Source organism: Xenopus laevis, chromosome 5S, assembly GCF_017654675.1.
Source record: "Xenopus laevis strain J_2021 chromosome 5S, Xenopus_laevis_v10.1, whole genome shotgun sequence".
In the NCBI taxonomy this organism is placed as follows: Eukaryota; Metazoa; Chordata; class Amphibia; order Anura; family Pipidae; genus Xenopus; species Xenopus laevis.
Window position 1 is genome coordinate 86498224 of NC_054380.1, and position 60730 is coordinate 86558953.

At 40.0% G+C, this 60730-nt stretch overlaps 1 protein-coding gene across 7 annotated transcripts; it reads right to left on the bottom strand.

Moving 5' to 3' along the window:
• Positions 1-9026: 9026 nt before the first annotated feature.
• eif4g1.S (eukaryotic translation initiation factor 4 gamma, 1 S homeolog) lies at positions 9027-52697 on the bottom strand. Of its 7 annotated transcripts, none has more exons than XM_018264553.2 (33): positions 52556-52696; positions 41638-41695; positions 38254-38350; positions 37855-37941; positions 36704-36724; positions 36310-36477; positions 36087-36183; positions 35353-35459; positions 34498-34590; positions 33925-33997; positions 30133-31014; positions 29841-29935; positions 29524-29707; positions 28838-28971; positions 28396-28515; positions 27879-28052; positions 21490-21687; positions 20665-20811; positions 20290-20526; positions 20073-20177; positions 19629-19883; positions 19426-19525; positions 18815-18914; positions 14869-15116; positions 14253-14377; positions 14001-14173; positions 12626-12751; positions 12323-12404; positions 12127-12225; positions 11125-11259; positions 10941-11022; positions 10715-10855; positions 9027-10539 (listed from the first exon to the last, which is right to left on the bottom strand). In XM_018264553.2, exons 3-33 carry the CDS (start codon positions 38314-38316, stop codon positions 10361-10363), a joined length of 4830 nt encoding a protein of 1609 aa, XP_018120042.1. In that variant the 5' UTR covers positions 38317-38350; positions 41638-41695; positions 52556-52696; the 3' UTR covers positions 9027-10360.
• Between the last annotated feature and the right edge of the window lie 8033 nt (positions 52698-60730).

Sequence of the window (60730 nt, forward strand, 5' to 3'; positions counted from 1 at the left end):
CTTAAGCAATTCTCCTCCCGCCAGAATTAAAACACATTCTACAAGAGCAGTAGCTACTACATGGACTCAGAGAGCGGAAGCATCCTCAGAAACAAATTTGTAAAGCTGCAACGTGGACTTTGATGCATACGTTTTCCAAGCATTACATGCTGGATGTATATTCTTCAAGGGAAGCTGCTTTTGGTCAGAAAGTATTACAGGCGGACTGTGTTCCTTCCCCTTGATCTTTTCAAAATCTCTTGTGGTGCTGCCTGGGGACCTGAGGAAAGATTAGAATTTCTTACCTGTAAATTGTCTTTTCTTCAGGTCCCCTCAGGCAGCACCATTTATCCCTCCCCTTGAATAAATTTTGTGTAAAGCAGTCTGTTTGTCTCTTGTTCTTGTTAACTAAAGGTGGCCATACACGGGCAGATTAAAGCTGCCGATATCGGTCCTTTAGACCGATTCGGCAGCTTATCTGCCCATGTGTGGGGGCTCCCGAAAGGTCCAACCGATCGATATCAAGCCAAAAATCGGCCAGATATCGATCAGTCAAGTTTGATTTTTCGTATGATTCAGGACTGCATCGGCTAGTTGATGTGGTCCTGCGACACGTCGGAGCCCATTCGTAGTATCTTATTCTGATCGTTCGGCCCCAGGGCCGAACATTTGGATTCATCCGAATAAGATATTAGTGGGCATATCGGGTCAAGATCCGCTCGTTTGTCAACCTTGCCAAACGAGCGGATCTTATAGTGAATGGCCACCTTAACACAGGGGATAGCAGGAGGGGAGGGTGTTTTGTTCTTGTTCCCTGTCCTAGGAGGAGGGGCCATCTCTCTTGTGGTGCTGCCTGAGGGGACCTGAAGAAAAGCCAATTTACAGGTATGAAATTCTAATCTTTTCATACCTGTATGTTAACAAGAAACACAGTAATAAAACCTTTATCGTGTCGCCTATTAGTAGCATAGTTATTTATGCTCTCAAGTGAAGTAAACCTATGCGCAAGCCATACCTTTCAGTTGGTATTAATTGAAAGCTACCATTATTCAATTCCAAAGTGTGCTTTAGCCTTTTGCGGCTTTTCAAAGGTTAGGATCTGTCCCTTGTGGGTCACTCTTAGATTCCCTGGGTATTGAAATGAAAACCTTATCTTGTGCTCGAATCAGTATTTGCATACAGATGAGAACTCTCTTCTCCTCTGAGTTAGAAGGGGAGAAATCTTGGAAAAAAAAACAGGCCAGTTGACCAATAATTCCCTTTTTTTGTATGCTTGTAGCATTTGTTCCTTTTCAACATGATTAAGGAATTTAACAAGCACTGGTCTGGGTCTGTTGCCATTGTTTTGCCTCTCTGGGCCCACCCTATGTGCCCTTTTAATGTTGTAATCCATAGTTTTAAGATATGGTGTGTCTTATGCTCAGCCACTGTAGTATCGTCTGTTGTGATAAGAGTCTAGACTCTAAGTCCATTGAGTCCCAGGATTCTTCTGGTAGGGGCGAATCTGGTTTGGCTATCCTGTCTTTGGATTTGCCCATTTTTGTGCATACAGGGGTAGCGAGGTATTTTTCCATGTAGAGGATTGAACTTCCAAGGGAAATAAATGTGTTGCCCATGTGGTTTTTCATGCAGGAGGGAAAAACAGTTATTAGGAGAACTATGTACGCTTTGGTATTGGAGTATTTGTACCCGGCTGTGGTAACACAATGGCAAACAGTTACATTGTTACATTTGATACAAACAGTAGAAATAAAAAAAAAAAGGGGGGATGGGGTTAGTTGTTATGTGTGAGCACTGGTGCCTAAGTACCAAGGCTTAGTTTGGCTTATCCTGGGTTAATACAAGTGGTACCACCCTTTGATGTGAAGGGAAGGATTTAGTAAAGGGATTGTCACGATTTTTATGTTTTTTTTCTAAATTACACTGCAAATAATTCACTCTACCATATAAAATTTAATTCCTGAACCAGCAAGTGTATTTCAGGTCATTTTGCCTGGTCATGTGCTTTCAGAAAGAGCCAGCACTTGGATGGAAGTGCTTTCTGGCAGGCTGTTGTTTCTCCTACTCAATGTAACTGAGTGTGTCTCAGTGGGACCTGGATTTTACTGATAAATTCGCCAGACATTAATTTGCGGCTAATTTCAGCGTTTCCCTACAAGCAAATTAAGAAACTGCAGCGACAATAAGATGGAAAAAAATCGACTGCGTCAAAAAAAAGTTGTTGCGCATCAAACCAGCTGTGCACATAATTGACCTGCATCAAAAATATTTGGACGCTCGAATGCATTTGGACCAGTCGCGTCGAAAATGGACGGACGTCAAAATAATTTTGACTTTAATGCGTTTCGACAATTTTTTGCCATTTCGCGAATTTTGAAACAGCACAGATTCGCTTACTACTATCACTACTATTGAGTGCTGTTTTAGATCTACCAGGCAGCTATTATCTTGTACACTCTTCAAATATGAATTACTGTATCCCTCAAAAAACCAAAGTTTATCGAGGGGGAGATAACAGAAAGTTTTATATAGTGTAGTATTTATAAATTGAAATTCAGATCTCACCCTTAGTAATTATTTATAACTTTAAAACAACAGTGCATTTGTTCACCACTTTTTTTTTTCTTCACCACTTTTTACTTTCTCCGTGAGAAGTTATTTAACAAAACAATCTGTGATTGAATACAATACACTTAAAACAGTAAAATCATAAAATCCCCACTAATCACATTAGCTCTATGATCATAAGGTGCTGTGTGCAGTGATTCCCACAGTGTGAGCTGCATAACTAGGGAGGTGATGGAATAGCAACCGACCTCTAGAATCCTAGTGCCGCGTTCACATTTTGTTGCTGGGGGTTAGTGTGTGGCATCAATTAGCCTTTTTGTTGCAGTATCAATGAAGTTTGTGGTTGCAACAATCAGGTGGCCCAGATGTTGCTCTTATATGAGGGTATGTGCCAGTTTTGCGGGTCCCAAGGTGTCTGCTGCATCAGCTTTAGTCTATGTCTGCTGGCATGCAGTAAAAGGGCTGTGGTGCTACGTAGTCCTGAGATGCAGAAGGTTATTAGTCTATGGGAAGTGCTCAAGATTACAGTTTGAAAATAGCACCCATGTAATAGGAGCTTGTGACTGTATAGTATGTGAAATTAGTTATTAGACTGTCTGTAGCCAAGTCACTCACGTGTGAGGATGTTTCATCTGCAGGGTTGGGATGGGTGCATTGTCAATGAGTAGTGAACATCCTCGTGTCCTTTGCATATCTGGCCTTATGCCACAATAATGCGGGTTGTGTAGTACCTTCTGGGGTCCCCCCGACTCAGCTCATTGATTGCGGTTTGTGGCAAATGCCCACGGATAAGCACTCCTCTGTGACCTGAGGAACAGAGCCGCTTGATGTGCACCCACTCCCCATCGCTACCTCTTGACTCATGGCCGATTTCCAATGTTTGGTGAGCTCAGGTGATGGGATGCAGACGACAGTCCCCTGAGCCTGGGCGTCTCAACCACAAGCCAGAGTCAGGATAAAATGTTATCAGGCAGGATCTGTGCGTCAAACCTCTCTAACCGTTCTGTCTGTCAGGGGTCTGTAGGTCCAAGCACAGGTATTATGACTTGTCTGAGCAGACAGGAATAAGGTTTGGTGGTTGGTAGTTACCACCAGCGTTTGGGGCCTGTTCACATAAACCTTGTGTGCGGGACTCCGGGATGTAAGTTGTGGAGGGAGCCATTACCCTCTTACCTACATTTCTATCCCCAGCAAGGTTAGCTGCGTCCCCTCTTGTTGTATCGGCACTAGTAATTAGTTTGTCTGCCGTTATAATTCAGGGTTTTAGGGGAGAGTGTGGGGAGTTCAGTATAATGATGTCCCTTGAGAAAGAATGCCCACCAGAAGTCCCCCCAAGTCTTCATTTTTAATATTTAGTTAGTTGCTTTTTCTTCTGCCACTTTACAGCTTTCAAATTGACAACTCTTGCTTTGTAGGGCTAGAATATTAAAGGTGATCACAAAAATGAAAATTTTATATAATCTTGGCATACGGAAATACAAAACTTTCTAAATACAATCAATATTCTGCATTGTTTCTGAAACAATCAAGTTTATCTTCACTATTCCTCTCTCAGCATATGTTTCTCTTCATTCTGTCTTCATGCAGCAGTTGGGTGTCGGATATTCATTGACAGAGCCAATATATCTTATAAGGGGCTCCTTTTGCCTAAAAGATGTATTAGTTACATTTTGTACTGGACTCAGTTGCGTGAGCTCTAATACATCTGCTAGGAAAGAAGCCCCCTTATAAGATCTATTGGATCTAACTGTCAATGAATATCTGACACCCAACTGCTGCATGAAGAGAAACAGATGCTGAGAGTGATAGTGAACATAAACTTGATTATTTTAGAAACGATGCAGAATATTTAATTGACTGTATTTATAAAGTTTGCTTCAGTATAATAAATCTTATATTAATTTTCACAATAGTTCCCCTTTAATATTTTATTTCTGCCGAGTCCCCTGCTATTCATTTCAGTCTCTCAATGAATCATAGTAAAAATTCAGTCTTCACTGGCTAACATTTGTACTAGAGCTAATTTCAGTAACTTGGTATTTTCGGAAAAAAAAGGCATCCATCCCTTTTTAGAAACAAATGTATTAACAGAATAGCCTTGGGGAGAGTGTTCAGCAAGTTCACAGTTCTTACTATAAAAAACCTTTTTAACCTCAAACTGGATGCCTTTGTGTTTGCTGGAAAGACCTACTGGTAAATAAAGCAGAGAGTTTATTGTATGGTCTGCTTGTATATTTACAGTTACCATATCTCCCCTTAAAGGGAGTCATGGGAAAAGGTTTTTTTGTTACAAAATGCTTTGGTTAATAGTGCTGCTAAAGCACAATCCTACATTGAAATGCATTTTTCAAAAGAGAAAAACTGTTTTTTTTATATTTATTTTTGAAATCTGACATTGGGCTAGATATCTTAGTTTCCCAAGTACCAAGTCATGTGAATTGTGCTGATAAACTTCATTCTTTACTTCTGCGCTACAAGTTGGAGATCAACCCCCCCGCAGCCCAGGAACAATGGGTAACCGCTCTCTGCTAAAAAAAATACTAACATACACAACCTAGAGGTAGACATAGGACTTTCGCCATTTTATTAAAGGGGCTGTTCACCTTCCAAACACTTTTTTCAATTCAGTTTTTACTGTAGATTGTTCCCCAGAAATAAAGACTTTTTTCAATTACTTTCCATAATTAATTTTTTACGTTTTTTCCAAAATCTAAGTTTAAAGTTGAATGTTCATGTCTCTATTGTTTGAGTCTGTCAGCTCAGTAATTCAGGTGCAGACTCTAAATTGTTACAATTTTGCAACATTGAGTTGATACATTTCTCAGCAGCATCTTTGGAGTATTAGCAACTTGTATCAGTTCTAACAGCTGCCTTTAATGAAACCCAGAGATTCTGCTCAGCAGGGACAAAGATAAGAAATGTATCAACTAAATGTATCAATTTAGAACAGTTTACAGAATCACCGACCCCCCTCCCAGAGCTGCTTTAGAAGGAGAGAAATGACACTTTACACTTCAATATTAGAAAAAACGGTCACACACATAAAAAAGAAAGTCATTGAAAAAGTCGTTATTTCTGGTGATCTACCTGAAACCAACTAGTTGTTGGAAGGTGAACAACCCCTTTAATAACCGGTTTGCTGGTATAAATTGGGCCCTAGCAACAGGATAGCAGCTGTAACTGCAAAGCCGCAAATTGTCAAACTAGAGATTTAATACTTTTTGGGCTAGTCTCGGTGCGTATTCCTTTTGTACCCAGTGTCCTTTAACTAGGGACACTTACAGCTCAACATGCTGGAGCGGCATGTAGACCCTTGGCCAGGCCCTGCCTGCTTCGTGTTAGGACATTTAACATGCTCAATGGTTATATAGCTAATCTTGGTTGAAAAAACCCCAAAGTCCATCAAGTTCAATAGCTACAAATGAAACCCAGTCCGCATACATACACACACTCCCACCAACCCCTCCACATACTCACAAACTTTATATACCAATATCTAATATCTATAATTAATATAGCCTCACTATAGCCTTGGATATTATGCTTGTCCAAGAAATCAACCAAGTCTTTCTTAAACCCATTAACAGAATCCGCTATCACAACATCACCCTGCAGTGCATTCCACATCACTGTAAAGAACCACCTGTTGCTTCAAATTAAAGAAACTTTCAACTAGTCTAGTGCTGTCCAACATGCGGCCCTCTGGCCCCCCCCTTCTGTGGGCAGCCTCAAAAAAGTCTGCCTGCTTACTTTGTGCAAACTTTAGTCAGTATAGAGATTAAATGACCTCTGCATTGTGTAATCCTCAAATTCAGAAGGTAAGCTCCTGCACTTTTCACAACTCATACCCAGACTGTACGTGACTACATTGTTCACACCCCAGACAGCACTGTGTCACTCTTCATTTTAGAGTCCATGTGCCATACTCTGCCTGCCCAATGCTCCGTGTGCCATACAGTGTCTGCCCTATGCTCCCTGTGTTTGCCATAGTCTGTTTGCCCTATGCTGCCTGTGTGATCCATACTCTGACTGCCCTAAGCTGCCTGTGTGTGCCGTACTCTGCCTGCCCAATGCTCCGTGTGCCATACAGTGTCTGCCCTATGCTCCGAGTGTGCCATACTCTGACTGCCCTATGCTCCGTGTGCCATACTCTGCCTGCCCTATGCTGCCTGTGTGTGCGCCATACTCTGTCTGAGGGATGTGAGCATTTAAAAATAAATGTTAGGGGGCCCCAAAGGTGTGCTGGGGGGGGTCATTTGCAGTGTTATCCACAGGGGGAGGAGGAGGTATATGGATTTGAGGTTATGTTTTAATGACATAAGGGTTTCAAATAAGAGTGATGAATGATATTCCTGTAGTGAGCACCAACCATTTGGCTTTTTGGTGCGCTACCACCATTACTGTGGAGTTGGTCTTAAAAGTTCTTGTGGTTACATAGGTGTGGTTTAAAACAAGAGTGGTCCATACTGGCTTACATTATTGGTCCTCCAACACGTAGGCCACATAAATAATTTTTTTCCATTTTAAGGAAAAAAATCTCTCCCACTATCAGTTCTACAATGCCCTATAATTGTAAAGAGTAATCCTGTCCCCTCGCAAGCATCTTTTTTCCCAAAGAGAACAAAACCAACCATGACAAGCTACATTCATATATTAATATACTAGCAACTAGATTAAAGAACTCCAAACGCCCAATGTAGCCCCCACTACAGTTGAATAAAACTGCTCAAATTGTACAGCTTACTTAAAGGACAAGGAAAGTCTAAAATATAATAAGGCTAGAAATTCTGTATTTTGTATACTAAACATAAACTTACTACAGCACAAGCCTAATCAAATGATTTATGCTTTCAAAGTTTGCCACAGGGGGTTGCCATCTTGTAACTTTGTTAAACATCTTTGCAAGAACAAGACTTTGCACATGCTCAGTGTGGTCTGTGCTGCTTAGGGATCGTCATAAATTATCACAACAGCACAAGTCAAATAATATCTGCCAGAAGCCGATACAGCAAGACTGATTAATAACCAGAATATACAGACTGCACTGGGCTCTGTGTTGTCATGTGATCTAATGTGGATTTTATAGTTTTTGCATTGTTTAATACAAACTTTCTCGTACTCTGAAGAACCAGTGACTGCAGCAAAATAATCCTCCGAATAGAATCCCAGTTTATATCTGTTTAAAGGGATACTGTCATGGGAAAAAAAATTTTTTTCAAAATGAATCAGTTAATAGTGCTGCTCCAGCAGAATTCTGCACTGAAATCCATTTCTCAAAAGAGCAAACAGGTTTTTTATATTCAATTTTGAAATCTGACATGGGGCTAGACATTTTGTCAATTTCCCAGCTGCCCCATGTCATGTGACTTGTGCTCTGATAAACTTCAATCACTCTTTACTGCTGTACTGCAAGTTAGAGTGATATCACCCCCTCCCTTCCCCCCCCCAGCAGCCAAATAAAAGAACAAGGGGAAGGTAACCAGATAACAGCTCCCTAACACAAGATAACAGCTGCCTGGTAGATCTAAGAACAACACTCAATAGTAAAAACCCATGTCTTACTGAGACACATTCAGTTACATTGAGAAGGAAAAACAGCAGCCTGCCAGAAAGCATTTCTCTCCTGAAGCGCAGGCACAAGTCACATGACATGGGGCAGCTGGGAAATTGACAAAATGTCTAGCCCCATGTCAGATTTCAAAATTGATTATAAAAAAATCTGTTTGCTGTTTTGAGAAATGGATTTCAGTGCAGAATTCTGCTGGAGCAGCACTATTAACTGATTCATTTTGAAAAAAATTTTTTTCCCCATGACAGTATCCCTTTAAATATGGATCCATGATCTTTGTCCCTGTAGCTGGCATTGGAAACATTAAAGCGGATGTAAAGGCAAAAATAAAATCCAATACAAATCTCTACACAGTCGCCAACTGCTCTACAGGGAAACAAAATAGTTTGGAGTTCTCAAAAGCTGGGAAGGCGGGGGGCTCCCCTGCTTTTCAAAAGTATGATTGTTTCCCTGCACAGCAGTTAGGGACCGTCTGACAATGCCTATCCACAGCAGTAAATGAAGGGAGAATTTCATGCATGCATATAGTCAGGTTTCTTGGTACACATTTTTTAATCAAAGTATATTGGAGATAAGATTTTTTTTTTCCATTAAATAAAGTAAAAGATTTTATTTTTTTGCCTTTACATGCCCATTAAAATCCTTTTGCATGGATTAAACATAACAGCAACATTTTCTTACTAACAACCCTGATGCAATATCATTAATTCCCCTGAAAAGAATAAACCCCATCAGCTCCCCTCGAGTAGGGCAACTGTAGCACTTAGCATCTTAATCCTGCCAATAAGCTTGTAAGAGTCTGCCATAAGTATATGCCATATGGGCACAAATCACGTTAGGCTCGACTGTGGACATGTTATATAATTAAAATACACTTTAAAAACAAAAACTTATACTCTTTCCCTGTTAGTTTAAAGTTTTTGAGAATGCATGTCCTGTTTATTTTTATTAGCCGGAGTATAACAAGGAGAAAAGATAGTAAAAACAGTGAACAGCGGCAGATTTGTATTTCTTCAACATGGCATAAAGAAAAAAAAATTGCAAAACTACTACTTTATTTCTGATGAACTGGCTGATCATCCCTTTGGCCTTTGGAATGCATATTATGGGACAGATGCAGTGCATGTACATGTAAAGCAAGGTGACACTGCAATTTTTTTTTTTTGCAACAGCAAAAATAAAGATAGCACAATTTATGTAATGTTCTCATTTATTTCCAGTTTCTGTGAAAAGAGTTTTTTGCAGCAAATCTGTAGTTCAGAATCATTAAATACTTAATAAAGAAAGCAAAATGTATTTACAAATTGAATTCAATCCTTTGTTTGTTTCATAATTACAAGAACCTCCATATGGGGAGGGGAAATAACCAAAAGGTTTTGCTTTCTCTATAAATACAGAATTTGCATGGGTTTAGGGGTGCATCTCCAACACATGGTGATCTTAACATAATAAAATTAAGTCCTTTTCATTCCCCCTGGAACAGGGGATATATATAAAACAAAACAAAAAAAATATCAGCAGTTGGTAGAGTACACACCAATGTGGATTGTTTTCGATCTGTTAGGAATTCATTAGATTACTAATTTGCATATAAAAAGCAAACAATGAATTTCAGCCACCTTCCTGAACTCCGTGTGGGCAGGAGATCAGAAACACAAGGTTCAAAAATGGCACCTGTTGCCATCTTTCAACCTAAAACAATTTGCAATAATTATATATATTTATATATAATATATATATATTTATATCTATATTTCAGGCATCAAGAACAGAAGGGAAGAACAGATGCACCATCCCACTGAAGCATGTGGTCTCCAATCTGCTCTTAAAAAAAAAAAAAATCACATCAGCAAGCGTAAGAGAAGTCTGCCTGTGCCCTGTTGTGTGACAACACAGAGGGAAGAAGGGCACAGCTTTCCATCCCTCTTTCAGCAGTCCCAAAATGTATCAAGTACTCATTTTATTAAAGTGAACCCCAAAGAAACTGCAAGAAACCTTTACAGTGTGCACAGCTGGCTCTGCCAAATCTCTGTACCAGGATTCCTACCAACTTTTGATTTTACTCCAGGCTCGGTCAACATTACAGCCAGATTCAATCTTTCCTCCAATGCAGGATCATGGGTAATTGTATTCTCTGAAGTCAGTCAGTTAGAGCTTGGGTGGTGTGATAACAGCAAGAGAAAAAAATGGAAGCCCAGAGGAAAACAGAAAAAGGATAACAGGCATGGCTTCTAGCCTACACTGTTAATTATCGGACTCATCCTCTGCTTCCCGAAGCCATGTAAAGAAGGCAGTGACAGATTTCAGAGCAACACCTTTTCCTTGCTGTTCAGCTGGGTCTTTACTGGACTCCCATTTGTAGAATGGTTCTTCTTTTATCACATCCTCATCATATAGAGCATCAAAAAACATTCGCAGGAGATCTGAGAGAAGAGACAGAAAGCTTGTTTATATGGAACTTTCACAATTTGAGAATGATCATTAAAACAATGATGTCAATTTGAATATACATTTTAACATGCACAGGCAAGAGGGTACAGGAAAGAGTGTGCAGCAATAGTAGAGGCTGGCTTATATCACACCAAGCTTACTACTTACTTGGGGGCTGGTCAAGCTTCACAACAAGTGCCTGTAGAGCATAGAGAGCCTGCAGTTCCTTGGCCTCGTCACTTAAATATTTTTGGAGAAGTTTGGCTCTAGCATGGATAATATTAACATCCACCCGACAAGGATTCTCAGCTGAAAAAGACCAGACAGCTTTATTAAAAAAAAAAAAATAATAATAATGGCTGGCTGTTTGCTTTAGCAGAGTGGTATTACTCACAAATAATAGCAGAGTGGCACACAGTACTCATCAGAGTTCGAACAAAGGTATTGGATGAGGTTTGCTGGTCATTGAAGTTTGCCTGAAAATAACAAAATCTATTAAAGCTAAAAGCTAAGATACTAACATCTAACAGGACACGACAAGCCAAATATGTAGTTCTGCAACACTCCTTCCTACATACTTCAATCCAGTCAAATATCTTCTGATCACTGCTGTTCTCGTTCAAAAGCTTTGTCAAAGTTGTATCAAGTTCAGCAGGGGAGAGGTCCTTTATACAGGGTGTTTCAGTCTCATTTCCTGTTGTGTACTCAAGTTCCTACAGGGGGAAAAAAAGCAGCAGTTTAGAACTTGGAGTACTTAGAACAGATAAATGCAAATACAGAACAAAAAGGCAGAGGTCTTAAAAAGATACTAGAATGCTTTTTATGGTTTTGTTTGTATTACTAGGTTACAGTGTGTGTGAAGTGCAAATAGTTCATCCAAACGTGTACATTTTTTAGATTTAATTAAGGGGCATGGGCAGCCATGTGAGTTCATCACACAGTCCTGTCCATGTAGAACCACAAGCACAGCTGCCACCCTAGATATTACATTTTTCTATAATGTCCTATATGACCTGGACCTTGGATGACAAACAAGAAGTGGAAATATCACATTCCCCAGTCAACAAAGCACCCAAAGTTAGGTTGGGGGCAAAGCATCCCCCTGCCATTGCCCTTAAAGTCACTGGGAAAATAAAATAGGGCAATTTTGCCCACTTGTCAAATTGCTAAAACACATGAGGATTGCTCCACAGTTATTACCCCAAAGCAGAGCAGTGGTAACAGCATAGAAACTTGGAGCTCCTGTCATGGAGAGCAGGTATATAGTTACCTGCCATTTGTTCCTTGCATTGGCTGAACAGACTTGCCTGTTACGGTTTGCTATGTTAGTTGAGTTGCAACTGCGGAATCACTTATTTTAATGAAACTAAAGGATTATGCTTAGCATAGCAAACTAGAAATATGTAATGATTAAACCCCCCCCCCCCCACAAAAAAAAGCTATTCCATGGAGATATGAGGCAGTGGTTAAAACAAAGCCTTAACTATTTGGTATATTTTGGTGCATTCAACAAACCAACCGGTATAAATGGAAATTTGCAAGAAAGTTCAAAAGAATATTTCAGGATACATATTTTATACCTTTTCAGTGATAAACTTATTAATATCCTGGTCCTTGGACAAGAATTCCTTCCAGCTTAACCCAGATTCTTTCCATAGGGCTCCAGCCTTCTTATGACTCTGATTTGAAGAAACATATGTGTTAATGAATCAGTGTTAACAAATATTTAGGTAACAAGTCAGTGAACAACAGTATACCAACCAGGAATATACTCACCATGCCTTTGCACAATAACCCAAGGATTTCTGCCAGAAGGATTCCAGCTTTGCCAATGACTACTAATGGTTTGGTCAGCTCTCTAAGAGTGGATGCACAAAAGTGTCAGATCAAGGAAGTGAAATTCTAATTTTCTTCTTTGTCCAAGGAAATAATGAAACTCCCTGAACCAGCTTTCTTGATTTCTAGTTATTAGTACTAAAGATTTCTCCATACAGACTTCTAATACCGTCTACTTCCTTTGTCCACAGATACTCCTCAAAGTCATTGCACAAAACATCAATTACTAGAGACTAATATTACCTGAACAGCTCCCCCATCAGAATTCCTCCCTCTAGAAGCACAGGGGTGATGATCTCCGCTAGATACAGCCAGATGTGGGGAATGTCTATTTCCATGTCTTCTGCTACTTCAAGAACCTCAAGGACCCTAAGAAAAAAAAGAATTGCAACAGAGAGATCAGAACAACCTCTGCAAGCTTTATTAAATCCCATATTTGCTAGCAACCCTGCTTTAATCTGCTGCAGCAACATTTTTTTATAATATAACACCAGACTCAAATTTATTTTTTCCCTCTCTCCATCACAAAAGAAACTGCCAGCAAAATCAAATGTATATGGCAGACAGTTAAGTCACAGATTGCCAAGACGCTATGCTGCTGGGTTCAATGCTATTGTACAGGGTTCATGTTAGTTCACACTCAGAGGTAATTAAGTCTTAAAAATTCAACTGCTATTAGAATTAGCTCACTGCAAGCAAAAAGGGACTAGTTCTATTTATACTCTGACTGCAACTACCATACTTCTTTCTACTACAAAACAAACCAAAGTCTCCAAAAAACAACACTGTCACCTCAAACATCACAAGCTAAATACAATAAACCAGAAAAGCTCCAAGGTATAAAGTCCACTGCCATGGAGCTTTCATACCAGAGCTAAAGCAAGTGTAGGTATGAGAAATTTAGGAAACCACATTCATATTACAGACAGACCCCTGTAGGCAGCAGAGTGCATAATGGATTTTACAGGGTGCCTAATTTTGTCTTCTGCAAAGCTTTAGTAATTTAGAGCATATTAAACATTGTATTCCCATGTGTTAATCAGCACCTCTTTTAATTAAAGTCAGTTTTAGATTCTTGTTGAGCTACACACGGGTATTTGAGAAATGGAGTGTGCCTGAGGTTTATTTAATACCAAATTAAAGAAATAAGAGAATGTTTTTGACAATCGCATTGGAGAAGTCTAATGACAATTCAATGTCTGTCACTGAGCATCCCCTGAACTGCATTGACTGCACGTTCCACAACATCTGATCTAGTGCCCTATTGATCGGACAAGTTAAATATTTGCATGTGCGCGCTAATAATTCAATAGAATTATAGAGTCTTTGTACATGGGTGCAAACTAGATATCTCAAGCACAATAAAATGTCAACCTTTGAAACCCACAGATCAAAACATATTTAATATAGAAACTGCTTCCTAAAACATGGTGTAATGGAAAAAAAAAATTACTTCTGATCTGATAAAAGGCCCCCAAGCATTTTGTGAAACTTTTCTAGTGGCGTGAATCTTGAGACCGCATGTACAAACCAAATACATTGGAATAATGAATGAATTATCTTACATCTTAGCTCTTCCTAGATACCAGTCTAGAGGAGAACCCGATTGAACACATACCCTTTGTAATATTGCTCCTTGGGCAGAGTTCCTGCCTTCACCAGTTGGTACAAAAGTAGCCCCATATGCTCCCGGGCAATAGTGCTTCTCTCTAGTGTTGACTCAATCCCATTCCGCACAAAGATAAATAGCAGTGTTTGACTATTGAGCTCCACTACACACTGGAGAGCTTCCTGCAGAACAAAGTGTTTGTTATAAAATGATGGGAACAATTTAGAATAGGAAAGGAATAAAAATAGACGGCTGTCTTACCTTCATATCATTAATGTGCAAATATTCCTCTATGATGGCTTTGGATTTCTTCTCTAGCTCATCCTCAGACATAGAGGGTTTTGATGAGGCAACTGTTGCTGTTGGTGCTGGAATCTCTCTCTTTGCTGCAAGATAATTATAAAATAATGAAAGGCAGCAGAATAAAATGTGGGCCAGTGACACAAATGCAGCCTCAATACCCGAAGTGAAATACTAAAAAGGGGAAGCTATGGTAATGTGCCTCTGATATAACTGTCAATGGCACACAAAGTGTTTCCTTTGCCAGCGTAGATACCCCAGTGGAGTAAATTCCAATCTGTTCCCATATGACCCCCTCGTATGGTCACAGCATCAGACTGTCAGCACACACACACGGGAGGGGTGAAAAATGCGGTTTAGTTAGGAAATTTTTAAATTAGGATGCTGTCATTTCCTGGGCCTGATTTCATGGTTATACTGCTGCTTTTTTTAACAGAATAGCAGTATCATGCCCTTAAAAGACTCCATGGGGTGATTTTCATCACTAAAGCAATGGTACAGTTAAACTGGAAGTCTAAAGAACAACAAATAAAGCAGCATCAGATGCAATAACAAATGAGTTCAAAAGTTCACTTACTACTTTCTTTGCTGCGATCCCTCTGCTCTGTCATACTTGCCACCTTCCTTACAGCCTCCTGTGGTATATGGGCCTCTCTTTCTCGGCTACGATCCTCCGTTTCTTTGCTATAGCTCCTCTTTGTGATGAGAGGGCGTGCTCGATCTGACCTGTCAGATCTGTCAAACAGTTCTCCCTTATCAAATCTTTCGCCTCTTTCAAATCTGTCTCCACGGTCTTTGTCAGAACGTTCCCGACTAGAGCTTCCCCTACGAAAAACAAGAATAGCTTACTATAGATGACTCGCAGTGCACTAAGCTGTGTAATTTATGATGTACACAAATTGTCAAAGCTATTCATAGAAGGGACAAAAAAAGTAAAGCCAGCAATTCACTTATCTTTGGTGGGAAAGCATTTACAGGAGAGGAGATTTATCACTGGTGATTAATCTCCTTGTGCGCCATCAGCCTTAAAGTGGCCATACACGGGCCGATAAAAGCTGCCGATAGACCGAGTTGGCAGCTTATTGGCCCGTGTATGGGGGCCCCTAAAAATCCCGTTGCATCTGTTGGTTGATATGGTCCCGCAATCCGACCGCCCATTCCCTAGGATCCGATTGTTGGGCCATAGGGCCCACGATCGGATCAGCCCGATATTGCCCACCTCAAGGTGGGCATATCGGAGAGAGATCCGCTCATTTAGCGACATTGCCAAACGAGCGGATCTCTCCGTGTATGGTCACCTTTACCCTGCTGGTCTCCAATATCCCCCAGAGAAAATAATCTTAAAGGGACAGTTTACTTTTCAACATTGGTTGAATAAATAGGGATTCTGCAAAGAAAAAAAAATGTAGCTGGGAGGAAGGGATTAATTTATTTATATACAGACAAGGACTGCCAATTTGTTTGACTTTGCTCTTTGGGATCAAGAAGTGGCTTCACATTTTTTTATTTTTGTAAAAGGATACGGTCATGATTTTTATGGTGCAGTTTTTATTTCTAAATTATACTGTTAACATTGCAAATAATTCACTCTACCAAATAAAATTTTATTCCTGAGCCAACAAGTTTATTTTCAAGTTGCACAATTGGTGTGTAGGCAGCCATCACAGGCCATTTTGCTGGTTATGTGCTTTCAGAAAGAGCCAGCACTTCAGGATGAAACGGTTTTCAGGCAAGCTATTGTTTCTCCTACTCATGGTAACGCAAAGAGTCATAGTGGGACTTGGATTTTTACTATCGAGTGCTATTTTCACATGTGCCAATGAGCTGTAATATTGTGTCAGGGAGCTGCTATCTGGTTACCTTCCCACTGTTCTATTGTTAGGCTGCTGTAGGGGAAAGGGAAGGTGTGAGATCACTCCAACTAACAGTACAGCAGTAAAGACTGGGGCACCTGGGAAACTGACAAAATATCTAGCCACATGTCTGATTTCAAAATTAAATATAAAAAATCTCTTGAAAAACAGATTTCAGTGCAGAACTCTGCTGGAGTAGCACTATTAACTGATGCATTTTGAAAAAAAACAAATGTTTCCCTTTACCCCCTAAATGCTGCCATTTAGTGTAGGAAACAAGAACCATACATATTTCATAATTAAAACTGGCAAAAAAGTATGCTCAACTCAAAGCCTATTCATTGATCCAATGTTGAAAAAACACTGGTTTGTACAATATACCAAAAGTGTGCTGTAATATTATAAGTGCATCCATGACACACAATATTAACCTAAGCTTCACAGGCCAAAACAGAAAGCAAAGCAGAGTGCAGGCCATTGTATTATAAAGAGCAAAAGAGTGCAGCTTACATCGGATAAGTGCAATTTGATCAAAAGGTGATCTATTAAACCAAAGATTACACAGCACTATGCAAGGTTTCTATGGCTTATATAAAGGGTCTGTAATGTATTGCATGTTATTTTAGTTAAGAGCAAAGAGCAGTGGCCCCAAAGCAGGTGCTTAAATTTTAATTCCTGGCTTGGATTTGGTTGCATAAAAACCAGGTTTACTGCCAAACAGAGCCTCCAGTAGACTACCAGTACACACAGAAGCTACCAAAAGGCAAATTACAGCCCATAGCTGGCAGCCCATCACTTTTGCATGCTTATTGTTGCTCTACAGGTTTTTTTAAATTTGAATGTGGCTTATGGTTACAACAAGGTTGGGGACCCCTGACATACAACAATGTGTCATATTAAATGTGGACACAATTTAATATTTTAAATTATTCTCTTATCAGTTCCCGTCAGGCACAAGCCCACAAAGCAGAGTAAACACCACAAGTAGAAGAGATATCTAGTAATGATTCAGATTCTACCAGCTTACAAACCATGCACCATTATACACTATTAATCACTACCAAATTTTTACATCTGCACTATAATACTGCTGTGTTCAAAATAATAGCAGTGTGAAAAGTGAATAAAGCTCAATCCTTATAATAACTTTTATTTTCATACATGCAAATGCATTGGGAACACTAAACATTTTATTTCAAATGTGTGTGTTATTCCTTTAAAGAAAGTGAAGAAAATGGAATTATAGACTATTTAAAAAAATAAAAAATGCAATGTCTGCATTCTTCTTTACAAACTCGAACATACGGAATAAACTGAAAAATGTTTCAAGGTTTTGCTTTCCTTGAATCACTGAATATTTATTTCGTTGTATAACCACGGTTTCTGAGAACTGATACACATCTGTGTTGCACGGAGTCAACTAACTTTTGGCACCTGTTATATTCCACGATTCTTCTGCATTTCCTGGTTTTGCCTCATTAACAGCATTTTTGATGTTGCCCCACAAGTTTTCTATTGGATTAAGTCAATCTTGTTGGTCTGGAACCAAGATTTTGATCGTTTACTGGTGTGTTTGGGGTCTTGTCTTGTTGTAACAACTATTTCAAGGGCATTTCCTATTCAACATAAGGCAACATGACCTCTCCTTTATTTTTATGTATTGAAACTGATCCATGATCCCTGGTATGTGATAAACAGGCCCAACACCATAGCATAAGAAACCTACTCATTTCATGATGCTTTTGTCACCATGCTTCACAGTCTTCACAGTGTACTGTGGCTTGAATTCAGTGTTTGGGGGTTGTCTGGGGCCACTAGACCCAAAAGGAAAAGCCTTGCTTTATCAGTCCACAAAATGTTGCACCATTTCTCTTAGGCCAGTCAACATGGTCTTTGGCAAATTGTAAGTTCTTCAGCAAGTCTTATTTTTTTCTTCCAACAATTGCACTTTGCAGGGGCTTCTAAATCTTGGCTTCACATAGGTGTCTTCTAATTATAACTACTCACAGGTAACTTAAGACCTTCTTTGATCTTCCTCAAGCCGATTAGCAGAGTCTTTGCCATTTTGGCTATTCTATTCATTCAAATTGTAGTTTTCCATTTTCTTCCGCCTCTCTCAGGTTTCAGTTGCCATTTCAAAGCATGTGAAATAATTTTAGCCGAGGAGCCTATCATTTTCTGCACTCCTTTATAGGTGTTCTTCTCCAATCAACTTTAATCGAAGTATGCTGTTCTTTTGAACAATGTCCGGAACGACCCATTTCACTCATATTTTCAGAGAGAAATGCATTCACAACATTTGCTGCCTTCCTTCCTTTAACAAGGGCCTTAATTGACATCTGTTTTTTTCACAGAATGAAGGACCTCACTAATTGAACTGCAACACTTCTATTTGGTACAAGCTGTTATTTTGAGCATGCCTCAATGAATGATTCAATTACACAGAATCAGCAGCTTGCATGTCATGACTGTTGGATCTGTGTTTTCTATCACTCTACAACACCAACTAGTAAATTATTTGCCATGAAGAAATATAATTTTTACCAAAATTAATGATTGATCAGGTTAGTAATGTCAGACTGCTATTCTTAACACAAAGTATATGCATATAAAAGATATATTTTTTAATATATTTAACTTTATCAAGAATACACTGCAGAAAGTCCTTACCGGTGCAAAGGTCTTCTAGCATCTTGACTTTCAGCTGCTGACTGTTGTAAGGCAGAAAACCGATTCAAGGTGCTCGTGGCTGGTCGACTAGATTCTGGAGCTGCATTTTAAGAAGACATGATTATTTGCTACTCATACTTCCATACCTAGGACTATGAAGGATAAAATGCCAATAATTATTAAAATTGTCCTAACGCGTTTCATATCACTAGATACGTAATCACTATGATTACGTATCCAGTGATACAAAGCGCGTTAGGACGATTGACTTAATACAATGGAATAAAGCTTCTCCTTTTACCTCACCGGCTGGCTGCAGGAGTACGTGCACTTTCTTTGATGTAATTATCGCCTCAAGCTATGGGTTCGGGGCACAGCACCCGGGCCAACGACCGGATTTGGTGAGTGAGCTTAGACTTTAAAGCACATTGTGTTCGTTTGAATTGAGTGTTTGAAGTGTCCGACCTGGGGTTTCTACACCCAGGTCACTTCTCCCCTTGGGTGAGCTATAGTTCAGCAAATGTATAGTTTTGTGCTTTAAATAATGTTTTCATCAAATTTTTAGAAGGACTAGAGCCAGCTTAATTGTCTTCCCCTTAAAATGCCAATACCTGTTTCTGCTGGTTTGGTTCCAGTTCCTCCACTACTTCCTTTACCCCAACTCAGACGTCCCCCTGGGGCAAGCAATTGATTTGAATCAATAGCACCAAGCTGTGAAATGAACAAAATGTTATAAATACTCAGTGACTCTACTCAGAGTCTTGGCAGTTATTTAACCTACGAAGCTATTGCACAACATTTCTAATGATCTCACCTTTGTTATTTTTGTGATCCTACTGGTGTCAATTGGACGGCTGCTCTTACTAATAGGCACGGTATTCCAGCCATCATCTGCAGGCTGGTTACCACGGCTTCCAGTAGGTCGTCCTTGGGGCTCTCGTCGCTTGTCTGGTTTGGACATTAATTGCTGCACCTTAACCTGCTCCCTCTGCTTTTCCATTTCTGCTTCTTTATGAATCTGATCTATGGTTTTAGGTCCCTGGTCTGCACGACGAGGCACCCAATTACACTGCAAGGCAGAACAAAAAGAAAAGGTGAATCAGCAATAAGTGGAGGGAATAGTGTTTAGCAGTGTGCCATCTAGGTATAGCAGCTTGGTTGAAATTAAGTAGTTATTTATTCATCCTATGTGACCGGGATATATGGAAACATATTGAGCTATAGTGAGATTTTTGCAAAAACAGAATGTGGGACTTACCAGCCGCAAATCAATTACATCCTGCAGCATGAATCTAATCCGTGAAGATGTCTTTCGCTCCTTAATAATTTTATCCATCTGGTTGAAGTACTGGTCCATACGTGGCTGCAAAGGAACAAGTTATAAAAAGAAAGAATGAGATGGTGTAGCAAAAAGGTGATACTGCAAATAATAGATAGACGAAACAATGGAATTAAAAGGGAAGTGTTATGCTGACCTTTGCTCTCTCAAAATCCAGGTCCTTGCCAATGGTGGAGAGCAATCGGCAAAGGCACTCCAAAGATTCCTCATCATGATTTTTTAAAAGCTTCACCACACAATCATGCATTATAGCTTCAGTCAGCATTTTTAACTTAAACAGTTCCCCAATAAACTTGATGTTCCCCAATGAACGACGTCTAGCACTGTCACGGGCTTCAGTCAGTTCCTCTGTCAAACGTGCTTTTTCCTCAGGCTGTAGACAAGTAAGGATTGATGTGAGAATAAAAAACAACATATGGTTACATATGGGAGCATCTACTCCAGATTAGTATAGCATGGGGGAAAAATCTTCATAACAAGGAAAATGCGAAGAAAAAAAAATTATATTTACCGAAGCAGCAGCTTCCAATTCTTTTTGTTTCTTCTCAAACACTTCATCATCATCCTTATCCTTCTCAAACTCTTTCTGGCACCGATTCAGTAACAACTTGCGGAAGTTGACTGTAACACCTGGCTTGTCAGTGGTTGAAACTTTAAGCTATATAACAAAAAGTGAATATGAGCGTAGATACAAGATTGCAGGCACATGCATAAAAAGTGTTTCCATAAAATACAATAAGTAATCAACCTGCTGGTGATAAAGCAAAGTAACAGACAGTACAGCAAAGCCCCTGTTCAGATTGATTTAGATTCACAGAGCTTACGCAGAACATACTTTTCGTTTCTGTTTTAATCATAATAATCAAATCTATGTTTTTTATTTCTATAGCTAAACAGGCCAAACAATGAAACCGAAGCTACATACTTGGTCATTAGATACCAGTGCAGAGAAAACCCTTCTACACAATGGACTTGTGTCCAGAAAACAGTCACAACAGAGGGTGAAGGGAGAGGAGTATATAACTTTGCAAGGACTAAAAAAACGTTGGGTAGCTTCATACTCCCTGATTAAAGATAACAAAAAGATTGATTTTTCAGAATTAAAATATACAAATTATGCTTAGCACAAGTCTTATTCATTGAGCTCATATTGAACAAGGGGATATACTGCTCATTTAAAGAAAGAGCATACAGGCAAATCATTTGATGGGTTTCTGCAACAAATGCCAAGTTTTCTGCTCAGATGTTGTAGTATGCTGTACCAGGTGACTGTGGCGCTTTCACTAAGGTACACATTAACCTATATGATCATGGCTTTCATTCCAGTAAGTCTTACCCCCATAAGGCATCGACACATGTTGGCATATGCTACAGAGAAACTGGGTTCTGAAATGGCTTTTTCAAATATTAGGTCAATGACACCCTTAAGACGATCTTCAGTATCAATGGCCAGGTCAGTGACTTGCTTCATCAGCTGCTGGAACATCTGGGGTGTCAGCTTATTCAAGATACTGCGCACCCTCCGAAATAATTCCTAAGAAACCAAAGAAATAAGAATTTAAGGTTAACAAGACAACGTCTAGGCAAAAATTTAATTCACAAATAACACTGATGTGAGAAGAACAGAAATTAAATAAGCACGGAACAGCAGTTTAATCACAAAATACTACTGTTTAATGAAGGGATGTCCAAAGTCTAGTCTGTGGGCCAATTGCGGCCCATTTTCAAATTTACAATGGACCGCAGCCTTGAACAAGGAATCGATCATTCATGGGCAGGCCTACTTGGGGAAAGGCCGCCTTGGCCCAGGCCTACCACATGCTCAGCTCTGACTGTTTAAAAACTGTGGCATTGGCACCCAACTAGCCAGTCCGACCCAGGATCCGGTACTTTTTTTGCTCCTGAAAATGGGAGTAAAGAGCAGTGCCCTCTATCTTCTTCCCATGGAGGCTGCGCGCAGTGACGTAATCGCACGTTAGCGTGTTGCGAGTGACGTTAGGATGTCACTGGATAACGGGATTTTTTGATACTCACCGTTAAATCCGTTTCTCTATAGTCGATAGGGGGGACACAGGGACTCTAGGGGTTAGGGCAATTAGAACTAATTTTTGAGAGGGCGTGTCCAGGACTCAGGTTTAACCCCACACTGCCATAATCCCTCAATTTGTACCAAAGAGACTGCTGAAGACAGGGATTATTAAAACATAAACTTTCAGAACTAGCAATTCAGGAGAACCTTTCCTATGGACCAACGTGGTCAATTTTCGCACAGGATCGGGAAGCCCTGTGTCCCCCTATCGACTATAGAGAAACGGATTTAAAGGTGAGTGTCAAAAAATCCCGTTTTCTCTGTGGTCTCAGGGGGACACGGACTCTAGGGGTGACTTAAAGCAGTCCCGTAACAGCAGGATGGGAGCGAATTAGATTTTTGACACGTTACTGCACCACGGAGTGCAGCACCTTGCGGCCAAAGGCAGCTTTAGCAGAAGAAAACTTGTCTAGGCTGTAGAATTGTTAAAGTATGCACAGAGGACCAGGTAGCTGCTCTGCAGATCTGATCCAAGGAGGCCGAGTGGCGCCATGCCCAGGATGATCCCATGGACCTTGTGGAGTGTGCCCGAACCTTCTCAGGTGGCGGCATTCCTTTGGATAGATAGGCCTGACGGATAGTCTCTCTGATCCATCTTGCAATGGAAGTCTTGGACGCTGCCATGCCTCTTCACGGCCCAGTGGGGACCACAAAGAGTTTGAAACCGTTGAAATGGTTTAGTACATTCTAAGTACCAGCGTAGCACCTGAACCACATCCAGCTTGTGTAATCGACCTTCTTTCTCGTTCTTGGGTTCTGGACAAAGGGATGGTACCACGATCTCCTGGTTAATGTGGAATGATTATACGACCTTAGGGAGAAAGGATGGCACCGTGTGTCGTACTGCCTTGTCCTTGTGGAAGACCAGAAGGGAGGGGTCACATGATAGGGCACTGATCTCCGATACTCTTCTGGCCGATGAGATCGCTACTCTGAATACCACCTTCCATGTAAGCCACTCCCCCCTTTGAGCCTCTGGGGGTAGTCTTGCAGGAGTCCAGTAGAGAGTCTAGGATGATATTAAGATCCCATGCAGGAACTGGAGTGCGAAAGGGTGGAACGATGCGTGCTGCTCCCCGTAGGAAGGTACGGATAGAGTTGTCCATACCCAGGCGAGATTGGAATAACACTGAAAGGGCTGAAACTTGTACTTTTCAAGGAACTCAATTTCAGTCCCAACTGAAGTCCTTTTTGAAGAAAGGGCAACACCCTTGGAATGTTGCATTCTAGGAACGATAGACCCACATCATTGCACCTGTTCCAATAGCTCTGCCAGACTCGGTGATAAATCACGTAAACTCACATCTTCCAGAGCTTAAGCATTGTGGTGATGACATCTTCGGCTATGCCTTGTCGTCTCCAAATGGCTGCTTCAACAACCATCCTGTCAAAGAAGAGAGTCCTGGGTTGTGGTGAACTATGGGACCCTGCTGCAGAAGATCGCTTCTGGGCGTGAGGTGAATTGGCTGTGCAATGGCCATTTTTTGAAGATCCGAGAACCAAGTCCTCCTGGGCCAATATGGGGCTATCACAATTACTGTGATCCGTGACTGTCTGATTTTCTTCAGTACCCGAGGTAGCATGGGAAATGGAGGGAAGACATATGCAAGGTTGAATTTCCACGTTTGGGCCATGGGCATCTACTCCCATTGCCATTGGATTCCGATAGCGAGCAAAGAAGTTGTTCACCTTGCGGTTGGTTCTGGATGCCATCAGATCGATTTGGGGTTGGACCCAGATTTCTAACAACTCCGCAAATGTTTCAGGGTGAAGTTCCCATTCTCCTGGGTCTAATTGATTCAGGTTTAGGAAATCCGCTTTTGTGTTGCATAATCCTGGTATGTGAATGGCAGATAATATCACTGAACTGAGCTCCGCCCATCTTAGGATCTGCTGTACTTCCGCTAGGGCTGCCCTGCTGCGGGTTCCTCCTTCTCTGTTTATGTACGCGACTGAGGTGGAGTTGTCGCTTTGTACTTGAACCGACATTGCTTGAAGATGGCAAGACCAACGAGTGAGTGCTAGTCTTACCGCCCGAAGCTCTAGTGTATTTTATTATACAATTTGGACTCCTCGAGGGACCATGGACCTTGTACTGATAGATTGTTCCACGTAGCTTCCCAACCCAGCAGACTTGCGTCTGTCGTTATTACAGTCCAGTCCGGCATTGCCCAGGATTGACCTGCGGCCAAGTTTGTTTGACTTTGCCACCAGATGAGTGATTCTCTTGTTGCGTGCAGGAGGGTGATCGTCTGAGAGAGAGACCCTCCCTTCCACCCTAACAGGATGTTGGATTGCAATGGTCGGAGATATATCTGTGCGAAGTGTACCGCCTCGATGGCCGACACCATGAGTCCCAGGACCCTCATTGCCAAGTGGACAGTGGGATGTCTGTTGGACAGTAGTAGACTGACCTGGTCTATTATTCTGGTCTGATTGTCCTGGGTGGCGATACCCATTGTGTTAGGGTGTTGAACTCGAGACCCAGGGACATCTGGTGGCTGGGTTGGAGACTGGATTTGGCCCAATTGATGAAGATCCCGTTTGCTCTTTTCTTCTGTCCTGGCCTTGATAAGAAGGTCGTCCAGGTAAGGCATCACCGAATACCTTGGATTCTTATCGTTGCTGCCGTCACTTTGATGAGTTTGGTGAAGACTCTGGGGGCTGAGGATGGACCGAACGGCAGTGCTACAAACTGCCAATGTCTGTTCTTGAAGGCAAACCTCAGGAAGCAATGGTGAGGCGGCCAGATTGGTAAGTGGAGATAAGCATCCTTGATGTCCAGGGACATCAGAAGTAGCCCTGGTTCCATCCCTCAAATCACTGATTGAAGAGTTTCCATCTTGAATCGCACTGACCGAACGTGTTTGTTGAGGAATTCGAGATCCAGCACTGGCCTGAATGACCCGTCCCTCTTTGGGACCAGGAACAGATTGGAGTAAAAGACGGTGAATGTCTCCGATGGAGGTACTGGCACGATCACTCCATTTTGTTCCATGTTGGCAATGCAATCGAAAAAGGCCTGGGCTTTTGTGTGATTGGCAGGTACTCTGGACATGATAAATTTTCTGGGAGGGTAAAAAGAAAAATCCAGATGATAACCTTCGGAGATGATTTCGCTGAGCCAGACGTCTGACGAATAATGGTTCCACACCTCCCGTAATCGTAGCAATCTGCCCCCTATTGGTTGCCGGGGGGGGGATGGCCCATCAGGCGGTGGCTGGTTTTTCGCCTTGTGACTTGTTGTGGAACTTGTTACTTTTCCACGATGGACGGCCCTTGTGGTTTGTCTGAACGGAATTGAGAGCATTGGGGGGGGTTGCTACATCTTGTGAACAGACCACCTTGGGGATGAAAAAAACTTTCCTCGTTTTCCTGAAACTGTGGATCTGCTTTTGTTTTGGGGAAGAAATGTGCTCTTTCCCCCTGTGGCTTGCGAAATTATCTTTTCCAGCTCCTCGCCAAACAGATGTTGCCCCTTGAAGGGTAGCGAAGTTAGGGATTTCTTTGAACTGAGGTCGGCTGTCCAGTTCTTTAGCCATAGGGTTCTGCGGGCTGCCACGAAAGAGCCGATGTGCGAACGGTTATTTGCGCGGTGTCTAGGGTGGCGTCATATAAGTATGCTGATGCCTCTGCGATGGATTTTATTGAAGGCATGAGATCCGCCCTGGGTACTCCATCCTGTACATCCCTGATGAGGGACTCAGACAATGCCTGTATGGCTCTGGCTACCCAGGCCAAGACTAATGCTGGGCGAAGGGTCGATCCAGCAGATGAGTACATTGCTCTGAAAAAATCTTCAAGCCGCCTGCCACTTGGGTCCTTGAAGGACAGGCAGGGCTGTGGATTTAGACAGTCTGGATACTGGTGCATCGGCAGTAGGAGGCATCAACCATCTTTAGAGAAGGGATAGGACTTTGAAAACTTTCGGGTGGCCTGAAATTTACGTTCAGGGGAGTTCCACTCTACCTGTATGATATGGAGTAATTGTTCATGTGAGGGAAACTTTTGTGTTGTCTCTTGAACAAGGTCGCAGAAGGCTGTTCCTCAGTTTTCATGATCTTTAGCACCTGTCACTCCCTCGATAATATTGTCGATGTCGTGTGGAACATCTCTGACCTTAGAGTCGTCCTCATCTGCTCCTTAGGAAAAATCGGATGTTAGAAGTTCAACATTCCGAGTGAGACTCCTCCCCTCCCACTGAAGAAGCATCGGAGGGGGTATGGCCGCCGGTGTCACCCTTAGGAATAGGTGGCCTTTTACATTTCCCGCTGGACCTTTGTCCCAACTTGGCTAGGGCTCGGCCTAAATTGTCTGAAATGGACGGTAGACTCTGTAGTGAGGCTAGTGACCGAGATAGTTGGACTGCCCACAGGGGGATCAGGTATGTCTGTAAAGGTGCCAGCTGCTCCGTCCTGAGCAATGTTGTCTTGAGGCGAGTCCCCTGAAGAAAGTGTCATGGGAGGGGTAGCCCCTGAGATGGGAGTGGGCCCCTTGGAACAAGACCTGCAAATAGGCTCTCCCTTGCCCCCTGGAATTTTAGATTGGCAAATTTTGCAAGAGTAATAAGTTACCTGCGTTGCTGCTACTCTGGGGAAAAGTCTCTGCCTTACCTTCTGCCATGCTTACTGCCCTGCTGCAGCGTCTTTGGAACCTGCTGAGTGATATGGCGTGGCCGGGATAAGGGACAGTATGTTATGTGTCCCTTCAGTGTCTGTGTATTAATCAGGAAAGAGACAGGTGCGATTCCCCTTAGCAGCGTGTCTGTGGGGTTGGTGTTCCACCCAGTGGCTGTGCTCCCTTCCCGTTCCAGAGTGTGCTGGGAATGGAGTGACTTATTACTCCTGTTTTTCGCGCCACAATGCCTTACTCAAAATGGCACCTGGAACGCATCGGGAGGATGCGTTCTAGCAGAGGCGCATGGCTCACTATGCCACGTAACGCAAGCTACCCACTCCTCAGGTGATGTCGGCATGCGGAACCCCCACCCCACTGTGCAGGAAGGAAGAACTGAAGGCTCGGTAATCTCTTAAATGCGCTTGGGGGATGGTCCGGTTTGTTAAGAGTGGAGGAAAACCCAGACAGGAATCTGGAGCACCCTGACCTCTGGGAGTACTAGATAGTTACTCACATTTTCCAGTGCACCGGTGGGAACCCTCTGCCTCCCCTATGAACAGGGGGCAGGAATTGTCCTCATGGTCATTATAGCCCCTCAGGCTAGGGGATGACCCCGGTGACTGTCCCACGTAGAGGGGTTCTGTTACCCTGAAGGGTGCAGGTAGCCCTGACCACCCCATTTTCTGTTAGATTGTCTTGTCTCATGGGGACAAGGATTTGTCCCTCGTCCTAGTAAGCAGGACACTTAAAAACGGAGGGATTATGGCAGTGTGGGGTTAAGTCGGAGTCCCGGACACGCCCCCTCACAAATTACTTCTAAGTGTCCTGCCTCCTAGAGGGTGGAGCTTAACCCTAGAGCCTGTGTCCTCGAGATGACAGAAAAGTCGCTAGTTCTCGCCGGAGGCTGCCACAGAGCCAAATTTGGCCCTCGTTGCAGAAAGTTTGTATGCCACTGGTTTCACGTCATTTGAAAACAATGCAATTGTTTCATATTCATAATCTTTCTAGCATCAACCCACCTGAGTCTTAATATTCTCTGGGTCCTCCTCCTCCCCAGATCTCTTGTTTAAAGGTTTCCATGCCTTCTCAGCTTTGTTTAGTTGTACATTCTCATTTAAAGATACTGCTTGAATGATTTTACGAGGCTCTTTTCGTGGACCCTGCTGTGACCTCCTTGGACCCATGCCAGCTGGCTATAAAACAAAAGAGACCAATAAAGTTAGTACATCTAAAGAATTTAAAAGATAAGGACCACATAAATTAGTTGCTGCAACAGAATACAGAACACATCACTAGTTACAAGTGGCAATGCATGTTCTACTAAATGCCTGTGTTACAGAAAGTGAAACTTAAAAATAACTTTTTAGTAGAGGACAGCCCTCACGAAGCTTCATTACAGCCTTTAATCTGCATGGCATCAATTTTATAGCAATGTTGCGAGCAGCTCCCCCACTCTGTCAACCTTACTAAATAGCCAACCAACTTAATAAATCCCAGGTAAAAAGTAACTGGGAGGTATGTGTGAAAAGTACATACCGGTCCGCGGTTACCCACAGAAGGTCGACCAAGGTTGGCAAATGAAGGTGTAAAATCTGGTCCACAGTTCATTCCTGTTAGACGTGTGGGATCCAAAGGCCGCAGTGGAGTTTTGTTTGCCTAACAATATCCAAAAACAGAAAAATAAATAATGTATTATAGAAGATGGGATGCACGAATCCAGGATTCGGTTCAGGATTCAGCCTTTTTCAGCAGGATTCGGAATCGGCCGAATGTAATCCTGATTTGCATATACAAATTAGGGGGCGGAAGTGAAATGTCTTAACTTTTTGTCCCAAAACAAGGAAGTAAAATATTTCCCCTTCCCACCACTAATTTGCATATGTAAATTAGGATTCTTTCGCCAAATCCAAATTAGTGGATTCAGTGCATCCCTATATAGAAGTTATCACAGGGGGATTGAAAAGGCATTACTACCCACCTTGTCCAGCACCACATCAGTAATCTGAGGAAGGCTTGCAGGTTTCTGCATACTAGCCACGATAAACTGGAACCCTAGCAGAAACTCACGATCATAGCTCTTCTTTTCCTCTGGGTTTAGGGGTTTCCATTGCTCTATAGAAAGCAGATACATGTTAAACATGGTTCCTAAGATATGTGGAGACTTCTAAAGTAAATCGCATAATTTGGTGCTTTTGTATTTGTCTTTACCCAACACAAAGAACTTTGGATCGTACATATTAAGCTGATCAGGACAAAAATTGCAAAAAACTCAATTTCATATTTAAGAGATCTCTCATTAACACAGGCTAAATAACTTGGGACCTAGTTATCTACCTTAACATATGTATACTGCAACATTAACTTTCAATTTCAATTACCCCATCTGGATTCCGTATATCTGTAACATTAAAGATTGCCACAGACAGATTAATAAAATAAGAAACAAAGTTTCATATATGCAGTACATGTATTAGAATGATATTAGTAGGCTTGAGCAAGTAAAAGTAGAGAAAGGTGGCTGGTGGCCACCTCTTCCAAAATTCAGAAAGTATCTTCAATTAAACGTATATAGGGCTAATGGATAGCCCACAATAAAAGCACAATATATGCTTCACCAATAATCCCAGTACTAAGAGGTGTGACTTATTTGCACTCGTTCCTTACCATCTTTGTATTTATATTTAACATCTCCTGGTTTGATATTCTCTGCATCCAGTTTATCTTCCTTCTCCTCCCAAGTTTCATCCTGTTCTTCAGGAGGAGCACAAGGGCTCTGATCTGGTTCAGGTGCACCACTTGTAGGCTTAGTGGAAGAATCAACATCACACTGGCTATCACCAGCACCAGCCTGTAAATATGAAATGTAAAATATGTTGCAGAAACACTAACCCATCAACTGCAATTCTAATCCAGTGGACCAGAATTAGTACACACATGTACAGTATATTCACAAAATGAACTGCACTATATGCAATTTTTACCTCTGCCTCTTTGAATGCATCAAGGAGATCTCCAACTGCCTCTTTCTTGTTCAAGTCCTTCATTTTTCTCTTTTTCTTGGGTGCAGCAACAGCGACTGGTAAACAAGACAATTTTAAAATATGTTCTTTTTGTGGTTAAAACACCATTTTTGCATACCCACCCTAATTGTCAGAGATATGGTAGCACAGCAAATAACCTTCAAACCATTTTGTATACAGGTGTATGTGCACTGTCAAACAGCAAGCCACAACACCTAATATCTACAATTACACATATTCCTCTAGCACCTACCCTGAGACGGACTCTCGGAGCTTTGCTTTACAACTTGGGTTGAAGCCACAACTTCTGTATCAGTGGGCAATGTTTTTTCTACTTCTTCCACAAGTGGGCTATCAGAGATGGTCACAGGCTGGTCCTCAGGTTCAGTTATTGGGCTAACATGAGCCTCAACCTGTGAATCGGGTGTATCATTTTCTTGTAGGCAAGGTGGTCCATCTCCATTTGTTAGAAGCAGCTCCTCAGGCTGAGCGATAGGGGATTCTAGGGAGGGCTCAGTCTGGCAAACAGACATTGGCTGCGGCTGTACAAGTAATACTGGTGTCTCCTCAGTCAGTCCATTAGCTTGTGGTTCTTCTATTGAAACTGTAGGCTCTATACTAATCTCCTCGTGTAGAGGCTCTGAAGTTGGAACCTCAGGTTCAAGTGGTTCAGGCTCAGAAATAGGTGGAGTAGGAAGAGCCTGACTACTTAACTTAAGTTCAACAGTTTCCGTAAGCAACACCTCTTGTTGCAAAGGAGATACTTGTGTATCAAGTTTACAAATCTGTTGAGGGTTAGAGACTTCTGCTAGTGGCTGGGATGGTGTCTCTGATTGCATAATGGGTGCCTCTGCAAAGTCAGTCTCCTGTGGGGATGCCTCCTCTACAGGCGTTGCATCCTCTATCATAGCAGCCACAGGCTGGAGATTGAGATCCACCTGAGGTGGAGAAGTATCAAGGGTTGCTTCTTCTGAACCTAGGGGTTCTATTATGTCTGAAGTCAACTCAGAGATAGTGTTATCTTTTGGAATATCACATACATTTGGTATGCTTGGCTCAGCTTCTGAATGAGGCAGAGGTGGGGAAGGACTCTCTGAAGCTTTTATCAGCACTTCGGTGGCCTTGGATCCATCATCTGAAAATGGCATATAAAATTATATATTATATTTAGTAATCATAATATTGACTAGAAGATACCCATATTAAAAAAGGAGCAATGATTAAGGCTGATATCACATCCCCTCCCACAGTGTTGCACCGCAATATTTGCAGGTTTAAAAGCTCATCTGCTCATAATTTCAGCTGTATCCCATTCAACTCAATTGAATGTGGCAGGAGGCTTCTGCTCTGGCTAACAAGAACTGAATTCTGCCCTACAAGGTTACTGTTTGGTGTGCCCAAAAAGAGAAATACATCATGGACACTGCCTCCTGCCTGTTGTAGCTGCTTTCTGCAGTTCACCTCTGCCACCAAGCGACAGACAAAGCAGAAGAGCTGCACCATCATTTCTCACCTGCTCTCTGTAGTTGCCCATCAAGAATCATGAGATATAAATAAACCAGACAATGATGGACAGAGGAGAGGGGTGGGGCACTAATGACTATTTCCACAGAGTAGGAGAAGGCACTTATCCTACTGTCCATAAAGTATTGTCTCCAGCAAAGACTTTCTAATAAATTGATGGTAAAGGATATTTTGAGTACCACTAGAAGGAGGTAGAGCAAACAACTCAATGGAAGTTTTAAAATATTTTGTGAAAGCTAAACAACTGAAGAATCATAAATCGTCCCAGTAGCAAGTGCACAAACAATTAAAAGTTTTACATACTAAGGCTACTTTGTCAGTCTGTGTGGTTATACGTTATACATTGTAATAAAGGCACTTGGGACCATGGACTTTCCAGATAACAGATCTTTCTGTAATTTGTATCTTCATACCTTAAGTCTACTAGAAAGTCAGGTAAACATTACATAAACACAATAGGCTGGTTCTGCTTCCAATAAGGATTACTTATATTTTAGTATGGATCAAGTACAAGGTACATTATTATTATTATTATTATTATTATTAGAGAGAAAAAGAAAAGAATTTCTAAAAAAATTTTGATTATTTGGATAAAATAGAGTCTATGGGTGACAGGCTTTCTGTAACTTTGAGCTTTTTGGTTAATTGCTTCTGGATAACAGATCCCATACCTTTATAGATATATATTAGGAGACCGGGTCCCCATACACTCTGCAGCATGGTTTTATGGGTTACAGTCTCTTTAATCTATATGGGTGAATAATACATTTGCAATACAATAATACATTTTATTGACATGATTACAATTGGATTATTCACTTGGGTTGAATCAAGTGGGGACTTTGTACTTTTCCCTTGTTTGGTTTATTCGATTGGGAAGTTCAATATTTAAAAAAATCACCTTGATATTGGCTTCATCACATCAGTGAATTTGCCAACCAGATGCATATTTATGATCTAGAGTGGTGCTTGAAAGTTTGTGAACCCTTTGGAATTTTCTAATTTTATATGAATTTGACCTAAATCATCTAATTTCAAACAAGTCCTAAAGTACATGAAGAAAACCTAATTAAACAAAAAATTATATTTGATCATGTATTTATTGAAAAAATAAATAAAAAGGATCCAATAACAGGGGTGCCCAAAAAGTAGATCGGGATCTACCAGTAGACCTTTAGCCTGGGATCAGTAGATCTCAAGCTAACAAACAGCCAACTAGATCACTCTCCTATATCATGCTTTTCATTTTCAAAAGATATTTATTACATTAAGGTTACATAAGAAATAGTTGTTAGTTAAATATACATTTTTCTTCAAATATCAATAATGAAGTAATATTTTCCATGAAAACAGAATGCTAATGGATGTGGATCATAATGGCACAACATCAATAAAAATAGCAAAGTATGGACACTCCTGCAATAACATATTTGTATGTGGCAAAAGCAAATCTTTAGTATAATATAATTTGAAGGTGAAATCAGAGGCTGGTGTTTTCAGTCAACAGAATGGCCGGTGTGAGAGTATTTTTATTTAAAGAACAGGGATGCAGTAAAGCCTGATCACACATACAACACATTTGTGGTATATCATGGCTCAAACAAAAGAGGGTTTGTGGTCGACCATCAAATATAAATTACAACTGTAAGGCATCTAATAGTCCCAGAGGTTACAAAATAACCCAGGGTAATTTCTAAGATGAAGGCCTGTTTCACATTGGTGAATGTTGATGCGCACAAGTCCACAACAGGAGAACACTGAACAGCAATGATGTGTATGTCAGGGTAGCAAAGAGAAAGCCACTGCTGTCCCGAACAAATATTCATATATAAAACAAGTTATGGCATTGTGCCACCGTAAAGGTTATTTTATCATATATGCAGTTGTGTGTTACCATGTTCAATTTTGAAATTGTAGCCTACATGTCCTGTATAAAACAGGACAAAACAAAAAACTTCGTAGCCTAGACATGACACAGCAACTGGGCCAAAACTCTTCTCCAAATCAACTGATCAGGGCATTTTGGGCTTATTTATCACCACTATGCTAATCTGTACCTGGGCAGTAGCACAAGTCAACAACATTCTGCTTAAAGAGATATTGGCACCAGAAATTAAACCTTTTTATCCCATCCATCATAACATTGTCTTTGTATGCAATATATGATTTTGCCATAAAAGTATTTTCAAATATAGGAAGTTGGAACAGACTGGAACATAGGCAGTGCTTTTGTCTGCAATCCCCCTTTATTGGTGCTAAATCACTATTTGTCAAATGCTTTTACATTTCCTATCTGGTGCCCAATGTTTGTGCAGCAGTACGCCACTAGCATTAGAAACTCTGCCAGGTTGAGATGGGACAGTAAGTTAGGCAAAAAATTTTTTAGGAACAATTACTTACATTAAAGTCATCAACATGCTTTATAGGTAATTTTTAATGTACAGTAATACTTTGAAAAGTCATTTTTTAGTGTCACTTTAAGGATCTTTAAACACAGACCCACAATAAAAAATGTAATTACCTGGGCGCACAACCACAGTTACATGATGAACACTTTCTCCATTAGCTTGTACTTCTGCACTTCCCACTGTTGACTGGAAGGTTAAAGGAGAAAAACTGGCTGAGAAAAAGTACTAATGCATATGGAGTCACTATTGAAGGGAGTATTAACAATGGAAGAAGCAGACAATACATGGAACGCACTGAACGTCCCCATTAATTCTTTTTGAAAATGTACATATAGATGTCCCATATAGAACTAATATTTTAGTGGACATCCTAAAACAATGTCAAAATTTAATGTTCTATCATTTCCACCCCCTAAATATAAAACCAGTGTCAAATAATGGCTCATTAGACTGATCAATAGGTTGTTGTGTTTTACCCATTGTTGCATAAGCTCCCTTATCAATGTTAAAAAAATCCAAGAAGGGAAAACTTTTTGGTCAGAAATTACTAACATACTAAAATATTGAACAGCTAAACCTGCAATATACAAGGGCTGTGCCGAACAAATTTTTGGCACAAAGCTGTTAAACATTCATGGCCCTAACACAAGATTCAATTTAATAATGGAATTTCTGAGAACAGTTACCTGTGGAGGAGTTGGAGTAGATGATGTCCTTCCTCCTGAAAGTATTTCGTCTGTGACATCTTTGCCTCCTTGGTTGGGATCTCTAATTCTTATCTGATAAGAATCAGATACACAATATAGTCCTTTAAAGGGGTTGTTTACCTTTCAAACACTTTCAGATCAGCTGTTTTCAGATTGCTCACCAGAAATAGACTTTTTTCAATTCCCATGTTTTTTTTCCGTTTTTTAAAGGGTTTTTTTCTTAAAGCATTTGTAACATTACACCAACCAAGACACTGGTTCTACAAAATGTGATTCATCATTGCGTCTAAGATACACCCAATAGGCATTTGTTGATCACTCAGTAAAGTCCTACTCAAGATGGTGTTCAATCACTTGCTATCAACAAACAGATCCGGTCTGCGATCTGACAGGATTTTTAGCCCTGCCGATCAACATCTGGCCGACATTCAGCCAGATATTAATCGAGGAAGCATGTAGGAGGGCTACCATACACAGGACAATAAGCTGCCAACTCGGTCTGTCGGCAGCTTTTATCGGCCTGTGTATGGCCACCTTTACTGTGTACAGCATACTAAGTACGTCTGTACAGCCTGTGGCCTGATGGATGGGACAAGCCAGTACATGGAAAATATTAAACCAGACACCAAGTTGAAAAGTTCTAGTAAGATCTAGTTATCAAATTATCTATCTTACAAGAAACAAACGGAGTAGTTTCAACTTCACTGTTCAGCATTTTGGAATAGTGAAAATATTGCTCTAGTTTTTAGTCAATTGTTAAAAGACAAATTTTCCAAAATGTAAATCTTTACAAAAACATGAAAGCATATACCACAAAAAAAACAGAGTACTTACTGTTTTGCGCTCCCGTTTAGGAGGAATCACCTGTGGCTGATTCATCATAACTTGGGCTCCAGGTACTCCAGGAGGGAACGTCTGCTGTGCAGGGTAATATGCTCCAGCTAAACGTTGAGAGAAATTTAGGATTGCAACACTGAATAAGACAATCTAAGCTTTAAACATGTAAGGGAGTGTAGAGAACCTTGGCCAAGACTACACCCTGTGCACTTTTTCAGTGTACTCATATCAATTTCACATGACCCAATACGCAGATAAGTAAAAATTCTAAGCCCCAGAACAATTCAACTGAAACCGTAAGTCAAATTTATGCCACTTAATGCAATAAGTGTAATAGCAGACAAACCCCCAAAGCACCGCTGATCCTTAAATAATCCAAAATTTGTCAAGCTCAAATTTGTGAGCCTTCAAACTCTCCGAAGACTTCATTCTACCTCCCAGAAATGCTGAACTAAATATAGTCAGGGCTGGGTCCTGATCATGTAAACACTTAAGGGGGGGTGCAGAACATAGCCCTACTGCAGAGCTATGGCACAGAGTTAGGAAACATAAAAACCACAACACTAGTTTCATAGAAATTGATGGGTGAAATTTCAGATTTTCCTTGGAAATCTATCCAGACAGGATTCAGACCGAAAGCACAAAAAAGCAGGATTCCAAAACAGAAAATTGGGAGATAAAACCAAATATCAGAATCCCTCTTTTTTCCAGCATTGCTGTAATCTACTCACCATATGTGCTGTATTCTGAAGGACTTGCACTGGGGAAGAAACCTGGAGCCCCAGTCTGTACAGGGTACTGGTTGGTGGGCACCACATAGGAGCGGCCCTATAAAGCAATTATATTTCTTATAACTAACATACACACACATATACATATATATATATAATAAAAGCTGCATAAACTGAAGTCTGGAAGGAAGATTTAATAGAAGAGGGGCTGGCAGGCTCTCACCTGTCCCTGAATGTAGTATCCCTGGGAAGGGTATGAAATCTGTGAAGGAATCATCATAACTTGGGAGCCTGGTTGATACACATGGGCTGGAGTAACTGCTCGAGCAGATGAACCACTCTGCACTCTGGTGGCACTAGTGGGAGGCTGTGTCCTACTTGGATAATAATGCTGGAGAAAAGGAAAAATGTTATCAAACGTGGCCTACAGAAAAATTAAGTCTTCAAATTTGCCCTGCACTGAAAAAGCACAAGGGCTAATGCAATAGTGCAGAGTGGTAACATAACTAACCACAAGGAGTGAAAAACTCCCTTAAAATACTAAGGTCTTAGGAATATATGGCCTTTCCACAATACAATAATGTTCAGGGTGATTAAGAGACACAGTGAAACATTACCTGGATTGATCTGAATCCTGCCTGTTAGAAGCAGCAGCAGCAGAAACAAGAAAAAGAAGCAAATAGGTAGGGAGAAAGAAAAGTGAAATACTTCCTTTAAAAGGTCATTGGTAAAAATGGGCATTGACAGACAGAGGCACAGAGAAAACTGGAGAAGCAGTGGTGGAGTTGGTTGGTAAATGTTGTAGGGGGCTGTTTTGTGTTTGGGATAAAAATCAGTTGGAGCTGAAAAAATGAAAATCATTGCACAAAAGTCAACAAAGTTGGGAAAGTTGGTTGGACGGACTGCTGTGGCTAAATTAAAGTGACTGGTGACAATAGCTGAAACTAGATAGGGTATCTAAGCAAACTGCTGAAGTCTGGCAAACTGAACAAATAAGTTTGAAGACTGTCAAGAGTTTGTATATGAGTGGCATTTCACTACTATGTAGTTTACCTTAAAGGGATACTGTCATGGGAAAACATGTTTTTTTCCAAAATGCATCAGTTAATAGTATTGATCCAGCAGAATTCTGCACTGAAATTAATTTCTCCAGAGAGCAGAGATTTTTTTTATATTTAATTATGAAATCGGACATGGGGCTAAATATATTGTCCGTTTCCCAGATGCCCCAGTCATGTGACTTGTGCCAGCACTTTAGGAAGGAACTACTTTTTGGCAGGCTGTTATTTCTCCTCAGTCTCAGTGGGACTTGGTCTTTACTATTGAGTGCTGTTCTTAGATCTACCAGGCAGCTGTTATCTTGTGTTATAGAGCTGCTATCTGGTTACCTCCCCATTGTTCTGTTAAGACTGCTGGGGGGGGGGGGTGATATAACTCCAACTTGCAGTACAGCAGTAAAGGATGACTGAAGTTTATCAGAGCACAAGTCACATGACTGGGGCAGCTGGGAAACGGACAAAATGTCTAGCCCCAAGTCAGATTTCAAAATTGAATATAACAATATACTAGACAATAGTCCAAACATCTATCAAACAGCAGTGTCGTGGAAACCAGTGAGAATAGCATAATGGCTTACAAACATACATCATGGTATACAAACATACATCATGGTATGACCCTAACTTTTGCACATTTAACAGCTGGAAAAGCAGGGTATTAGCTGGGGAGAGAACACAGGTTACAGGGCTAAGCATTTAAGGCCACTCACCTGTCGAGGCTGAGATTGTGTATTCATTTGTGGGGGCTGTGGGGGCCCAAACACAACAGGGGCCGTAGGAGCAGAAGGAAAGGATGTCTAAAAAGTTAGAAGAGAGTATTATGAGAACATTAACATTCTACCAAGAGCATATTAATGGCAGAACTCCCAATTTCCCAGACAGAAAAAAACATTTTAGACAAGACCGACAAACAAATCACACCCCCCCCCCCCCCACACACACACACACACACACAATACATTTACTATAGAGAATAACTGCAAATAATCGACCCATAGGCTATAGCTGAATCAATTACCACAAACGAAAAAGTTAAACAACTAATAATTCAAAATACACTGTTCAACATAAACGGACGTATTGCATCTATCGATATCAGGGTTGCTTACTTGTGAGAGTCCAGGGGAAGGGGCTGTAGGGGGTCCTCCTATTGTTTGTGTGGTTTTACTCATCTCATGCGCTGCTTCATAGGTTCCCCTGCAGTGTCTGTGAGAATTAAATACAACAGTCAGAAGAGGATGATCACCTTTGTCCGGGTTTTGAATAATGGCAGTTTCATACCATTATAAAAATGGCCAAAATGCAGCAAAAGTAGACCAAACCAGAGCGCTCCCATCAACATGCTTCACAGATGGGAGACTGTTCTTATGCTGGATTGCAGGATTTCTTTCTCCAAATGTTAACACTCATTTGAGCCACAAAGTTCTATTATTTCTTTATCTTTCCACAAAACATTATTTCTCCTGGTCTGGTTTGTCCACGTGATCTTCAGCAAACTGTAGACAGTCAGCAATATTTTGGGGGGGGGGGGGGAGCAGTGGCTTTCTCCTTGCAACCCTGACATACACATCATTGCTGTTCATTGTTCTGATGGTGGACTCCAACATTTTCCAGTAAGACAGGCCTTCAGTTGCTTGCAAGTTAGCCTGGGTTCCTTAGTAACCTCTGGGACTATTAGACGCCTTGCAGTTGGGAGTTATATTTGATGGTCGACCACTTCTGGGTAGGGTAACAACAGTCTTGAACTTTGTGCACAATCTGAGGAGTCCAAACTCTTTAGGGAGCTAGCACACTGGCAGATTCAGGGAAATTTAGTCGCCTGGCGACTAATCGCCTTTTCTACAGGGCGACAATCTGCCCGAACTGCCTACCCCCTGCCTTCCACCTACTATAATGAGAAATCGCCAATGCACATGCGGTGATTCGATTTCCGAAGTCGACCGAAGTTGCCTCACGCATTGGTGCTGGCGTTTTCTCATTATAGCAGGCGGAAAGCAGGGGAAAGGCAGTCCGGGGAGATTGTCGACCCACAGCAGAGGCGATTAGTCGCCAGAAGAGTAAATCTCCCAGTGCTAACTCTCTTAGAGAGCTGTGTAACCTTTTCCAGCTTTAGGGGCATCAACAATTCTCAGACACCTCATTTGTCATGATACACATCCACAAATGTGTTGTATCTGTGATCAGGCTTTGCTGTTCTTTAAATAAAACGGGGTCTCTCAGTAACACCTGATTAACACCAGTGTTAACAGTAACACCTCAAATTATAAGATAAGGCTAAGGATTGACTTTTGCTACACACGTTACCTGATCTTTTTTTTTTATAAATACATGAGCAAATATAATAATTTGTGTTTCATTTGTTTAACTAGGTTTTCTTCATCTACTTTTAGGACTTGTTCGAATATCAGATGTTTCCGAGGCAGTATATTCTACCTTCAACATTAGTGTAATGAATGGTGCTTATTGAGCATAGGACTGGCCAGATATGGGATGACTGACGTAGTTGGCCAGCTTAAATATATTGCAATATATGGACAAACAATCCCTGTTTTGTTTAAAGGGTAAGGTATTTTTCAGTAGCAGTATGCACAAAATGTCTCTGTTTTAAAGGAAAACTATACCCCCCAAACAATGTAGGTCTCTATTAAAAGATACTGAGTAAAACCCTGCTTCATGTAAATGAACCATTATCATAATAATATACTTTTTCAGTAGAATGTGCCATTGGGTAATCATAAATAGAAAATTGCCATTTTAAAAAATAAGGGCCGTCCCCTGAGATCGTACGATTCACTGTGCACACATACAAACCACATGTAAGGTCACATGAGCCAATTAACAGACAGAGGTCTGCCTTTTGCTTCCTCACTTCTTCCAGTTACAGATAGTGTTGTAGTATTTCTGGTCAGGTGATCTCTGAGGCAGCACAGATAGTCACGAAATGGTGGTTCAAGGCAAGAGATGTAAAAGGGCAATATTTATGTAAATATATATTCCAGTTTGGTAAGATTCTTTAATATGTCATTCTATTTGATATAAACTCTGTTGCTTAAGTATTCATTTTGGGGTTATAGCTTTCCTTTAAATATATTGTTAATGGGTTGAGTGCAGAGGACTCTTGCATTTGTCTATATGTATTTTGTGGTCACAGCCTCATTGCACCCCCGCCTAATGGTTTTAAAAATTAGTGGTGAGCACAACTTTCCCTTGTTTGTTATTGTTGCAGGTGGGATAATGAACATCAGCACTATGATTTTAGACATCCAACGGTTCATTTAGGCTTCTGTGCAGCTTATGTCTAGCGCACATAGGGCAGTGTCATCCACAGTATGCAGAGATGTGAACTCAGAGGACAATCACGGATAAATGCCTACATGCTACACATCACCATTTTGATCAGGGCAACTGAACAGCACAAATTAAAATTAGGGATTCAGCGAATCCTAATTAAAATAAAATTGCCCTGAGAGCAAGACTCCTTAAATTAATTGTTCAGTATAAATAAAAATAGGGCTGTGCAAAATAAAAAGTTTTCAAAATAGTTAGTCAAAAACGTAATGTATAAAGGCTGGAGTGACTGATGTGTAACATAATAGCCAGAACACTACTTCCTGCTTTGCAGCTCCCTTGGTTTCCATCTATTGGTTACCAGGCAGTAGTAAATCAGTGATTTGAAGGGGGGCCACATGGGTCATAACTGTTGCTTTTGAATCTGAGCTGCAAGGATCAATCAAGGATCAATTGCAAACTCACTGAACAGTTATGTATCATGTGGCCCCCTTAAAGTTGCTGACAAATTCAGACGGAGCAGAATCCAACTTCCTGCTTTGCAGCTCTCTATAATGTGAGAACATCCTTTCACTCCGGCCTTTATAGATTGCATTTTAGGCTAACTACGGTAGAAACTTTTTTTTTTAAATTTTGCACATATAATCTATTTACCCAGTTTTTATTTTTACACTGGACTGTTACTTTAACAGAGAGGGGATTCAATCTAATGTACCTCTAGTAAGCAAATCACTCATTTAGATAGATGTCACCCAATACAATTAGCTACTGGTAGGAATGAGCATGCCTTAGCAATGAATCCGAGAGGGGTCTGGGAACAGGCCAGCAGTTGAAACCTCCAGCAGAAAATACTACTGACATAGCAGAGGGCCGAAAGGGTTGATACTGAACAAACAATATCACTAGCCATCTTCCACTAAGACACCATTCCTCCAGAGGCAAATTAACAAGCTAATTGTTGCTAACTATGAACTACTGTGAAATTGCTAAATAATACACGTGTTACATATGTAATACAATTTTTAGTCAAATAATGACTGAAAACCTAAAATGTACTGTAATGTAAAATGCAGTACTCAGTCACTTAAGGTATAGATCAGGACATTAAATTACATAAATAACATATCCAATGTGCATGGTTTTGATAATACTATTATAACAAATGATATAGAATATAAATTTATAAAAGTTTAATGTAAACTTACTGTACAAATAGAATCCCCACTGTTCATTAGTGTATGAAACGGTTTCATAAATACAGGACTGTAAAGAAAAAGGAAAAGTTACTAGCTTGGTAAAACCTTAAAAATCTTTTTTTTTTTTTTTTTAACAAGTGCATATTAAGCAGAATAAGGGGGTAACATGAAAACGTATGTGTATTGCAGTACCAGGCCCATGAAAACACAGTGTGCAAATGCACAAGCCTTACAACACATACACACCTCAGCTTGATGTTTACATGGAGAACAGCAAAATCCATAAGAATATGAATGCACACTTACATTAGCAGCTAGCAAGGCCCATGTGTCCTTCCAATGTAGGGCTGGCAATACAGTATACTGGAGACTTTTCTGTCTACACATTTTCAATGAAACATGATCCAGAGAAACCCCCCTCCCCCAAACCAGCAGGACAGAGTCCTGCTCTAGATGCAGATAACATTAGGGAGGGTGTGGGGCTGGGCATTACATTGCATATGAAAGGGTTAGTAGAATATGCACAGATGGCTTAGACCTCCACCCCCCCCCCCCAATGCGACAATACTACTGCACAGGGAATCTCTCAGAACAAGGCAAATACACTGAAAGAAGTTTAAGCTCCGCCTACACATGTTTCCATGAACCCACTCTCTGCACTTCATTATTAGTTAGAAAAGCACGTTAGCTGTACAGAGCTGTGATGCAACGGAGTTGGAAAAACTGTTGTACATACACAATCAGGTTGTAAAGGTCCTGTAAAGAGCTTTTAAACTGCGCTAATGCACTCGCGGCGCTTCGATTTCGGAAGTTGCCCGAAGTTTCCTTGTGAGGCAACTTCAGAAATCGATGCGCAGCGAGTGCATTAGCGCAGGCGATTCTTCATTCAAGCAGAAGGAAGGAAGTTCGGGGACATTGCCGTCCCGCAGAAGAGGCGATTAGTCGGCAGGCGACTAAATCTCCCCGAATCTTCCCCAACCCTAAATGTAATTTTCAAAGCAGAGAAATTCATGTACTGCAGTACTTTGCTGTGGAGGAACTCACTGGGCCTTCTTGCAACCATAATAGGCACGCCTGTTGTGTTAAGTAACCTACCACATTAATATGGCTCAAATAGCTCAATGTTTCATGGACTCTACATATCCTTACCAGTTAGCTAAAGCATGGTGTAGTTTTGGCTTTACAATGGTTAAAGTCACAGGTGTCAATTAAAAATCATAAGCCCAAAAATAAAATTATGTCTAGTTTCAGCTCTGCAAAATATTTTGGCGCTCTAAAAATTACATGTAAATAATAGTGAAAGAAAATGCAATTAAAAGGGTTGTTCATTTTTAAATACATTTTCAGTATGATATAGAAAGTGATAGTCTAGACAATTTGCAATAAATTTGTAGCATTACAGAACATTTATTTTTAGTTGGGATTAGTGAACCCCCCTGCCCTTAAAAGCTGGAAAGATTTAGAATAAGAAGGCAAATAATTATAGGGGTTGTTCATCTGTAAACACTTTTTCCAGTTCAGTTGGTTTTAGTTCACCAGAAATGTTTTTTTATTTTTTTTATTGCTTTCTGTAACTGTTCTAAATTGATACATTTGACACATTTTTAACTTTGGCCCTGTTGAACAGAATCCCTGAGTTTCATTTAAGAATTGATACAATAGTTGATAACATAAATGTAGCAAATAGTAACAGTTCAGAATCTGTACCTGGATTACCGATTTGCCAGACAGAAACATCCGAGACATGAACATTAAACTTTAAACATCAATTGTGAAAGAAAGAAAAAAAAAATTGGTAAAAAATAAAACGTGGAAAGCAATTGAAAAAAGTATTTATTTCTGGTATACAACCTGAAAACAGCCCAGCTGAAAAATAGTTTGAAAGGGGAACAACTACTTTAAAAAACTATAAAAGATTAAACATGAAAACCAATTGAAAAGTTGCTTATATTTGGCAATTCTAAAACATACTAAAAGATACAGTAAAGGTAAACCACCCCTGTAAAGGAATTCAGTATAAAAATAAGAACTGGGTAAATAGAATGTGCAAAATAAAAAATGTTTTCAATATAGTTAGCCTGGAGTGACTGGATGTCCAACATAATAGCCACAGCACTACTTCCTGCTCTCTTAGTTTCCACTGATTCATTCCAGGCAGTAACCAATCAGTGACTTGAGGGGGGGGGCACATGGGTAATAATTGTTGCTTTTGAATATGAGCCAAATGCGGAGGATAAATTGCAACAGTTATAGTCACTGAATAACTCAAGAGTTTGAGAGCTGAAAAGCAGGAAGTAGTGTTCTGTTATACATCTAGTCACTTCAGCCTTTATACATTACATTTATGACTAACTAGATTAGAACCATTATTTTGTACAGCCTATTTACCCAGTTTTTATATTACACTTTTTCCAAATACAGAATAACATGGGAGAAACAGATACACTTTCAATAGTGGTTATCTTATTATCACTATATCATGTATATTCTCCAATATATTCTATAGCATTTATAGAGATCATTTCTTGGTAGTAAACGCCAATTATACAATTTTCATACCATTCACTGCCCCAGTGGGGTTTACAATCTAAGGTTCCTATCCCATTTGAGCACAGTAGGGCCAATTTATCAGTAGCCAATTAACCTGCCTTGTATGTGTTGGGAGTGTGGAAGGAAACCCATACAGACATGGCAAGAACATACAAACAGCTTGAAGATAGTGCCCTGGCTGGTAAAGAACTCAAGCTCCAAACACTGCAATACAGCAGAGCTACCCACTAAGCCACTTTGCTACATCATTCACAAAAAGCCCCTACAACAGCAGGACTTTTAATCTAAGATTCATATAACAAACACCATGGTATACTTTAGCAGGAAGCATTACCCCAACTGTTTTTGGTGTGTAGGAGGAACGCAGAGCACATGGCTGGAACTGAACTTAGGACCCAAGCTCTGGAAGGCATTAATGCTATCTACTGTGCTAGTTTAAATCCGTTAAACATTTTTAATGAATGTATAATAGAAACTTTTTTTTTTTTTTTAGTTTAATAGGATTTATCACAAAAATGTCTTGATTGAAATGTGTGCTAATAGGCAGTTTTACACGATTTTATAAAAACTGGTTATTGCAAGTAACAAAATAAAGCAAAGTTAAAAAAAATGTAGCCACTGCAGGCAGGAAAGGATTGCATCTACATGCCAATGTGGTCCTCATCACAACAGGATTTTCAGTCCTTTAAGATTTCTGTTGGGGGAACGCCCATACACAGGAAGATAATTTGCTGAAATCGTTCCGAAGAGGTCAAATCGGCAGTTTAAATCTCCTGGTGTACCACCAGTTTAAAAGGGCTCATCTGTACCTGATATTTCCTAAAACATCATAAACGTTTAACTAAAACTTTTGAGTCTTGTATTTCATTAAAATGCTTTGGCAACATGCAAGATCGTGTTGTACAAATATCAAAAGCATGATCATATTTGAACAACTGTGTTACCAAGAGTGAGAAATCTCTGCTATATTTTTGTGTGTTCTTCAGTGTTATTATGCTGGCCACACACCAGTAGATTTAAGCTGCCAATTCAGAAACTCCAGAACAAGTAGGTTATTTGCCCATTTATGGCAGATAAGTGAATTAAACCAGATTATCAGAAGGAAGCCCAAGGAATGCCAAATTTGCTCCATTTTGTGAACACAAATTTGACAAGTAATGCACTGAATGTTTAAACTGCATCTCCTTAACATTATGTTGCAGTTATAGGCTAACAAGCAATAATGTCTCCAAAAATTCAGAAGTGGCAAACATGCGACGAGAAGGTGGGAGCTCACACAAAAGACAGTACAGCAAGTAGCAAAGTTACATACAATTACTATTCATTAATATACATTGGCTAACGGATCTCCAACCAGTGGCCTTCAGCTATGGTTTCACTATATGAAGAATAGTAAAACCTGCAAGGGCTAATGGGAGATGTTTGTTCCTGCAATCAGTACAATACAGCTTTATCAATCAGGTAACATTAAAAGCTTATTCAATGTATATCGATGCTAAATTCAAGAAGCAAATTGTCATAAGAATTTAATTTGTATACAGGTAAGGGATACATTATCTGGAAACCCATTATCCAGAAAGCTCCAAAATATGGAATGGTCGTTTCTCATAGACTCCATTATAATCAAATAATCCAAATTTTTAAAAAATATTTCCTTTTTCTCTGTAGTAATAAAACAGTACCGTGTACTAGATTCAAACTAAGATATAATTAATCCTTATTGGAAGCAAAACCAGTTTATTGGGTTTATTTACTGTTTACATTCTTTTCTAGTAGACAATATATGAAGATCCAAATTACGGAAAGATCCGTTATCCGGAAAACCCCAGGTCCCAAGCATAGGATATCAGTGGTACTTTAATGCAATAAAAATTGCATAGCCAAACGATACATTCAATATATAAATGGTTTGAGATGGTGACTCTGCTATGGGAAATTATGTATATTATATGACAATTGAACGAAAACGTTCAAAGAAAATATGGTGGAACCAGGAGATTTCGTTTTTTAGGTGAATCTCCTAACTGAAGATGAAACTTGTGGGCATTTGACAGTCAGATTTCACAGGACTGCATATCAAAGATTGTAAAATCTACTGTCAGAGGTAACAGTATTCTTTGTGACATGTGGGTGGATTTTGGCAGTGAACACTCAAGTATGCAGTTTTAGGCCACAACTCACCCCAGGTAGAGCAAGAGACGACTGCAATACCATCAATCTGCACTGGGGGTATTGGGCGTTTTTCCACCACATTGTGTACCATAAGCCTTAGTTTTTGAGTAATATTTACACAACAGAACGAGAACAAAGTAAACAGTTCTACTGAACTTTATCTGCTAAAATTAAGCAGATATTGCATCCTCCATAGCTGTTGCAGCCTTTAATGTCTTGGGGCAGTGCCAAAAACCAATCATCAAAGCAGCAGCTACGAGAGGAGAGATGTCAGATTCAAACACAGGTAGCAAGCTAAGCAGAGGGCAAATTTTCAAACTGAATAGTTTTAGAAAGGTCAGACCATGTTCCTATAAAGTCTAGAACTGTCAGTATTACATTAAGGGCAATTACAGTTTTACGGACATACCTGAAGTCATTTAAATCCACCACAATTATGGGCATTTCTGGGCATAGTGGCCAACGATTTCACAGGGGCAGCAAAACACTCCATTTGTCTTGGTGATGTCATACAAGTCTTATGAAATAAAACTTTTACATGGGAAGATTAAGTTATAAATCACCATTTTATTTCTATACGCAAAATAAAGTTGTTCTTATATGTTCAAGTAAATAAAAAAAATATTAAGAAAAGGGACAACTACGTTATAAAGTAATCAGGCGTTTCAGTATAAAACCATCACTAAGTGAACAGTCCTTTCACTTGCAGGAAGGCAAGCAGATTGGCCTTCCAAATGTGGCCAATTTATACAAATAAAACTGTGAATTAAAGGCCTTGTTTGGTTGCTAAAGGCATTAACTTATTATTTAGCCAGCCAGGTTTGCTAAAAAGCAAGACAGTTGATACAGGCAGCAATTTGCAGACCAAGATCGTGCCAGAACTGACAACCGTGTCAAACTCGGCTCAGCCCCTGAAAAGGACTATTGCTCTGTAAGGACAACCACCAGCAATGGAAATAAGCCGCTTCTGTTTCCCCTGTGACAAGCAAGCATAAAGGGGAGGGTAAATATTCACTACAGCATTAGTGTATACCTCATATTACACACTTGCTGTGGCCATGATACCAGACAAGCATTTCAGCAACTTTCTTGCTGCCCCAGCACAAATGAAAAATACACAATATTAATCGTAGAGGAGAAAAACTGGGTAAAGAAATGTTGACTGGTATTCATTCAGAAAAAAGTTATAGGCACATGAACTAGTTTTTCTGCACATGGTGTTCAGGCTGGTGTCATAAAGGTTATCACTCCAATTGCAGTGTAGCAATTAAGAGTGACTGAAGTTTATCAGAGCACAAATCACATGACTGGAATCACCTGGGAAACTGACAATGTGAAAAACAGGTTTCAGCACAGAAGTCTGCTGAAGTAGCAATATTAACTGAAACATTTTGAAAAAAAAAAACAGTTTTCCCATGACACGGTCTCTTTAAAATTGAAGATTTTTCTAATAGGTGGTTGAACATGAAGATTTCTCTAATAGGTGGTTCCTATTAAATGAACAAAAAATGAAACCCAAAAAGCAAGCAATGACCTGCTAATGTAATTTTCATTGATTTACTTTGTAAACTCCACTTTGCCTGGGACAGAATATGTTGCCACTGAATAGACAAAATAATTAAGATTCAAAGCTGTAAAAAAATTAATATATAAAGCCAAAAAAAAAAAAAAAATTATTTCACAGAAGTAAAAATATGCCATTTAAAAAAAACATTGTACACAGAATTGCTTAAACCTACAGTAATTATAAAATGCAATTATAACAAAGCAATAAATATTTTGGCTATGGAAAGGGCTATTGGTGCAGAATGCAACAGGTGACAGAACACACTACTGGTTCTGTGGTGACAAACCAGGAACCGGCAGTACTTAGTCTGTAATCACCCTTTATTGGTGTATTCTCACTCACGACATGTTTCGGGAGCTAGTCCCTTTTTCACTTGAAGTGAGTGAGAATACACCAATAAAGGGTGACTGCAGACTAAGTACTGCCGGTTCCTGGTCTGTTTCTAATTTCTATAAATCGAATGCTTATCACATGATGGATGGTGTGTGTTGAAACAGCAGGTCTACACTTATATGATTTTTTTCACTCATCCTTCTCAGATTAACGCATCTGTGGTGACAAAGCATGATCAGCTGACCTCTGCCTATTACACAGAGGCAGAGCTAGGAAATATGTGAATCATGTAAATACGGAGGCAATAGAGGCAGGAGCAGTGAAGGTTACTGCCAAGCTAACCTCGTAATATTAGCAGTTGACTCTTGTCTGTTTGCCTGATTAACTATGAAAAGTTCTGACTTAAATGCCCAATGAACTGGTCACTTAGCAAAGAGGTTGAATGACCAGAACTTACCATACTGAATGGTCACATACACACTGCACCAATATACAATTTCATTTACAACCACTGTAATCAACTGTTTCAAGAAAGGTTTTACAATTAGGGCAGAAGAGCCAAGTTGACCGTTTCAAAAATAAAGAAGGCAGGCTAACTTCTGGGACAGTGGTCCCCAACCAGTAGCTCACGAGCAACATGTTGCTCACCAACCCCTTGGATGTTGCTCCCAGTGGCCTTAAAGGAAAATTAAACCTGTGGGGAAAAAAACTCGTACCTCACCCCAGGTAGAGCCCACTCCCTCCTCCCCCCAGGCTAACTACCCACCGGGGGAGGAGGGTCTACCTAGGGTGGGGGGTAGAGTTTTTTCCACCCACAGGTTGAATTCTCCTTTAAAGGGACAGTTCAGTGTGAAAATAAAAACTGAGTAAATAGATAGGTTGTGCAAAATAAAAAATGTTTCTAATAGGCAAAAATGTAATGTATAAAGGCTGGAGTGACTGGATGTGTTACATAATAGCCTGAACACTACTTCCTGCTTTTCAGCTCTATAACTCTGCGCTAGTCAGCGACTTGAAGGGGGGCCACATGGTACATATCTGTTCAGTCAGTTTGCAATTGATCCTCAGCATTCAGCTCAGATTCCAAAGCAACAGATATGATCCATGTGGCCCCCCCATCAAGTCTCTGATTGGTTACTGCCTGGTAACCACGGTAACCAGTCAGTGGAAACCAAGAGAGCTGAAAAGCAGCAAGTAGTGTTCTGGCTATTATGTTACACATCCAGTCACTCCAGCCTTTATACATTACATTTTTGCCTAACTAACTATATTAGAAACATTTTTTATTTTTCACAGCCTATTTACCCAGTTTTTATTTTTATACTGAACAATTCCTTTAAGTAAATGATTGTTTTTGAATTCCTGGCTTGGAGACAAGTTTTGGTTGCATAAAAACCAGGTGTACTGCCAAACGGAGACTCCTGTAGGCTACCAGTCCATATAGAGGCTACCAATGCTCCACAACTCTTTTTTACATTTCAATGTGGCTAATGGGTAAAAAAAAAGGTTGGGGACCCCTGCTCTGGGATATATCATGACTGCACTAAATAAAAACTAAACTAAAACACAATTTAACACAGACAGTAAAACAGAATGATGCTCATGATTTGGGAAAGTCAAACAACAAGACTGGTAATGAGAACATGGATACAAAATCATCTAGATTTATATGCCCTGCAGTACTACAGACTTTAGCACTGAAAGGTGAAATTTAGTAAAATTATGCAATGTGCACAGACTGCACACAATGTAAAAGTGTATGTATGTGTATATATATATATATATATATATATATATATATATATATATATATATATATATATATAGTGGATAATGTACACCCTACTGTAATTAATAAAGATATTATGCCACCGATGAGTTATGTGACCATAAAAAAGCACGAGGCCGAAGGTCCTCATAACTCCGAGGTGACTTCTAATATCTTTATAAATTTCAGTAGGGGGTACATTATGCATTATAATCTACATTTTGTGTGAAATGTTGGGAGGGGTCTGCGTCCAATTCTGGTCACCGGTGTCCAAATCGGGTGTGCCAGCGTCCAATTTGGGCTCGTCGCCGTTCAATTTGAACACGGCAGCATCAAATTCGGATGCGCTGCGTCAAATTCGGTGGCCGGGGACCCGTTATAAACGGCCCATTCGAACGCACCGTTTATAAGGATATAATTTACAGTCTGGTCCCATAGGGAAATGACCAGACTGTAAAAATATACATATATATATCCAATGGTGGGTGCTTGGTCAAGAGTTTGACATACAAAGTTCAGATTGGATCAGCACTCCACTTGTGTTTAAAATTATTTTATTGAATCATCACTCGTATTTTCCAACATTTCGGCGCACAAGGGATAAAGGCCCCAAGGGGGCCGAAAGATTGGAAAATACGAGCGATGATTCAATAAAATCATTTTAAACACAAGTGGAGTGCTGGTCCAATCTGAAAAAAAAAAAAATAAATATATATATATATATATATATATATATATATATATATATATATATATATATATATATATATATATATATATATATATATATATATATATATAATACACACACACACATTTATCAAATAGTTAAATGCAATTGCATCAATAAGGGATCTATGACGTAATTTTGGCGCCTTTTTTGAAGGGGTTGTGTGTGTATATATATATCACAATTTTGTCACTTGCACCTTATCCTTGATAAAGGCCCCAACGAGGGCCAAAACGTGGGACACACGAGTGATGACTCAATAAAATTTTTGGGAAATTACAGTGCTGGTCCACTGTACAATCTCAATTTGACCTAGCACCCGCCATTGGACTTGGGGTAAGAGTGCTGGTACTTTTGGACATATATATATACATATATACACATATATACACATATATATACACATATACATATTAGGGATGCACCGAATCCACTTTTTGTATTAAGCCGAACCCCCGAATCCTTTGTGAAAGATATGGCCGAATACCAAACCAAATCCTAATTTGCATATGCAAATTAGGTGTAGGAAGGGGGAAACATTTTTTACTTCCTTGTTTTGTGACAAAAAGTCATGAAATTTCCCTCCCGCCCCTAATTTGCATATGCCAGGCAGAAGCATTCAGCCGAATCCAAATCCTGCTGAAAAAGGCAGAATCCTGGCCAAATCCCGAACCGAATCCTGGATTTGGTGCATCCCTAATATATATGATAGTTTTAGACAAGAATAACAGTTTATTAATGTATTACTTGGAAGAAAAACAAAAAGAGCTAGGATGGGTGTGAAATAGAGAGCACACTACTTTCACTTACTCAGCAAAACTAAGTGTCAGTCGTGGTACCCTGCACCCACCCACACACCTATATCCAATTCAAACATATGTTACACAGTAGCTTTAAAAAAAAGTCAAATTCAGATTAGAGACAAGAAAAATCAGCAAGAACCTCCTTTTCGGGGGAGTAACTACAGAGGAAGCAGGGGGTACAGGGGCCCCAGGCCCTAATTCATATACAATTGCAGCAAATATTGGTAAAACAAGTCAATTTCTAGACATTTTGGGGGCCTGAAAAATCATTTGCGGTGTTAATATCTAGTTATGTCCCTGTTCCTTTTCAAACAAAGGATATGAAGTGCCGGTATTTTATACTAGAAGTTTCATTGAGAGGAAATGGGTTAAGTGCACTCAAGCGGGAATAAAGGGGTCGCAGTTTAACAATGGAGGTCACAAGTGAAAATGACTTTGTCCTATAGAAAATAGGGGAAGCTCAGCGCTCGGCAGCAAAAGCAGTTTTCGCGTTGAACCGGTATGGTGCCATTCATTGCTGCTGAATAAAAGCATGGAGTCCCAGGCCCCGTGGAGCCATTAAAGGACCTAAAGGGAGGACATTTTGATTGCCGGTGCATGCTATAACTCATGAGGTGCATGTCGTCACCGCGCCTCCGCCCCCTCCGCGCTACCCACCTAAATTGACAATGTCACACGTACTCCTCGCTGAGCTGCACCATACGGAACCGGCTACATGAAGGAATTCCGTCCATATGTGCTCACATGAATACAATCGACCCCAACAATAAAAGCCTATGTCAGTCACTCGTGTCTCAGGCTTTACTTATAAAGGACATGTAGCAGGGTTGTGAAGGGCCTCGTATGGACAGGCCACGGAGAGCCGGCTGCAAAGTACACGGACGCCACACTATGCCGGGAGGTAAGTGCCAATAGTAAGTTACCAATTCACGTTTCGGACACAAGAGGAGTAAATAGGACGAAGGATGGCAATGGATTCCTAATCAGGCCCCACCGATTCTCACCTGCTTTCCTTAGTCCGCGCAGCCGGGCGCAGTCGCACCAGCTAGCTGAACCATTTCCGGATCCCGGCGAATCTCTACGCAAGCGCAGATCCAATCCACGTGATTAAAAATAAAAAAGCGGAAAGGGCAGGGCAAGACCTAGCGCCGCGTTGTCTTCCTCTGGTCACATGACCAAAGGGTTGCCGGTATCACGTGACATTCGGCGAGCTAGGGCAAATGGGAGATTTTTTTGATACATAAAGTATAGTAGGTTTTTTTAAGATTTTGCGTCTTTGTTTTTTGTCAACGGATGTAACTGATATAAAAAGATTTCAGCATTGTATATCAAGATTGTATCTTAATTCCTTTAATTATCAGGTTACTCAAAAAGTAATTTTATGGGGGGTGATAAAGTATATGCCCATTATCAAGCCTTTATCATATGTTGATGTTGATGTGTTGAAACTTAATATACACTATATATATATATATATATATATATATATATATATATATATATATATATATATATATATATATAGTGAATAAAGTACCCCCTCTTGTAAAATATAAGGATATTATAAGTTACCGAGGAGTTTCATGACCATATACAGGTCATGGAACTCCGAGGTAACTTCTAATATCCTCATATTTTGCAACTGGGGGTACTTTATTTATTATAATACACAAATTTAAGCGAGTCATGTGACAGAAATGACATCAGAACTCACCGTTTATAACTGATGACATCAGAACTCACCGTTTATAAGGATATAATTTACAGGATATTCATGGCTTTTGTGTATTATATATATATATATATATATATATATATATATATATGATACTTGCAGTCTAACTTACATTATCTAGGTTTATATTATATTAAATCTATAGTCAGTATTTCATCTTTTATTTCTTTAATGTCTTGCTTAAAAACCCTAAAGGCCGAATATAGAAAGCAAGAAATAAACTCATCTTATGGAAGTTAATTTAATTCATTGGGTGTCGGGTCTGACACAGGTCTGCCTGACTGGACTCAAATACATACATCACATAAAGTTATCGATGCCACCTTTGCTGTTGGCTAAACCCGAACATGGAGGATGGGGCAGTGATGTAGGAACAGGCATGATGACATCAGAGGTGGGCACAATGATGTTGGTGGAGTTATGACATCAGGGTAAGGCTATTGCAATCACTTATTTGCAACTGGATCGATTTCTATACAGTTTTCACAATGTTTTAAAGTCTTGATGCCCAGTATTTTACCGGCCTAGCCGGACCTGCCAAGGCCAGGGCCTGTATTACAAATTTACTGGCAATGTAGTGCAGTGACTCCGCCCCTTTGACGTCACAACCCACCCTTTTGTTCCCGTGCCCTCCACCAGCCAGTGGAACTTTTATTAAAAGTTGGCAACCCTATCTCTAGCTATATTCTGCTTGATGAGTAAGCCTAAACCTTTAATTACAGGTATGAGTTCTATTATAAAGAATTCAGTTATCCAGAAAGCTCTGAAATATAGAAATGCAAATTTAGAAAAAAAAATCTTAGTTTTGATTGATTTGCTTTTTTTTGTATCTGTAATAATAAGAAATGAACTGTACTTGATAGTAACTAAGCCATGTTGAGGTATTTAATTTTTTTTCATGTATTGGCTAGATTATTGTTCCAGCTTCATAAGGCTGAAAAGCAAACAGAAAGTTGAGCCCCGAACAGGCAGGGGCGATCCGCCAATGAGGCGAGCTGAGGCGCTCGCCTCAGGCGGCATCGCCAGCTAGGTTTCCAGGGGCGGCAAAAAGCCGCTCCTGGTGCCTTTAAGAGCCGAATTTCCGGTTTTTGAACCGGAAATTCGGCTTTACTAGGGCGAGAGAGCGCAATTGCGCTCTCCGCACTAGCGTGAATCAGGCTGGGGGGGCGGCATTACTGGAGCCGCCTCAGGCGGCAATGGATACAGAAACGGCGCTGTGAACAGGCCTTACCAAAATCGAACTGTTCAGGTCAAAACCGAAAAGGTGGCAACCCTACATAAAGTGACATGTAAAAGTTAGAACTAAGGTCATTCAGTAACATTCTTGTTACATAGTATGTGGTGTACTGGAAACATTTTAAAATTGCTTGTTGTTTGTGTGTCTAATGGTTAATAAAACTCATCCACACTTCAGAAATTCATTGGTGTATTTTTCAACAATGCCTCCAACCAGATATAATGTGGTTTTAAAAATGCTAATATAGCAATTTGTTGTATCCATACTTGAAAGGATTTATTTTTGGGCAGTTTTGTGAGTTTATTTTCCCAAGTAACTATGGTTCCATAAAGTTGCAATATACCAAAGGCAGTCCCTGAGTTCCCTTCTTTTATTTATTCATTCAGTGACATTTGGCCCAAAGGTGAGGCCCCTCCCTACCTAAGGACATTAACCCCTTTACAATTGTTTGGGCAGTTACCCTAACACAATCACATTTATAATCGTTAACCATTAATACATTAAAGAGTCTGTAATTTCCCTCCTTTTCCACAGTTGGCACTGCTGGTAGGGCTCCCTGGCTTTTGCTTTCCACCTTTTCAGTTATTATATCCGCTCTGCATTTAACCAGGTGCATAATATCACAATATCTTAAAGGATATCTAAATGCAACTAGAAAGTTAAGTGCAATAGCTTCCATTCCGATGCGCTGAGATGAATCACTGGCGTCCCGTCGGATGCGCAGAGTGTAAGGTAAGTAATAGGAATGTTGGATGTTGTCACTGTGTGCATCCAAAACTGTCAGATGTGAACGCTGCGTCTTCATCTGACAGTCGTGTCGTGACGAATGCACGCATCGACAATGTCTGACATTCCTATTACTTACCTAAGATTCTGTGCATCCGGCGTGACGCCTGCTCAGAGGAACGGACGGTATCACACTTAAAATCGCCCATGGAGTTCTACCCTTACACTGATACCAGACTTTCAGCTGTGCTGCCCTGAACTGATGTGTCAAACAGCCACCAAGACTGTTATCAGACTACTCTGCACCGTTCTCATCGCCTAAAGGTTTCTTACCTATAAGATCACGGATATGAATTTATACAACTATTTACTGTATAAACTGAAAAATGTTTCAAGATTTTGCTTTCATTTGAGTCACTGAACTAATATTTAGTTGTAAAACCACTGTTTCTGAGAACTGCTGCACATCTGTGTTACATGGAGTCGACCAACTTCTGGTACATGTTACATTCCACAATTCTTCTGCATTTCTTGGTTTTGCCTCGGAAACAGCATTTTCGGTGTCACCCACATGTTTTCTATTGGTTTAAGGTCCGGGAAAAGGGTTGGCCACTCTATAACATCAATCTTATTGGTCTGGAACCAAGATGTTGCTCGTTCACTGGTGTGTTTAGGGTCGTTGTCTTGTTGAAATACCCATTTCAAGGGCATTTCCTCTTCAGCATGAGGCAACATGACCTCTTCAAGTATTTTGATGTATTGAAACTGATCCATGATCCCTGGTATGCAATAAATATTTCCCTAAATTATCCTTATACAGCAGCAAACCATCAGATTTATTTCGTCTTAACTGCTTTGTAGGACAGTGAAGAGAGAAATGTTAATTAACACTACCCATAAATAGGAGCTACCCCTAGATGTCACCAGTATTTTTTGTCCTACCTGCATAGGAGAGTGGAGTTGCTAAAATTTCTTCAGGGAGGGTTTGACAAGGGCTTAGCTGTAAATACAGTTAAGGTACAGATTTCAGCTCTCCATGCTCTTTTGAATAAACCCCTTACATCCTTTCCGCTTATTAAGAGGTTTGTGAAGGCCATATCTAAGATTCGACCAAAAGTGTTTCAACCCTTTCCTTCTTGGGACTTGCTGCTTGTCATGAGGAAGCTCTAATTATCCTTATGAGCAATTGGAGGACTATTCTTAGTAGCCATCACTTCAGCCAAAGGAATTGGAGAATTACAAGTTGTGTCATCCAGAACTGTACTTGGTTTTTCTTCAAGATCTTGTAGTTCTAAGGCCTCTTCCCTTCTTCAGACCCAAGGTGGCCTCTTCATCCAATATTAATCAGGAAATTATACTACGTTATGTCAACCAAGGGTTCAAGGAAAAAGAATCAACTTTGTCTTCTAGACATAGGAAGAAGCTTAAGAATCTATGTGGATTGCACTAATGAATTTAGAAGAGACCAAAACTTATTTGTCAATTTTGTGGGAAAGAATAAAGGTCTCAAAGTTTCCAAACCGTCTTTGTCAAGGTGGATCAAAGAAACCATTCAGATGGCGTACATCAAGGAAGATCTTGTTCCTCCCTTTCAGATTGGAGCTCATTCCACTAGAAATCGGTCTATTTCTTGAGCTGAAGTCGCCGGGGTATCTACGGCTAATATCTGCAGGACGGCAACCTGGGGTAATCCTAACACCTTTGTGCAGCACTACAGAGAGGACATCTTGGCCGCTCAGGAAGCTTGCTTTGGCAGTAAGATCCTCCAGAGGGTGATGTAACCAGCTCGCTAGCTCTCATGGTTTGCTGCCGTATAAGGATGTAAAGGAATTAGTAAACTTATACTTTCCAAAATTTACTTTTACCATAGTCCTTTCGGCGGCAAGAAAATTCCCTCCCTCTTAAAAATATTAATCATCTTGTGTGTGTTACTCTTTATTCACTGGTGACTTTTAGGGGTAGCTCCTATTTATGGGTGGGGTTAATTAACTTGTTTCTCTCTTTCTGTCCTACATAGCAGGTAAGACTAAATAAATCTCATGGTTTGCTGCCGAAAAGACAAAGGGAAAAGTAAATTACTTTAAGTATAAATTTGCTAAATTTATGAAGACTTTTTCTTCTGAGAAACAATAACCGTTTCAGAATACATTTCTAAACGTAAGAAGTAGGTTAAGTCAACCATGCGGGGGTTTAGATGGGTCTGATTCATAAGTTCAACCAACTCGGATAAATACAAGATCTTTCCGTGTTCATGCTATTATGAAAGTGTTAAGAGACTCTTTCTTTACTAAGAGATTCATTTTTTTCCTATTGAGGAGAGTGAATCTTATAAGTGGGATACCACAACAAAGATTGATATAGCCATAACTATGCTTTCACACAAAAACTATGATTACTGTGGAAGATGGTTTCGCATTAAAGAGTCCAATGGTCAGAAGGTCTAAATGTTGGTTAAAAGTAAAAGATGAACTCTGCTGAATGAGTCCAGCGTAAAAAATGCTTTTTGGCACTGGTAGTTGCTAGATATATATTTTGGCTAAAATAATGAAGTATATATAGAGAGCACATGTGTAAACTACAGAGCAGCCCTATTCTATTCCTCAGCACAGCCTGTCCACACATTTTTTATGTGACTCTGCTTTACATGTGCCAAAAAAACATGAACAGCAGATATTACTTACAAAAAAAAAAAATGTTTTTTTCATAGCATTTGAACCCGACCATCTATTTGGTTTGAAAATTGATAAGCTATTAGAAGCTATTTAAATGTAATTGAATAAAGGTGATATTGCACTGTTCATAACATCTCACACTATATTCTCAAAATGGCCCTGTGGCAGCAGTATAGTACGTTAAGATGTTTTTATGTACTATATTAAAAAAAAATGGAAAATATCATGTAAATCAGTAGTGCCCATACTTTACTAATGATACATCTACTTTCAGTCATGTTGTCTCATTATGATCTACTTCCATAAAATGTTGTTAGCATTCTGTTCCATGAAAGATATTAAATAGTTATGAGAAAATGTATATTGCTATATTTAACAAACAACTTTTTCTTATGTGACCTTAAAGTAATAACTGAATGAAAAACCTGAAAGGTGAGGGGATTTAGACAAGCTGTTTGTTGACAGTGACTTAAGATCTACTGATCACCAGCTAAAGATATACTGGTAAATCCCGATCTACTTTTTGGACACCCCTGATGTAAGTCATCCATTTCCTATTAAATAAAATTAAGCATCCAAAAAGATCCTGGGGGTGCCAAATAAAGGTTGCGTTTGACTAATGGTAGATCCTATGTAAACTTGCAGCCAACTGGAGGCTCTGTTTGGCAGTATACATATTTTTATGCAACTAAAGCTTGCACTTAAGCCAGATATTAAAAAGAGCACCTGCTTTGAGGCCGCTTGGAGCAACATCCAATGGGTTGGAGAGCAACATGTTGCTCACGGGCCACTGGTTGGGGATCACCGCTCTAGCAGAATGTGCTCATTCTGAGGACATTGGTCATCTATATTACGACACTTAAATGTTATTTTATAGACCTGCTGACTATTTGCTGTCTGAGATGATTCACTACCTGCATTTTTGTATTCTTGGCAGTTCAAACAGTATCATAAGAAGTAATCAGTATGGTTAAGAAGTCATTCATCTCATAATACAAATATTACTTTTTATGATGTGGTGAATAGGAAGACAGTATGTATCAGCATTCAGTAGACATGGCTTACTTAGATTTTGCAAAGGCAAAGTAAGTTCTTTTGGTTTGAGAATACTGTACAGATTCAAAAAATAACTTCTGTACACACACTTTGTTTATTTTTAAATAGTCCACTCTAACTAGGCAACAGTCAGCTGCTGTTATTGTGTCAACCCTGTTTGCTATATGAACACTGCACACATACTTTTGTGTCTTCTCTGTCTTTATTTTACATTAAAATTGGTGTATGGGGCACAAACATTTGAGTACAGTTGTTTTTAAAGAGTGCTGGATATGCCAACCTTAAGATCTAGTTGACTGCTGAGATATATAAATGCAGGTTATGGGAAGAAGACTGAACTTTGCAGTCTGTTCTGCATACTCCTAGAATGATTCTTCTGGGCAGGACCATTGTTACCTCTTGGTTATTAGTTTTTTTGTATATTTTCTTGTATGTTTAATGTATACACCCATTTATTGTTGAAAACTGCAGTATATCATGTTTTATAAATATTTTATTAATATCTGATAACAATGCCTTATTTAACTGTAACACTGTCCTTAACAAAGGTGTCCTGATAAAACTTTGGGCCACAGAGGGACAGGCGTTTACAGATGAACTGATGAATTTTGTAGAAGAAATTGTGCTGGCAAATATGATTTTAGATGCAAAGTAAATAGAAGATTGCTTGTCTTAAAACAAAATGGTTGAAAGAATTTTACATTGGACTGTGACCACCCCCCCTCCACTTTACCACCAACATTCTGCATGAAACATGCCAAACATTTTGCCTTACAAGAAAAATATTTGTTGTAAAAAATAAAAAAAAAATGGAGAAAGTCCTTTTTTTTATTTTCAAGTTAATGGAATGTTCTTATTTCATAAATTTTTCTCATTCTCATACATCTTTTTAACACATATATTACTGGTACTAACTGTAGACAATGTGTTCCTCTTTGGAAGGAAACTGTAGACTACTTAAGGACTTTTGTTTTTGCTGGGGATAGAGCAAATGTTTGAAAGAGGATGTAGAAAGATTCAGGCCTCACTAGGGGTGAGAAAAGAAATCTACTAATCTGCAGTGGTTCTAGAAAACAGTTTTACAAGTGTTAATTTTTCCTGTAGTTTTTCCAGTTATGAAATGGTTTATTAGGACACACCCTTAACATCAACACTGATATTACTAAATAAAGCTTTACTATTTAATAGTATTCATTGGGCAGAAGGGTTTGCATTTGAACAGTATACGCCTTTGGCTACATTAGACCCAGCACAAAGAGGTGATTCCAACTCATTTTAAATAGGAATGGATTATAATATTTTGTCCCCTTCACACATTGTAAGAAAAAGCTTTGTTGTGATAAACCTAGAACTCACAAAGTATGTTTTAAAGGACTTAAAATTTTACAATACATTTCTTGGACCGAAACATAAGAGCACCATTTCCTTTTATTACTTTAAATGCAATGCACTGTCCAAGGAAAGTTTATTCATCTATTTCCTGTTTAACTGTTATTATGCAAAATGTCCACTATAATATGTATTATTTCTTGGATCCTTGATATGGATATACTTGATTGCATACCAACATTGTAGCTACAATGGAAAATATTTTAAATGGCAACGAAGCACCCACCACTGAAGTGTTATACCGTGGGCAAATGGCTGCAGAAGTAGCTATGATGTACCAAAAGCCCTATAACGCATCAGTTGAGGGCATTCAGCAATATGGTAGTTACCACATGGTAGTAAGACACTATATATATATATATAT

Coding starts and splice junctions, on each gene's coding strand:
- eif4g1.S (XM_018264553.2), bottom strand. CDS start 38,316: ATGAGTAAAACCACACAAACAATAGGAGGACCCCCTACAGCCCCTTCC. Junction 14,174..14,252: donor TGCACATTAATGATATGAAG/GTAAGACAGCCG, acceptor TTTGTTCTGCAG/GAAGCTCTCCAGTGTGTAGT. Junction 12,226..12,322: donor GGTTATTGTGCAAAGGCATG/GTGAGTATATTC, acceptor TCTTCAAATCAG/AGTCATAAGAAGGCTGGAGC.